The sequence below is a fragment of the Alligator mississippiensis genome, chromosome 10 (genome assembly GCF_030867095.1).
Source record: "Alligator mississippiensis isolate rAllMis1 chromosome 10, rAllMis1, whole genome shotgun sequence".
NCBI classification, from domain to species: Eukaryota; Metazoa; Chordata; order Crocodylia; family Alligatoridae; genus Alligator; species Alligator mississippiensis.
The window spans coordinates 71,854,221-71,915,168 of NC_081833.1; the positions used below are offsets into that span (position 1 = coordinate 71,854,221).

Below are 60,948 nucleotides of genomic sequence, written 5' to 3' on the forward strand. Positions count from 1 at the left end.
AATACAGCATAATATACACTCTCACCAGATAGAGGTGGGCAAGGAGAGAAGAGGAAGGGGGTGTTTAGAAGGTGCCTCACAGACTGGCAACAGGTCTTCTTGAGTGTGTGGAGTTTCCCTAGACATACAAAAAACTAGAACTCTTGGTTCCAAAATGATACCGTTTATTAGACCAACTGGAAAATGGCAAGAAAATTGTCCTTTTCTGCAAGCTTTCGGGATCAAAGTCCCTTCGTCAGGCTCTGGGAAAAGTGTAGATGGTACAAGATGCTAAAAAATCCCCATAAGTAGGAAATAAACTTCATTTTTGCACAGAGGGAGCTGGAAGTTTGTCCCTCTGGGAGTTTCCCTATTCTTCGCTCTGGCCTATATCCTATACTTATAGTTGGGTTATTCTAATAATTGTTCTGTGATTCATTTTATTCAAATGTCTTTGTTTCACTGAAACCTCTGTAGCTGAACTGAACCAGTTCTCTTCTGGGTTTGCAAGGCGTCAATTAGTTTGAATTTTTGTTCTTGTGAAGGTTACTACTAGAAGGGAGGATTTCTTATCTCCTTCCCTTCACCATTGTGGAATGCTGCTTGACACCATCCTGTTTCCCTTCCAGCTTATTTATAGCCTCCATTGACAAGGCCACTTTGTTTCTATAACTTTAAGAAATTTAAGACAAATATCTATTACAAAACTGTATTCAATATATTTGGTAACACTAATCATTAATATAACTGAAACATACTATCAGTATATTGTAGCTTTTGCTTATCTAATTTAAGGCTTGCCTTTTATAATGCCTTCTTTCTGGCCTTGTGCTCTGTTTAATCTGCATGTGTTAATTGCTTCCTTTCTTTCAGTGACCAAGCTCGTGGTCACCTCTGCAGAGGTTCATTTTGAGGTTACTCAGAAACAGGCCTTGGGGGCCTCCTGCTTTAGCCACACTTTGTAGCTTGCCAGAGGCCCCTTGAAAATGATCAGTGCTGGCAACACAGGGTTATACATTTTCACCTAACCATGCTCAGTCAACAAAAATACATTACACGTGATTCAATTCTCCTCATCAAATGATGAAACAAAAGTTATTGCAGCCCGTTACTACTAGTGTTGTTCTAAAAGCAATTACTTGCACCTACCCTGGCCCAATACTAGTGGCATGGACCAACAGATGTGACTCTACTTTCTCTTGCTACTGCTTATAGCTAAAATGCAAACTTAAACACATACTGTTGTAATTTAGGCTTATGCTAGGTGCAGAGTTGGCATTTGTCATCATGGTTTTGCAGTCATTGACTGCTTCTGAGGCCTACACCTAGGGAAATAGGATTAACTGCTGATGCTCCCTTCTGGAGCTGAATGCTCACTCCCAAAGGCATAGCTCTTACTTTGAAGTACAGTGTGGTGAAGAAAATAATTCTATGATTCTAAAACAGCATCAAGGGACTTGAATATTACATTTGCTTAGCTCATATCGACTTAGCCACCTACCTACATTCAGCCTGGATTCTTCCTTGCCTACTAGAGGCATCTCTCTTCTCAGAAAGGAGGTTTAACATTAAGCTAGTTTCCAAAGAGAGTGAGGGATTGCAAGAGCTCAAGGTAACCACAGCTGTGCTGCAGACACTTTGCACCACACAGGGATCTCAGTACATGATTGAAATACCTGCAAACTGGACCCAGGTTCCAGTTTAGCTGTACCAATGCAGGAGTACAAGGTAGGTGACTGAGCATCAGGGCTTGTATCCTAATACAACTACAGAAGCAGGAGGAGTTAAGACCAGGCAATCTCAAGCTCTAATCCTGATGAACATCCCGCAAGGGGAGTGGTCATCCCTGAGGGGAACTTTGAGGCTGAGCCCCACACTGACAGAACACCCAAAGACATGGCAGGTGAATTTGAGGAAGGCCAGAGGGACAACCAAAGCCTACCTCGGGGAACCCATGAAGCCAGAGAGCGTACACCCTCTACTGTCCGGGCCAAGGCGGCATGCGAGCAAGCGTTCAAAGCCAGGCGAGCACAGTAACAAAGATGCGAGCCAAGAGTAATTCCACTGATGACAGGGGGTGAAATGCTGTCCCCACTGAACTCAATGTCAAAGCTCCCACTGACGTCAATCAAGGCCAGACTTCACTTAAAAGATTTACACTGGAACAAAGCCAGTGAGTAGAAATTATTTTGGGATATCAAGAAATGACTGTTTTGTCACTGATGAAATACAAACAGTTTCTATTTTTTGAACCCCAAGGTTTCTTATTCTCATTAACACAGGCAAATAACATGAAACTGTGTGTCCTTTTGGGTTTACTATCTGGGGTTAAATTCTCTGCCAATATGGATTTTCAGTCCTCTTCAATAGATATTTGTTTTGCCTTTCTTTAAAGAAAGAAAAGAAAAGAGAAGACAAGGAGCAACAAGCAATGATGGTGAGAGATTAAGAATGGCAGCAGAACAGAGCATTGGAATGAATACAGAAGCTACTTTATTCATACAAAGTACCCGATCAGAAATAATGGTCTCAGATGGACACTTTGTGAACATTCGGCTAGTAGCGGTGTTTGTAAACCACTGAATAAGTTTGTCAGCTTTCTAAGTTATTTTCAGAGAGCAGTGTACTTCTCCATCTATTCAGCTGCGTTTTTGAATGACACCCAAATACGCTGTGTTTGAAATGAATGCTCTTTGTATCACCAGTACTGCTTGAACTCAGTTATCTGACATAAGCCATTCAGTAGTGGGATACTAAAAGTATCTATAAACCTTCCTACTCTTCAAGATGGAGGTTCCACTAAAGCAGGCAAATGCTTAATGTTTAGCTCCTGGGTAAAACAGTGAACTAAATCAAATACAGACCTGGCACAGTGGGGTGCATGCCTAAATGGGCTACATCAACAATAATAAGTATATCAAGGCAGAAGTGCAAGAGACCAAGCAAGCATGATGAGATAGAGAAAAAAAATATTGTCACATAAGAGCCAGGCCCTATTGACATTGACTTCAATAAGACTACAATTTCACCCAAATAATGAAGCTGGACCTTGGAAAATGATGGCTATTGGCATCCCAATCAAGTCTTTATCCTTCACTTGGCAGAACTATGTTTTTTAATGGTGATTTTATTCCTCTCTGACATTTTAAACATGGTCTGCGGGAAATGACGTTCAGTGATGCACTAATAAATAAAGCCCAGACACATTCAATAGGGAAAAAAATCCAGTGCGATATGCTAATAGTCAAGACTTGGTTTGTTCCCAATGCACATATACATCTTCTTCCACAAAACCATACTGAGCCTAGAGTTTAGTAAAGGCTATTTACATACAAATCACCTTGTAAATCAGAAGTAAAATGGCATGGTTGCTATGAACAACACAGCTACACATTTAGTCATGACAGGCAAACATTTTAGGTTGTCCTTATTAATGAATTTTCTGCAAACGAGATAATACAAGTCTTTTCTTTCAACTCACCTTTCTATGATGCATCAAAATCAAGCAGCGATAGTTTGTATATATCTGTGTACAAACACATACCGCCCCCACCCCCATCAGAGTAGATAAAAAATGGGATTGATCAAGGGGAATTTAACAATGACTTAAGTATAGAAATGTGCACCTCAAGGATGTGCAAATTGCTCATGTTATACCTTATTTAACAGGTTTTCAAAGTAAAATGTGTTATGCTGGCCACTTGATTTGGCCTCAAATCATACTTGTTTCATACTCAGATCCTCAGCTGCATTTGCTTCTGGGACAGAAGAGAAAAAACTATTTAAGAGCACGCATATCATTGTTCTGTATTAACCAACCTGTTTTTCTCCTCGTTTGTTCTATTTGAATGCTCTTCTCACATTAACATTTGCTCTGGCCCCCTACTAGTCCACAGCTACACCGTACACAATGCCAGACATTTCAATGTTATTCTAACATCGATCACATCTACACAGAGGTGGTTGTGCTGCTCTGAAACAAAATAATCCCACAACAAACTGCAGTTCCTGGTTACAAATTCAGCCTTGCAAGATTAGTCAATAAAGGCAGCACATAGAGGCAGGCAGCTATGCTGGTTCAGGATACCCAACACTTCCCAGAAGACCCATATTTTCAGCTGCTTATAACTTTCCCAAAACATAAGTCATTCATAATGGAATTTTCTGTAATTTTTATTATTTCAGTAAAAATCATACAAGTATTTCTCAGAACAAGATGGAAGGAAAAGAAAAATGTAGGGTTTAAAAAAAAGGGAAAAAACACTATACCCACTATGAGTCTTAAGGACCTCCATCTTTTTGAAGTAGGAATTTGCAATTTGCCTGGGAGCTGCGTCGGGGATGCACCTTTTGTTATTCTTCTGAAACATAGGCAAAGAACAAACGTCTGAACATCTTCCCGTAATACATGTTCAAGAAAGACGCAGCTCTGAAGATGCTGTCTGGGTTGGAGAAGCTCCATCCCAGAGTTGCAAGGTTTGACCAAGTCTTACCTTGCACTTGTTTCTCTTGCCAGCCAACAGTTATGGCACCAGGCACATGGACTGGGAACAGGAAACCAGCCTCTCCTTATCTCCGAGGACTTCTGCATCTGAGGAAGGGAGGGAGGAAAAAAAAAAAAAAAAGGAATCGAGGGAGACTGACACAAGGGTCAGGTTTGAAGCAATGGTATGAAAAGAAGGAACTGGGATGTGAAGTTCATAGACAGCAAGCTTGAATACCACCCTGAAGGACTGAATTCTCATCTCTTCTTGTCCTCCAGAGATCCAGTGCGAAGCCAGACATCTCATGTGAACCAAGCATTGTATGGACGCCACTCATTGCCATGTTCTGAGTGCCCAAGAAGCAACAATCATGACCAAATTTGGTCAGTTCTTCTGGGTGGTATTCAATTGGCCAAAATAATAGGCGCAGTGGTCTTGACAAATAAAGTGCTATTGAACTCAAAGTATTCCTGTGGCAGGCAGGATTTGGGCCACAGGCGTCTCAAGCTGGACATTCAAATATCAGCAGACATTTGAAATGAACGGCTCTGTGGCTCAGTTCCATATCTACACTGTGGAGACGGTAATAGCTCCTCATCTTGGAGGCTTTTTGAAGATAAATTAATTAATGCCTGTGAAGTATTCCTATGCTATAGAGATGAACACCACACAAAAATAAAACAACCTGTTGAGGAAATTGATAATTCTGTATTCAAAGCAGGCACTGAGCATGTGTAATACATAAGGCATGGGGCTACACACTGAATGAGGGCAAAGCAGAATACTGAAGATCTGCTTGCACAAAAAGCGTAAGCCATATTGTGTGCTGAATCAGACTGGGGCTGTTCATTCTGCCACCTCCTAACATTTGAGTGCTTCACTGTGGAACCTTAATTATGACCTTTAAAAGCAGGGGATGGGGCTTGTGTGACAGCTCTACATGCTATGTACAGACATGCAGTGAACAATCTCACTAGCGACTGCTCCACTCATTGCTTTGGCTGCTGCGGGGTCTCCAGGCTTCTCCTCCCTCCTCCAGCTTTCACTTCCTGCCCCTACTCCTGGCCATGGCTTGATGCACTGGGGGAGCCTGCAGCCAAGGAGGTGGTGAGAAGGAGCACCCACTCGTGCGATACTGCAGTTAGGCAGGGCAGCCACCCACCCAGGCAGCAGGGGAAGACCTCCATGCACCATGCAGTGGTGGGGGGGAGCTGTATACCTCCATGGTGCCAAGGGACCTGCTGGTGAGGCCCCTGGCTGCTAAGAAGTTAGACAGCCCTGCCCTGGGTGATAAGGAACATAAACCTGCATACAGCAATGTAAAAACCTACTTCGTAGTGGGGAAAAAAAGCATAAGAACCTACACCAAGCTGGATGTATTCCCTTTTCTTGAGTATAGTTTGTATTTTAAGTAGCATATAAACCTCACCTGGGCCAGAGAACTGGAGATATCAGTGATCTAATGACTGATGTTTACTTTGAACACATACACCATTCAAACTTGAATGGCAAGGATTTCTATGGGCGATACTTTTTACTGGAGCAACTGTATGGTTGGCACGGACTTTTGAAAGTTCGTCTGAGTCTAACCCAACCATTCGGTTGGTCCAATGAAAGATACCAGCCACACACAACAGCCCTTTTGGAACTTTAAAAAAAATCTCTTCCCAGAAAAGCCTTGAGAAAAAAAAAGTTTGTTTTAAAAAATTAAGCAAACATATATTTAATATTTTAATTACATTTTAAATACCATACTGAAACATAAAGCCCATTTAAATATATGCTTAGACACAGGCTGTAGAAACCTAATGATTTTTTTCACTATTTAAAGTTTCTGCATCATTTCCTTTTTCTGTAATTAAGCAGAAACAAGATAGGTCATTTTAATTCTCATTCTCTCTCTGTCTCTCTGTCTCCTCCAAATTCCAACTCTAGTTAAGATTCAGTAAGCATTTCTAGTCTAATCCCCAATAATTGGGTTCATGAGTTGTCTGGTTTAAAAATCACATTATGGTGGAACTTGGTGTATCAGTTTTGGCAAATTAGTTACCCTAATTTTCCTTTATAATCACAATGGTTTCAGTACATATTTGTCTGTTAGTTTGAACATCTGTAGTGAAAAAAGGAGCTAAATAATTCAGAGGCTTTCTTTAATTATTTCTTTTTAAGCAGTCAATGGACATTGATTAGAAAAAGTGTGACCTAACATTACACACCTCTACTTTGTGTTATTTCAATCTGCCAAGCCAACCACAACCTGGCTTGTCTATTTCTTATACTTGCTGCCCCTTCCTGACCCTTCAACATGTCTGCAGTCGAGTACTAAACGAACCTGGTAGAGGTTCATGTGCGCTACTATAATACAAACAAGCATCTGTTGCCCTCTGATATTTTTCAGCACACGAACCATTGTGGTATTTTGGAACAAGAAAAATGGAAGTGATCCCTTTTAAAAAAAATCTTTTTTGTATATTCCATTATGGATTTGTCAGTATTTGTTTCTTGCCTCTCCAGGTTTATGGTGACTTCAGCAGGTCAAGACAATCAGTAATAAAGGTAAATTGTAGGCTACTTAAACCAGCAAGAGTCTCCTCAGCACTACCGGAGGCATTTCTTGAAAGACATGCACACAAGTCAGACCATGATTACTGTAGAGCTATGAAGCAAAACTGAAAGGCAATGGTTGGGTCACAGAATCATAGAAAGTGAGGGCTGGAAGGGACCTCTGGAGGTCACATCTAATCCAACACCCTGCTCAAAGCAGGACCAGCCCCAACTACATCATCCCAGCCAAAGCTTTGTCTACCCAGGTTTTGGAAACCTCCAAGGATGGAGCTTCCACCGCCTCTCTGGGTAACCTGTTCCAGTGTTTTACTACCCTCCTAGTGAGAAAATTCTTCCTAATATCTAACCTCAACTTCCCTTCCTGCAACTGGAGCCCATTGCTCCTTGTCCTGTCATCTGCCACCACTGAGAACAGTCCAGCTCCATCCTCTTTTGAACGCCCCTTCAGGTAGTTGAAAGCTATTAAAAAGCCCCTTAGTCTTCTCTTCTCTAAATAAGGTCAGTTCCCTCAGTCATTCCTCTTTAGTCATGTTCCCCAACCCCCTCACCATTTCTGTTGCCCTCTGCTGGACTCTCTCCCATTTGTCCACGTCCCTTCTGTAGTGGGGGGTCCAAAACTGAACACAGCACTCCAGATGTGGGCTCACCCATGCTGAAAGGAGGAGAAGAATTACTTCCCTTTATCTGCTGGCAATGTTCCTACCAATGCAGCCCAGGATGCCATTAGCCTTCTTGGCAACAAAGGCACACTGCTGGCTCCTGTTCAGCTTATTGTCCACTGTCACCCTCAGGTCCTTTTCTGCAGAGCTGCTGCCCAGCCAGTCAGCCCCAGCTTGTACCGGTGCATGGGATTGCTCCATCCTAAGTGCAGGACTTTGCACTTGTCCTTGTTGAACCTCATCAGATTTCTTTTAGCCCAATCCTCCAATTTGCCTAGGTCACTCTGAATACTAGCCCTACCCTCCAGTGTATCTATTATTCCCCCCAGCTTGGTGTCATCTGCAAACTGAGGATGCACTCTATGCCATCTTCCAGGTGGTTGATGAAGACATTAAACAAAACCAGCCCCAGGACCAACCCCTGGGGCACTTCACTTGATACCAGCTGCCAACTAGACATGGAGCCATTGATTACTACTCTCTGACCCCGATGCGCCAGGCAGTTTTCTATCCACCTTACAGTCTATCCATTCAGCCCATACTTCCTTAGCTTGCCTGTGAGGATGCTGTGGGAGACCACATCTAAAGCCTATCTAAAATCGAGATACACCACATCTACTGGTCTCCCTACATCCACAGAGCCAGTCATCTCATCATAGAAGGCACTCAGGTTGGTCGGGCATGCCTTGCCCCTGGTGAATGCATGCTGTTTGTTCCTAATCACCTTCTTCTCCTCCAAGTGCTTAGAAATGGATTCCTTGAGGATCTGCTCCATGATTTTTCCAGGGACTGAGGTGAGGCTGACTGGTATGTAGTTCTCTGGATCCTCCTTTTTCCCTTTCTTAAATATGGGTACTATGTTTGCCCTTTTCCAATCATCTGGGACCTCTCCCGATTGCCATGAGTTTTCAAAGATGATGGCCAATGACTCTGCAATCACATCAGCCAACTCCCTCAGCACCTGCGGGTGCATCCCATCCGGCCCCATGGATTTGTACATGTCCAGCTTTTCTAAGTTTACCCTAACCTCTTCTTTCACCACTGGGAGCTGCTCAGCTCCTCCCCAGACGGTGCTGCCCAGTGCAGTAGTCTGGGAGCTGACCTTGCCTGTGAAGACTGAGGCAAAAAAATGCATTGAGCACTTCAGCCTTTTCTGCATCCTCTGTCACCAGGTTGCCTCCCCCATTCAGTAAGAGACCCACTCTTTCCCTGATCCTCCTCTTGCTACCGACATACTTGTAGAAACCCTTCTTGTTCCCCTTTGCATCCCCTGCTAGCGGCAACTCCCAATTGCAGTTTGGCCTTCCTGACTTCATCCCTGCATGCCCAAACCATGGTTTTATATTCTTCCCTAGTTATTTCGTCAAGTTTCCACTTTTTATAAGCTTCCTGTGATTTAGTTTACTGAAACGTTTAAGTCAAGCTGGTCTTCTGCCATACTTACTAGTCTTCCTGCACATCGGGATAGTTTGTTCCTAGCCTCCCAGTAAGGCTTCTATCAAGTACAGCCAGCTCTCCTGGACCCCTCTCCCCCTCAGACTGGTTTCCCAGGGGACCCTGCCCATGAGTTCCCCAAGTGAGTCAGTCTGCTTTTCCAAAGTCCAAGGTCCTTACTCTGCTGCTCTCCATCCTTCCTTTCCTCAGATCCTGAACTCAATCATCTTGTGGTCACTGCTGCCCAAGTTGCCATCCACTACTGCATTCCCCACCAATTCTTCTGTTTGTGAGCAGCAGGTCAAAAAGAGCATGGCTCCTAGTTGGCTGCTCCAGCATTTGCACCAGGAAGGTGTCCCCAGTAGTCTCCAAAAACTTTGATTGCCTGTGCACTGCTGTATTGCCCTCCCAGCAGATGTCAGGGTGATTGAAGTCCCCCATGAGAGTCAGGGCCTGTGATTGGGAAGCTTCCAGTAGATGTCTGAAGAAAGTTTCATCCACCACTTACTCCTGGTCTGGTGGTCTGTAGCAGACCCCCAGCACCACATCCCCCTTGTTGCTCTCCCCTCTGACTCTAACCCAGAGACTCTCAACAGGCCTGTCTCCAGTCCCTGAACTTTCTTCAGAGGAAGGAAACGGTGATGTTAGCATTGGTAAGTGTCAGACTGATCCTCATTGGTAAATACAAAATAATTACATAGCATAATTGAAAGGAAGCTCTCAGGTACCAATTAAACCCAAACATGGTGCATCAGACCATGTAGTATTAGGGTGTCTTGTTTGATATATATCTAGTATATGCTAATCCTTTAAAAAGCCTGTAACTTCCTACTGTTGTTACCATCAGCAAAGTGATTTCAGTGGTATCAAGACAATTAAAAAGCTGCTATACTTCAGTGGAACCATCCTTAGACATTTTTCTATGCAACTGCAATTTGATCCTGTAATAGCGGTGGATCAACAGACTACTGTAAACTAGAAACATTTCTCACAGACCCCCTCATACTCTGTCACAAACCTATCCATGGGGAACCCCCAAAACCCTAAGTTTCCCCCCATGCTTGCCCAAGGAACAGACCAAAATGTGTCCTGGGATAACTCCTTACCTCCCGCCCCATCCCACCCCATAAGCTTCAGCTCCACTGCCCTTATACCAGACCTCACAGCTGCAGCAAGGGAAACTCTGCCAGCTCTTGAGTGGCTTCCCCCTTGGGTTATAAAAGAAAATTTAGGTCCCCCTTCTAGGGGCAATGGCTAGTCTGGAATCTCACTCACCCAGAGTTCACTCTTTCCATGGACAACCAGTGAGGGGACAAAACCCCCCCAAAGGAATGATTATGTAGAAATGTATGCAAGCAAAACTAATCAGAAGTTTGAAGAAAGAAAAACAAGTAGTTTCTTACCCTCTCACCTGGATACACCCTAGCCCTCCTGAGAGGCCTGTTCATATTTTTAGAGATCAGCTTTCCCACTGATTCCACCAGCCCTGGCTGCTGGGGCCTTGGCCTGGGAGAAATCCAAGAGACCCCTATCCTAGCTAATCCCTAAAAAAAGCTTCCAAACCAGCCTGCCTCCCTCCATCAACATTATTATACTTGTTCACGAGTCACCAGAAACCTCCAGAAATGTCTTTCCCTGGGACACCTGGCATTCCCCTAGCCGAATGGGTCATTTCTCACAAGTGTCTTCACAATAGGAGCTGATTTTCTCTATTTCCTCAGATAATGCCTTGGGTGCCAAACCCAACAGTGTTCCCTTCTGCCTGCGTCTCGGAGTGGTAACTGTCCTTAAATAAGCATCCATCAGTCCCTGGACTAAATCAGGCCCCAAATCATAGAAATTTATACAGCCAACATAACATAATCCATAGAGACGTGTGACAAATGTCTAGAGCAACATATTGGCTTTGGCAAGTAGACTACACATGCTATACCAGGGAAATGAAACACAATAAAAAAAACAAAAACCACACATTCATTGCACCCTACAACCCTTAAAACTTAACAGGGTTTGTGACACCCTTATTATCCAACTTTTAATTGAAAATACAATCTACCAAACAGCAGCCTCACAGACCCCTCTGAGAACCACAGCTGAAAGGGAATGAGTGCCCCAATCACCCTTTCCCCCAGTCGGGTCCTAAACCTGTTGCTGTCTGCACAACAAGTAAGATATTGGCATCAGCAGCGTAATTACTCACTAGGTTTTATCAATTGCAGGAACTATCCTTAATAAGGAGTTAATAGGAAAGGCTAGGTATAGACATTCAAAAAGCCTGAGGCAGACACTCTAAGTATCACACTTCACTCAAAGTGCACTAGGTTAGGTCAGGAGCAAACAGAACAAATGTTTGCCTTTCAGTTGGGGAGGGGGAATTGGGAGCAGAGGGAAGTATGGGAATAGGTCTCCTGCCATGTGGGCCTGCCCCCCCAGACCCAAGCCAGCAAGCTAGGGGGCAGCATGCACAGCTGGGGGGGGGCTCTGTTTCCTGTCCCCACACCAGCCAGCCAGGCAGGGAGGAGATAGAAACTTTTCTGTCTCCATTTGGGACAGCCCGAGGGTGGGGCTAGGCTGATGCTCCCCAAAGGAGATGCCTGGGATGCCAGGGATTGTGACCCAGTTTGAGTTGCAAGGGGATCTGGTGCAGATAAAGCTCTCTAACCTAAAGCACTTTAGATCTACCTTAGACTGGGATCCACCATTTTAAAGTGGCCTACGTGCAGTGAACGTCTGCTCGGTTATGGGTGTAGGGCATTCTCCGAGCGCTTGTTATGCAATGAGCACAACATCTGTACCTGGCCTTAGTCCCTATGGGCCTATTTGCACGTACTCTGGGATGGGAGGGGCACTTTAATTAGATGGCTCTCAGGATCCGGTCTTATTAAAGCGCCTGCAGCGTCTCGGGCATTCAGCATCCCATGCTTCAAAATGGCAGTGGGGGCACTTTAACTAAAGCTCAGAGCCCCCACTGCCATTTTGAATCATGGGGATGTTGAAAACACAAGATGCCAAGGCTGCTGGAGCATGCTAATTGGCATGTTCCAGCAGACTTGATTAATCGAGTCTGCTCCCACGCATGCTAATTAGAATGTGTTGGAACAGGTGTTGGGTATGCGTGTAGGTGCTCTATACAACCAGTTCTTAGTTTCTCCGTTAAGGGGCCAAGAATCTGTTCCCCAGCTTTTCTGGTCTTGTACTAAGCACAGAGGAGAACATACGCACTTCCTCGAATCCTCAACACCACACTGTTACCCGGTATAAATCAGCATACTTCAGAACAGAGGCATCTGCAGTAGAAGCCATAGTGCCAATTCAGCACCAGTGGAGGACTCCTGAAAGAGGATTCATCTGGGAGTTTGCTAATCTGCCTTTACCGGTGATTGTGTCTGGACTGGTACCTGGTCTAAGGAAGCTCACAAACAGCTGTTGTATCAAGGGGCCTTTGCAGGTGTGAACAGTTATCTGCTGTAAACTGGATGGACATTACAGGCTCGTGTTATCAAGTGCTACGCAATAAACAACGGCTTTTAGTTGCCATAATAATGAACTAGGTTGAAACCAGGGACCTAGGGCAGAATCCCATGATAAGCTTCTCAGAGGCTTTTCAGTGCTAATCCATGATTTGTTAGGTTTAATATCTTAGCTGGCTATTTCAGATGACATATTGCTGAATCTTGGCATTCTACAGGTATTTTATCAGTCCAGATACAGATTTATTTCAAAAGGGAGAGCATGTAAATTGATTTTGTCATTTATTAGTTATAAGGTGGCAAAAAAGTGTTTTTTAAATAGTTTCAGATGCTCTAAATAATAAAAAGCCTTGGGGGGGGAAGCACCTTGGATTTAACTCAATAATGTTCCAGACACACAGCCCTTCATGTGGACTGATTCTTTTTGCTACAATAGCAATAAATTAGCCTTGATTGGGGTTTTCAAAAAACAGCTATATAGCAAAGGTATTTGTCTCATTTTTTTATGGCTAGTAAATGGGAAATGCATTTCCATACTTTTTGCGGTCAAGTGCCTTGGAGCCAAATGGACTAGCAGAGACATTGTTAATAACTCAAAGAAACTATCTACACCATAGCTAGGGGAGCAATTTTGTCTAATTTAAAGAAGCATGCATGGATTTCTTCGCATGTAAAATAAGTACGTTGGAGTACCTCTGCACAGAGGATCATCCATCTGAGATCGAAACAAGAACATTAGACCTTCCTACCCGGCTGCAAGTTCCATAAAAGGAAGTCTTGACTTTGTTTCAGGGATGTAAATCTAGCATAAAATGAACAAGGGAATATCACTTGTACTGATTTGGTTTCAATGGTAGGACAAACAGGAAACCAGAGTGTTTTTTTGTTTTATGAGCCACATTTTTACACATTAACAGCACAGCATTTAAGATGGAATGAGCAACTGAATCCAATTGCCGTTTGTAATGAAAAAGGCAGCCTTGGTCCTGTCCTATTTTAGGGGTACATCCCCAGTATTTGGAGTGCCAAACTGAACTCCTGTACCAGAGCCTAATTCCTATGAACAGCAACAAGAATCACACTGCTTTACACTAGGGATGAGTTTTGTTCCCAGAGAAATATCATATTAGCCCTGTTTCTGCCCAGACCTCGGGTAACTGCATTCTGGCCCAAGAAATGCATTTCACTCACAAGATTCTCAGACAACTTACGTAAAGAGAAAAAAAAATATATGCACAAAATAAGACTTCTTTCAACATGGAAATTAGAGATTTTTTTAATAAGATTTTTAAAATTAGGAATTTTTTAATAAGAGGAGTGAGGGCCCACAAAAGCCTTCCAATAAAAGGAATGGGGGCAACTCCCACACCGCCTAATTTTAGGAAGGACATTGATCATATGACAGGACTGCCTATGATAGCAAGGAACTGGACTTTGTAATGCAGAGGTCCCTTTTTGGTTCACGTGGCTAAGCCAATGCAGATGATTTTGACAATGTGCTTATTATGTACCTCCAGCTTGGATAACATGTCAAAAATGCTTGCATGAGTATATCAGTGCTATCAACAGTAAATAAAAGAAACAAATTCCTATGTTAAAAGTTGTGAGGATGGACAGGATGATACAAACACACACAGGAGGCCCCAACAACAAAAAAGGACTTACAAATCAACCCTCAGGTGGTGCAACTCAGTGTAGTTCCACTGACTTTGCTGGTAGCAGTACCATGTAATTTGACACAGTCTCTAAGGCCATGCCTAAACCAACACAACTACTGCAAATTCCACTGGGACCAATCCTATTGGTATAGGCAAGGCTTATTTTGACTCAACAGCTTTAAAAATGCAAAAGAAAAGCAGATAAAAACTCCTCAGTTTAGGACTAAAGTGATGACAGTGGTGGTAGAAGGAGAAATTACAGATTTTAAGCACGTGCCCCTTCACTAATACCAAACAGCTTTCTGTAATGCTGCCTATGTGACAAACTTCTCAGTTTCATCCCATTACTGTCAATGGGATTGATTCCATAGCATGAGCAATGATACCACTAGGGACATCAATGTCCTTTCATTTCATTTATGTAATGGATTGAAGCAGAGGAGTTGATTTGTAAGAAGTACAGTAGAGAAACACCTTGGTTTTCAGGATACTAAAGGGTAGCCTGCAGCATGGATCTGATATCTATAATCTCTGACAGCTTCTGCCGTGATACATTGGGGAGGTCTTACCAAGTGACAGCTCAGGGTTCATCTTCCAGTGCGGCCAAGCTTTGTGATGTGATCTGCACGTGAGCACAGAGGAATATTTCCTGATGATTAGGAATAAAGCAGCTGGTTCAGTGATACTGTAACACTGAAGAGTCACACAGACAAACTGGAGGAAAGAGTACATATTTGCTCTGGAGGGGGGAAGTCAAGCCCACTACTGATTTTGGACCTAACATTAAAAGGGACAAGAGACTCCAAGGAAAGTGCTGAATACCCTAAAATCCCCTTGAATTCAGGCATTATATAAGTTAGTAGATACGAGAGAAAGCTGCCCTATTTTCTACAAATTGAGAGGAAAAAAATATCCATACATGGGAGTAATGAAAGCTCATTTCAAAAGAATGGAATAAAACCTCTCCAATGACATGCCTGTTGCCCCAGTAAATAGTATGTATGGTAAATATTCTCTTCCTACCTTTGGCGCTATTCATTTTAAAGCCACCTTTATTGGTGAACTGGAAAAATGTAAGCACTGTTGTGCACTTAGAACCAATGAAGAATGAAGGAAGACTAAGAGCAATTAACAGCAGCAGTAATGAGCAAAGATTGCTCCGCCTTCTCCCTTAACAAACTATCATTGAAGCTCTTTTAAAATAAAACTACTGTACATGACATTTCTGCTTCAGAATTCACTACTTCATTACTGGAATTCTAATCCACCTTTCAGCCCCACAACCCCAACTGTCCCACTCACCAGACCGCTGCTAAACTAAGGCCACATATAGACATTCATTTTCTCTTGGGAGGGTCAATGCCCTTCCACAAACCAGGAGTGTACAAATATTCAGGATTTTTCTCCCAGAGCAAAAATGGCTGCTCCAGGAGAAAAAAAACAACTTGGGAACAATCAGGTTTAAATCACTCCCAGGAGAGTTTCTCCCAGGACAGTGAATGTCTGTGTATCTTCCCTTTTGAGAGAGACAGCACAGTCCTCCAGTATCCCAATATGCTGTGCTCTTTTTCCCCTGCCCCTTTTCCTCCCTCCCCATCCCAGGAGACTGTATCTCTTGTTGGACTCTACTGCTCCAGCCAAGCAGGGAGCAGAACACAGCCCCTTCACAATCCCCACATTGTAATGCAGAAACACAGGGTGATCCTGAGCAGTCTGGGTCAGCCAATCAGGGCTGGCCTGTGCACCACTGCCATTTGTCTCCAGACAGATGGAGGAAGCTTGCAGAGTACACTGAGATGTGTGTATAGCACCCCCCCCCCCCCCGAGCGGTGCAGTCAGCACAAGCTCTCTGCTTTTAAGGGGCACATCATCCAAATGTCTGTTCAGGCATCTGTGGTTAGGTTTTTCTACCAGGAGAACAAACTCGAAAGAATTCTCCCAGAACAATTGACTGTGTGTATGCACCCTCAATCCCCTGTCAATGCTTTAGAAAACTGATACATCTAGTACCAAGGGGAAGCAAAATAAGTATATGGTGAAGAAGAGATGATCATGCTCATTACCATGCAATATCATTAAGCCCCAGAGGCCAGTAATTATGCAGCCAAGTTTAGCATTACAGGTCATGTGGTTTTAGAGTTTGGTAGCAACACTTTTAGTTCTTCCTGTGATGTCCCATCCCCCTTCTGACATGCCAGGATGCCAACCTCAACATTTCCTATCCCGAGGCTGGCAGGAGGAACAACAGTTCCTGCCCTCCTGGAAAGCAGGAAAATTGATCCAAGTGCAGGGAGTTAGTTCCAGAGCACAGAAGAACAAGACAAGCCCAGCTGGGGTGCTAGGAAGAAGAGCTCTAGCAATAAGAAGAAGAGTTGGGAAAAGGCCTATTAGTTTACTCTAGAAAATTGGCTTACTTCTAATCTCACTTCATGTTCACTTGGGTCTATAACCAAAGCAAACTTGATGCTGTGAAGAAATCCCTCTCTCCCTGCCCTGCCTTGGGACAGCCCAGTCAGCCCTCCTCTTTCAAACTGTGGTGCTGTTAGTTCAGCCTGTAAAAAGATCCTGAGGGGAAGGGAGCTTGCTTGCTTCCTCTGGGGCTGGAGAGGACCTCCCTCCCATCCCCTCTTTTGGTGTCCAGACCCTTTAACTTAAGCTTCCCTCCAAGGAAACCTACAGAGCCACTTCGGTGACTCTAGCCCCTTCACCAGGGGTTGCGAACCCCTTTTGAAGTGATTGGTCTGCAATAGCAGAGTTCAAATAATGCCTGTTTCTGGTTGAGTCCAAGTTATGATGTCAGAAAAGTTATTTAAGGGTCAGGCCACCAGCATTCCCTCAAAGATGCATAGCATGTGCAGCTGCATAGGCGCACGTGGCAATGCGGAATGACTGCGCCTGTGCAGTGGCACACTCCGTGCAGTTTTCAGGCAATGCTGAAGCCCACTGGGTCTAGGAGGTCACTCCCTCTTCCTCTGCCAGGCTTTCTGGAACAGACACAAACCCTGAACCACCAGAGTGAGTCTCTCTGGATGAACCAGTGAGTACACCTGAAAATTAGGTAGTAGATAGAACTGAGTAATTTAGACAGGTATTAAAAAGGCCGTTGAGCCCAGGTGTTTTTAGACTCAACATATTTTGATTGCTCAACGTGCTCTCTCTTAACTGCCATTATTATACCCTCTTCCCCACACTCTCCCCCTGATCAACAAAGACCCACCTGGCTCAGCATGACTACCTGGTTATCTGTGTTGGGGAGAGATCGGCATTTTTCGCTCCCTTTGCTAAGCTGGCTAAGGTGGGCTTGGCTATTTACTTTTCTCTGGTATAGGAGGCTACCTTTGGATGCTTCAGGGTGAAAGAAGCACCCCGAAATACTGCTGTTGGCAAAGCACCCCTCAAGGCTTCCAGAGTCTGTGTACCCCGGGCTGTGCAGAGCCCTAACAAAGATCAGTGTCTGGGTGGTGGCAGCATTACCGCAGGCTTGCAGGAGGTTTCCAGGAAGGGGGACGGCTGGATGTAGGCTCCCCGAGGGAGACTCCCAGAGCGTGGATTTTGGCATGGCACAGTGAGGTAGGTGGCTCAGCATATTAGTGCCACGTACTGTCCCGCCACAGATGCCACGTGTCCAACTGTGGAAGCTGCAGAATCCTTAAAGCTGTATTACCTTTATTATGAATACATGTAGGATATGCTTAAAATCTGGCCAGGTGAGAGAATCCATACTAAGAGACCTGTCACAGCCCTTAGAATTATTCCTTCCTTTAGTGGAAGAATCTTATTGAAAGCAAAATGATTTTCTACAAGCCTGAAGTATTTTAACAAAGATAACAGCTTTTTCCTTCCAAACAGCTGTATTCATTCATATATAAAAATTGATTTTCACCTCAAAACCCAACCTACTTCGTACGAGAAATTGTACCTCCTAATGCACGCTCTCTCTCTCTCTCTCTCTTTCTGACCATGGAAAAAGAAGCAGCATGGCTCTACAAAACTATTGGAAAACGTCCCCCTCCTCATCCCTAATGATTCTGCATACATTTTTGACCATAGCTATTCAAAGCCTGGCACCAAACACAGACGTTACATAAATACATTCAACCCTAAGACTGCCTAGAAAAAATACCATTTAATGATGTCACTCTCTTTCTCTCACACCCACCACACATTTGCTATAACTTTAATGCCTCATTTTTTATTTAGACTGGCAAGCACAAAGTGGTAGACCCTTTCTCTTACTCTTTCCCACCACTAACAATCATGTGAGCAGGTGATTAAGTCCATCACCTGCAGATTCAGGCATTAACATCTATCTACTGTAACTGCTGGTACAAGCACTGGCAAAGTGCTAGGCAAGTTCAAGTCCTCACTGAAAGTCAACTCTTTATTTAAAATGTTCTTTTGTTCATATTACTGTGTGGCCAGGCATAGAAGCAAAATCAAAGTTTCCCAAACACTTCCACTGTGCACCTATTTACAGAGGGAATAGATCTTTTTCTCCTCCTAGTAAGCAAACAGCTTGTGCCATGATGCAATTCTTTATAAACACTGTAACTTAAAGCAAGTTCCTCATCAAGCTAAAGTGCTTGCAAAACTTTAGACTTATGCTGCTTTTTCTCAGGGAAAATATTTAAGCCCTTTAATGCTTCTTGGTTAAAAATAAAATGGGACTAATTAATCCCTTCTCCCCCACTCCCATCCACCCCAAATATAAATCATCTGTTTCAGGCTAACAACAGGAACATGAAGAAAGAGTATAGTAATAAAAAGTAATGTTAAAACCTTTGTAAAAAATGGGTTTTGGAATCAGAAATTGAAATGGACCCTTCATTTTGGCAATGCTAGCAGATGCCATTCCAATGTAAGAAAAAACTGAATTAATTTAAACAGGTTTTTAACAGAGATCTAGAGTCCTGAAATCTGGGCAACGTCTTATTAGGCAAAACTGACTCACGCACACTTTTATAATGTATAAAAATAGATAAATCACACACATTCTATAAACACATATATTCATATTAAATGATATATGTCCTCCATCCCAGATGTTCAGATTCCAGGAGACATCCACAGCCATTTTACATGTTGAACTGACCAGAATGGACAGCGTTGCCCGTGTGGTAAAAAAGAAGTAAATCGAGAAAGACGTGTACCATCAACGTAAGTCATAGTAGTATGAACACATCATACTGAAACCAAGTTTAAATCATACATCATTGGAGTTCCCATAACAGAAGGATCAAGTCCTAAAGCCCAGTTCTGTAAAGTACTAAAGACCCCCAACTCCTGCAGATTTGAACAGAGGTGACATTTTCCAAAGGGAGCAGCGTCCAAATATTTTTTTATTTAGCTGTATAAATAAGCAGCTAGATCTTCAGAAATGCTAAACATCCAGCTGCTACAATTGTTCTCAGTAAACACTAATAATTTGAGGTGAAGGGAGGAGAAAATGGATAGAGGAAGGGCAAGAAAGAGGCAGGTTACTTACCTTGCAACTATGGTTTGATATGCTTTGTTCATATAGGACCCTTGAGGTGCAGATGAAGTCTACATTCAGAGCCTTTAGTCACCAATGTCTGTTGGAAAGTACATATCCTCTGCATGCCTCATTGACCCCTCATCCAACTCACTGAACACCAACTACTGCTCAATTCCAAATTCAGTGCTAAGCCAGGACTCAGCAACATCTGCTGGGTCTCTCCCAGGTGTTTTAACATTTTCCTGCACTCCTAACCCCAGCAGAAAAAAACAGTTTTACAGTTTAATAACTATTTTCTTGCCCTGTTAGCAATGACATTTACGCTACACTGTCAACCAGCTTGGTCAATGGGCAAGTACTTGCCCCACCATTGGCCAGAAACAGGATCTGACATTACTGCTCAATAAATGATTCAAAAGGTCTGAGTACTTGTTCACAAAGGACTGAAATTCCACAACTGGGAATAAGCAGAAGACAATGAAAGAACATACAACATCTCTTCATGAACTTTACAGTGTTTCCTGGCTCGTGTTCAACAGTTCAAGTTACTAAGTGGCAGAGAAAAAGCTATCTTTTTGGCACATACCCTCTGGCATACACACAAAAATTACAATTCAAGCTGAGCAAAGGGACACTTAATTTTTCCTTAATGAGTTTGGCAGAACAATTTTCCTGTGCTTCTCTCCCTGCAAGGAGTGTCTTAAAATGATAGCTGATCAAAAACTAACAACATACAAGATACCTGCTGACTGCTGTTTTTTTGGAACGATCCTTAAAAACATAATGAAAGCAGCATGGCATAGGCTAGTTGCCATTGCTAATGTGAGGACCAGCTGCTCTCTAAAAGTGGCTCTGTTCTGAGGGGAATAATGTGTAGTGAATCCAATCTCTCCGTGTTATCGTGTTGAGAAATGCCATTAGCAAAAGCCAAGGGAACAGTTTCTCCATTTAGCAGATATTTAAAATAGGTTACCAACTCAGAGGGTTGGAACGATTTCTTATCACGGACAAACAAAAGTTCACTTGTACCATCTTGCTCCAGTAGAAAGGAGAATTGGACACAGGGCTCCCTTCACAAACACGTGGATAGGAAAGAAGAAACTCTACAAAGATTTCTGTAAAAGTCTTCTCCCAGTGGCAGGATCTGGAACTTCTGAAAAAAAGCAGGCGTTTTGTACTCTAAATCTGCCAGTATCAGGATCCATTGAAGACATCTGTCTTATTTCACTGGAGACAGTAACATCAAAGAACGGTTATTTGTACGTTACATTTCGAAAGACATACAAAACATTTATAGCATAAGAGGTCATTATTTTCTTTACAACAAAATCTAGGTTGTTATAATAAACTCTAACTTAAAAACACCATGCACACAATCACAATATCATATGATGTTTATTATAAATATATTAGAAAAAAAAACCAAAATTAAATCATAAGCAACCACCTTTTTTCTTCCTTGGAACCCTTTACTATTCCATATTAAGATGTAAATCTGAAAGAGAAAAAACTACAAGCATATTGTTACATACCCCTAGTGCCTTGAGTGTGCTGGACACTGAACCACAAAGGAAAACTGGTCACAGCAAAATCTCAATGTAGTTTATGCAGGGTTGCAAAAGAAAAGGGATCGCTTGGATCAACAGGCTTTTACAGAAAAGAGTTGGGGCAAGGGGGACAATCTAACTGAGGAAATGTTGCATGCTGCTGTTTTAATAACTTGTTTGAACAAAAAATGGTCTCCACCTAGTACTTTTATCTAGTTACTTTGGTATTGATTTCCCTACAGCTGTAATATCAGAGAGCAGCAGAGTTCGTCAATGCTTTTGAAGATGCAGTTTAAAAACAACTATATTGATTGCAGTGGCTATGACACAGGCAGAGAACAGTCCCTACAAGTCATTCATTGCTGACTTGTAACCTTACTGAGAGGAGTTTACTCACTCATTTTACACTCTTCTGGTTCATTTGAACATAAAAATATGGCAATGATTCAACCACAGCATATCTGGCAGTGCAAGCAAAGGAACTCACAACAATTGACAATCGATGTAATTTGCACCCTATGATGACTAGAGAACGCAGCTCGTTTCATTAGAAATATTGTCATTTCTCCAGACATCACAAGACATTCTTTTTATTCAAAACAGAAGCGTTTGCTCTTAACACCGTTTAAAGTTTGCTATGTTGCTGAAAGTGTGACACCAAGGAAAGTACCTGCTCTGAGGCTTTTATGTGTTTTGTCCAGAGATATTCTGCACTGTTACTGACTGTATCCTCTAAGAAGTATCGGTAATTCACCATCATGCCACAGGAGGCAGTAATACCCCGGGGGCTTGTGTCTGCCATCCAGTTAATCCGCCACATCACCGCTCCGTTCTGTAGATGAAAGTTTGCTACCGGATTAAGAGCATAACCACGATGCTTCTCTCCATACAGGTACCAAGCACAGAGCCTCATAAAAGGCAACTGCAATACATGGACCAGTCTTTCAGATCTCACCCATTCATTGTTAGTTAAGAGCCTCTTTAGAGTTTCAACCGCAGGACCTCCTGTGATCTCAGAGATTTCTTGACACTCTGAATCCGTAAACAGTTCATTTCTTCCCAGTTCCTTTGTTTGTGAAGAAAGAAGTCCAATAAGCCACTTGGTGAATCCAGGGATAGGTGACAGACTAGAAAACACTTTTATCTGAGTAAATTCCCCCTGTAGACAAAAAGAGAAGAAGTCACAAAAAGAATCAAGTGTGACTTTAAATGAATGAGAATGCTGGCTCAAGGAACAACCACTAAACCTTCCAAAGGAACTGTTCAGGATAGCTTAATGTCAGCAAGGATAATGGATATTGAGGAAAAGATCATCTGCCATGGCCAAAAGGATGATTCGCTGCATTAAACACTAGCTAACAGTGCATGCATACACCACGTAAAATCACCTTCCTCAACACTGATTATTTTAAAATAAACATTTGTCATTTGGGGAAAATTTTTGCTTTTAAAACAATGCAATTGTGATCTGCACAATAAGTCTGCTTTGTGTACAGGTGTTTCTCATAATCCCACAGCAGCTCCTGTACGTTCTGTCATGGGCAGAAATCAGCCTGTGTAAAGATAGGTCACATAACGAGCTCAGCCGCTCGAGTGAAGTGAAAGGATTCAGCCTTCTAATTCTCAAGACTTTCTTGCTTTTTATTTAAGTTGTCACATGGAGTGTCTTTTCTGGTATCAAGAAGCTTGCAGGGACAAAGGAATGAGAGGAAGGCTTTGGCTGCATTTACATGGTAAACTCAGAAGGCTTTTTTCCATTAATGCATATAACCAAGCAATGCATCTTATCTAGACTGTTTGTCCTGGTGTCAGTGGCCGTTTCAGGCAAACTGGTACAACTAAGATTTTCCTGCAGACAGCTTTTACTAACATTTGAGAAGAGATCATCTGTTGTGAGGTGGCTACTTTTCATAATGTGCCATAAATGCTGATAAAGCTCCAAGTATAAAAACTGTAAGCTTACAATAACATTGCTGATCACACTGAACGACAGACCTGATGCAGAAGCAATGGAAGAAGAATTACCTACAGGTGTCTGAACAAAAAAACTCTCTCCTTTGGCAATTATGACAAAAATATATGTGCATTGACACCAGCATTAGATGAAGCCATCAAATTCATTGTTACCTGGAATTAATGTGGATATTAAATCTGCTGGATGGGTGTGGAAAGAGAGAAAAAGCTGCTGAAGTGCAACAATGCAGAGTGCTTTTTTAAATTACTTTTCATATTGGGGAAAGAGGATGGAGGAGGTCTCAGCTATTTATTGACTTTACAGCAGCATCTTAATGTCAACAGAAAATTGCCTTTAAATGACTACAGAATACATTTTTCTGCTTTGAATATTTTCTAAATTATCATTAAAAAATCATCATCATTGAGAGGCTAACTTAAACTGACAAATGCTAATGGCAGTCATGCTGTTAGGGCATTGCATTGTAAATGTATCCTCTACCATCTAAAATAGGGTTGTCCAACTGCTAAGCAGTTGGGGGTGAATGCCCCTTGGACCATACCAGCAGGAGCCGCACAGCCCCTGGGCTACACCAGGGCAAGCCATGAGCCCTCCTGCACACCACATGTATGCCTGCTCTCCCTTCCCATCGCCCACTGCAGAACTGAAGTGTGCACCCACCTCCTCCCACCACTCCTCTATAGCAAAATAACTACCCACCTCCTTCTGCCCTCCCCCCCACCTCAATGCACAATGCATTTGGTTGGGCAGGAACTCCGGGGCCAAAACATAGCCCCTTGCAGTCTGCATGCCAACCACAGGCTGCAAGATGAACAGCCCTATTCTAAAATATTAACGGCATCTAATTAAGCATCAGGCAAACACTGTAAACAGAGCACTGGTAAACACCTGCACGCTAGTTTTGTGACAGCCCAAAGTAGGCTCTAGTGGCATGCAGAAATCCACTCATCTAGAAAGTATTTCTGTACTGGAGCCCATGAAATTGGAATATACAAAATAATAATAAAAACAGTAAAGTCTATCATGATGATTTGAGCAGATTTTTTTTTTTTTTTAAATCAAGAAGTGGCAGAAAGCAAAGAGGTTACTTAAAAACCATGCTGATCACCACAAGATCTAGATCAAAATACAATTCTATGTTTACAGTTCAGGTTAACAGGCAAGCCAGACATCCAACAGAACAAACGCACGGGACAAGATTTTCAGAAACACTCATATTCAACTGCCTCTCCTAATCTGGCTGCCTTAAATACACGCATGAAGTCATTTGTGCAAACATTTTTTCCAAGTTCAGTGTATAAATGGCTATTTGGTACAGGGTGATAAATTAGCATACCAAATTATTTAAATATATATGCAAATTTAAACCACCTGGACTATAGAGGAAATATTTTAACCTTTATTCTACATATTATACAATTTAATAAACTATATAATATGCAATCAATTAAATTGTATAATATGTAATTGTAATATAATTATGTGTTTTTAAAAATCTGTAGCAAGAAAAGAGGTACTTTCAAGAACGCTTTGCACTTTCATTAGTACTAACTAAATTATTCCACTATTTGAGTTCTGATGCAGACTCTTCTCTAATTATTATTTTGTTAAAATGCATAAGCCACCTGTACATCCATCATCTGAAATGAACTTTTATCTCCTGTGTGTTAGAGATTTAGAAACTTGTCTCCAGCTTGGAAACATGCCTACAAATCACTTCAGCTTACTACAACAGATTTCCTCTGCCAAAAACAGGAAACCCTCACTATTTGCGGGGTCGGCATTCGTGGTTTCAAATATTCACGAATGCTGAACCCACATCTTGAATACAACTGCCGCTGCCACGCTCCCACCACCGCCACCGTGCCCTCCCCGCTCAGGCCGCCGGGGGCACTGTGTTCATGAATGCAGACGACATTCATGAATGCAGTGCCTTATTCGCGAGAACATTTCCCTGCAAATGGTGAGGGTCTCCTGTATTGAAATCCCGTAACAGGGTAATATATTTTGCAATCTGCAGAAAACAAAAGCTATTCATAATATTGAAATACCCTGATCAATCATTATCTCATATCATATCAGAAGAAGGTCCTATTAGGGAGAACCGAAAGTTTTTGTTTGACAAAATATCAAAACTCTTCTAAATCAAAGGAAATATCCATCTCTGCTACCCCAAACTTTCTTCTTGTGTCCAGAGCCCTCCCTAGGGGGAATTGGGGTGACTGCCCCAGGCCCCGTGCTTTAGGGGGGCCCTCAGAGCTGGGCCAGCTTCACATCAGGCACTTGCCACCCCCCACCCCTGCTGCCAAGTCTAGGCCCCACATAGGCTGATTTGCCCCAGACCCCACACAGTTGTCTCTGCGTGTGCTCATGGAAAAGTTTAAAAACCTGGGAAAATAAGCCCCTTGTACAATTTACTAAGCTGCATAATAATTATATTATTAATTGCTACACTTAATTGTTGCATGATAAAACGATCAACCAGAATTTTAGTATTACAATTTTTCTCTCTCTTTGAATCACATCAGGAGTATAGAAATTCAGTTTAAAAGAGAAAGTGGTGGCTATGGAGCTGAAGTTATACAAACCATTGCAACAATGACAGAACAACAACAGTGAACCTCTGACCAACTTATTCAACTCAGACAGTCTGGAGGATAGGGCTAAGATTCAAAATGACCAAGATAAACTGGAAAAATACTCAAGAATAAAAATATAATTTAATTAATAAAGTTCACCATCTATGCCAAGCTCCAAACACAAAACTGTTCTTCCTCCCTCAGTTCTCCTATGATAAGGAGATGCAAGAGAAGTGGTGCAGAACTACAAAGGCAAAGATAATGTCACTGGGGGACAGTATGGGTAGATTTGAATCCAAGTAGAGAACCTCAATTCAAATCAATCATCCATTTTAATTACCGGTTCTATCTTTATTTCAGTTATTTATTTTTTTTAAATAAATGTGCATGCTCGTTGGCTGCTGTAACCATTAAAGCATGTAGATTTACAACTGAACAGACCCTTCATCATGTATTTTGTACATCTTTTTTGCCATCAAGGAAGAAGCACTATACCTAAATAATTTATTTAAACAATTATATAGCTTAGTAGATGCATGTTAATTATACATTTTCATGTCAGAAAATACTAAAAGATATATTACTTCTTTACTTCCTAATTAACGTTTGATCATGATCGGTGTCAAACAGCTGCATTAAGATGCTGATGAATTCAAAACACACAAAAACAGCATGTATAGTTGTTTTTTATTAAGCAACACAAGCTTGAATATTTTAGAAACTTTGAACTTCGACATAAGCTTGAGAACTGTGTCGATCAGAGCTCAGGGAAGGAGAAGCTATACAACAGACGTACGAGACCAGCCAGGTGGGCTCAGCGAGGATTCTGACAAGGTACATGGCGCTGTTTCCTGGGACACAGGCTGCCTCCCTGCACTGACTTTGCGGGTACTTTGTACAAGTAGCCAGCCTAGGATATCCACAGGATGAAGCCCTTTATTAAATATACAGCCTAAATAGGCTGAAAGATTTATAAGCTTCAAGCTTATAGTTTTGGACAGAGGCTTTGGATCCTGCATACTCGGTTTTTTAACATTAAACATTTTAAGAGATTACAAACATAGGTCCTATCATTTTGCATTAAATTCAGATTTTATTTTACAGCAGGTTTAAAAGGAAAAATTAAACCAATTTGATAAATTAAAAAAGAAAAAGCAAGTACTTTTTTTTTTTTTTTTAATCAATCCTACCAGGAAAATGTTGGATGGACATATCTGTCAGCTTTGTGGCCTCTTTACAGTAGTAGACACATGAAGGGACCACGGTAGAAATAACTGGGCAGTCTGTGACAAAGAATAAAGCTTTGAATTATCCTCTTGAGAGGAACGTGTTGTCTAAATGAAAAAGTGGAAAAAGTAAGAAGTACCTGCATCTACATGCCCATGAAACTGGCTGACAATTTCAGTACAATTTTCCACCTTCCCTACAGGTCTGTGACAGAAATTTGTTAAATGCATTGATTTGTGGTCAGCACAGCATTTCCACTAGGTAAACAGATTAAAAGAGAATTACTTGAGTGCAACATAATTTGTGGCATTACATGATCAAATTCTGCAAAAACACCCTTAAATTCTGTGACACTGGTAATATCATTCAACATAAATTCATTTCTACCTCCATATTCCATCTCACGGCTAAAAAGTATGATTGCTTGAAAGCTGGTCTATTGTTTTTAAGAATTACCCCTTTTCCCCAGCACATCTCAAGCAGCTCACAGCTCAGAACCTGCCTTCTTTTGATGTAGCAAGGAGGAAATTTGGAACTGCAGAGGTTGGGTAACCTCATCAACTCCTGGTCTCCCCACCCTATACAACGATGCACAGCAATCCAACTCGTTCTGCCCGGTGAAGGTGGGAAGCTGGAGAGCATGAAGCAGCTCTCTGGGAGGGAGAAACACAATGCAAGTGCCAAAGCCACAAATCTTGCATGTTTGGCTGAAGAAAAATGATGTTCTTTCAAAAAAAACTACTACATTCTGCGACATACTGGAAAGACCCCAAATTCCCATATCACAGGATCAAAAAGACTGCAGGATGCCCTGATTTAAGATGAATTGAGACAAGTCATAACCTTTAGCAATACTGCTTTGCTATCAGTAACTGCTCTTGACTGATGGAGTATTGTCTTCCTGTAATATTTTTATGGATCTCTTCTGATAGACATGAAATTTATTTGGGGGTCAGGGAGGAAAAGGAGGGGAATCCTCAAACTTCCCCTACAATTCATGCCCCCTCAAAAAGCTCACAGTTCTGGGGTACAGCAGTCCATGTACATGATTATTAAAACAGTGTCTAAATATTCACCTTAAGAAAAGTTTAAAACTTGTCTGGAGGGGGAAAAAGCCCAAAGAAACATGAGAAAAGGATCAAGGTAAATTACTTTTGAAATAAATCTTATGCTCCTACGTAAGCTCTTAACTTGTATGATTTTAAGAACGTCTGATTTTACACACACCAAAAATGCACTGGGGTTACAAAGCAGAACTTGCATTAAAGGCTGTGGTTGTCAGGGGCACAAAGGAAATGTTTTTATTCAAAACCTGGAATAGCCAGTCTCATCAGCGCCCAGTGAGTTTCCCTGGCTTTGGCAGGGCAAAAGAAGGACCAGAACTTTCAATCAAGAGACTGACCTGGTGGAAAATTTAACTCTCTTCCCTTTCAACCTCTTGTCAAGTACTTCCTCAGGGAAGTCTTGCTGTTTAACCCACAAGCTAGTTCAGTGTACTTCCATGGAAACTCCAAATGCGCTCACTAAGTCTCCCTTTGATCCACTTTCATCTGCCTCCCGGTCTGTCTCAATCATGTAGCACTCCCGACATTCTGATCCACGGATCTTTTCCTTAATGAACCCAGTGAGACCGGTGGCAAGAATAGGGTGGCATAGAGATGAGAATAACCAGTGTCAAGAGATCCTGGTTCAATACAGGTAAGAGGCCAGAGAAATGACAGCCCTAGGTAAGGACGCCACCACCAAAATGAGAAGCTGTCTTCTACAGGAGTTCTCAACTGTGCGGGTCAGGAAAGTGGAGTCAGAAAGTTGATATGCTGTTGAGAACAAGAAGCAAGTGACTTCTAGGACAGAAGCCAAATGCAACACCATGTACTTGTGGGTGGTAGGCTGGAATTTTCTCAGATGATGAAAAGCAGCATCACTGGCCACCCTCACTTCTGTGTCAGTATCTTGAAGACAGATGGATGGAAACTCCACACTGAGCTGTCGACTATTTAACTGCCAGGTCATTCAGCTGTCAAACAAGTTGACCTTGTGTGTGTAATCCTGGACTTAGGCTACGTACGTTTGCCCACAGGGGACAGCCTAGATTTTCTCCTTCAGATTCAGTGACCTGGTAGTCCTCTGTTTGTTCACATAATAATGACAGATGACAACACAGAGACTGGCTAGTATGTGATGGCCCTACAAATGACCCTTAAGGGACTGCCAGCCTGGAGTTTGTAATAAGAAGCTTCCTCTGAGATCAGCATGAATAGAGAGTAAACTAGTCCAGTCAAAATGGCTGAATTCCAGGGAGAACATGCTCCTTATTTGTTTCTCAATAACTTACAGCCTTAACTGAAGGTCCTCTATGGTCTAAAATAGGAAAGGGGAAGAAAAGAGCGTAAATGATTTTAAGGTTTTTAGGCATAATTGCCGATAGTATTTGAGCAGGAACACTGGATCTACTGCTAGAGACAGAACAGTTATCAGTGTTAAAAAGCAACAAGAGAGCTCTCTGAAAAAGCCATTTTCCCTACCACAAAGAGACTTCCTACCCTCACAAAATCAAAACGGTTCTTAATCCTGGCAGGAATCCAAGGAAAGGTAACGTGCTTCCCAGTGTCCAGGCTTTTTTTATGCTGGCTGATCTGCTATCTTGGGCCTAAAGCTTGATGAGTTTTAGGAGAGTGGTGTAGGTGCAAGCTGTGAAGCAGAAATGCCTGCTAGGTCAAAAAGAAAAAAAAATAGGAATGCAAACATATACAACTTCACCTGCTGGACCAAGAGGAAAAAGGTTACTTACCAAAATGTAGAGCAGCAAAGTTTGAAAGCCTTCAGTACTCCGCCAATGAAGACAGCAGGGGATTAGGTTCTCATTGCTGCTCACCAGCAAAACAGACAGGTGCTTTTTATACTGGGGCAAAAATCAAGCCCTTCCCTTCCCTATGTCAACAGGTCTGGTCCTACCTCCTAGCATGCAGAAGCAGGCAATCAACACACTTCACATAATGAGTACAAGATAGCCTTTTCCAGTCTGTATATTCTCACAAATGCCCACGCCGCAGCTCCTGATTATCAGTAACAAGTCTATTTGATATGTGGCTTCAATGTGATGTTGACTGTTTACCACTGACCTTTTAGAAGGAATCTGCACGTCAGACCCAAACCAAAGTACTTATCAGAAGTTACTGGTCACGGGTCCATTTAAAAAATAAAATAAAATAAAATAAAATAAAATAAACCTGAAGGCAACATCATTATTTTTAGGACAGGGAAGACATATTGGGAAAATGGCCCAGTTTTTCCAGCTACAGTTCAGGCTATCACACATCTGATGAATGTTTAAGTTTAAGAGCTTATCTTAGCCTGCCACTTCCTGCAGAAAAAAATAAATAGATGCAGTAAAGCATGCACATTTATGTTGTTGCTAAATTGATGTGCTAGTTTCTAGGGCTGCTGGTGGAGATCTGTTAATGTTTATTTTCTTGTCAAAAATCCACACACCATTAAGAAGCAGCTGCTGGCTCGGGGTTTTTCTTGTTTGTTTGTTTGTTTTTGCAGAAGGTTGCAGCTTCCTTCCTATTATCTGCGACTCATCTGAAACCGTGCCACACTGCAAGAGCCGAGCCAGGAAAGCAACAGTCCAAGGTCACATTTTTCATCTACGAACGCTAAGCTTGTGTTGGAAATTATGATCTCCCCAGGTCACCTAGATCAAATTAAGGTAGTAATTATCAACAACCCAACCAGAAAGTTAAAATCTGCTCTCAATTGTTAAGCTGACATGTCATCCAATAGCATGCTATCAGTTTTTTCCCCAAGCACCACTGACTGGGAGATGCTAACCATTTTTCTCCAACTCATGCCTCATCAGTTATCCAGGTCTTTGTCACCTATAGATTGAATTATTACAATGCACATTTTGCGAAGTTACAGGCCGCTTGGAGTGGCTATAAACATATCCCTAAATAAATGCCTATCTAATGAGAAATGCATCTGCTTACCAGCATCTATCAGCTAGCAAGAAAGACACTGGTAAGCAAGTGAGCAGATGCCTATCTCAGAGCACATTTCAAAAGGGCTCCAAATTGAACTGGAAGCCAGCTCATTTCTGGAAGCAATACACAATGTTTAAAGTAAGTCCTACGTGGGATGAAACACTTATGTCAAAGACAACCCACCCTGCGTTATCCATGCTAGCTGAGACTAGACAGAAACATCCAGATACACCGTTCTCAGATGCATACACCAGGAAACTAATGACAGACTTCAGACAGTTCTGGAAATCATTAACTTTGGGAAACAATGAAAGCCTATTTATTTTGACTCTGACAAGGTCTGGAATATTTTTGTTGACATATCAACTTCTAGATACTGGTCATATAGATATATAACACACAGAAACATATAAACAAACAGACACACTATAAATCACATTTTTGCTAGGTGAATGAATGTTAAGACTGGATTTTTAGCCTGGCATACTTTTTCCTATGACAGCCTGTGTACATAAAACAAGCTACTCCCTTGAGCCATTGCTCTTAATTGCTTAAACATCTCCTTGTAACCTGTTTTTATCGTGTCTATGCTACAATGCCAACAGTAAATGGCTAGACAACGGACCAGTAAGAGTAAATACTTAACTGATTCCACCTGCTGATTACTAACAGGCTCTCACTGTTATCCAGTGCCCTTAACTCCACAAACTCCTCCATTTGTTTTAAATTAGGTCAATGCTTTAGGGCATATGGTACTTATTTTGCCTGATGGTTTCTATAAGATCATATACAGGACTCAGGCAGGCAAGGTTCTTTGAGTTGATGTGATATCTTTTATTAAACCAATTCAGTGTTTGGGAAAAAGTTCTTAGCAAGCCTTCAGGTGCAAGCACCCTTCTTCAAGGTATGCTGGACTCAAGCTTTTGAAGTGTGTATGACTGTTCCTATCTACGAAGTGCTTGGACACACACTCACACAAGACCAGGCTGAAAATCCTGAACTAGGTAACTTTACACTTCTAGGCAAAGTCTGCGCCTAACTTAGAAGACTAAAAAGTAAATTCCCATACGGACAGGTCCTATCCTAATTACCCAGGCGGAGAATTTCTTTGCAGCCTCCTCTAAAACACAAAGTACTATTTCCGGAGACAGAATGCTAGACTACATATAACACATTACTCTGATATTCAATTCCCATGTTCCTATACAATTTTTAAAAATCCTTCCAAATAAAGGCTTCAAAGTAAAAAGACTAACTATAAACACATTTCTAAGTCAGTGGCTTGTAGTTATATCATTAAATCAGAAAAAATACATGACAGGCACTACTTTGCAGCTTCTCTTATGAAGAACGACAGCTGGGAGTCCAGTTTTGAGGTTATACTGGCATTTACAAGTAGAAGTGTCACAGTGAGTTAAGGCAAAGTCAAATAAAGAAATGAAGACTTTTACTGGAGAATGAAGACATTTTCTTAAAAAATGCCTTCAGAAAACATGAATCAAATAACCTGCAGCTCAAGCAGATGCCCACAAAGATTAACACAAAATACTCGAAGAGGTACAAAAGTGTATAAACATTAACTGTTAAATTAAGGAGGTAAGGAGAAGAAACCATAAGGAAAAAAGGTTTACTCAGTTCTTTCACAATGTTCTCTCCTTTTTAAATTACAACAATTCTCAGTACTCTTGGACTTCAGCTTCTGTCTTTGAATGAACCGAAAAGATCTTTGTGTTTATTAAAAAAAAAGTTCTCTCCCCACTTCAACTCCTTGAACTCTGAATCTATCCACTCTTCATACAAAACTTGAAATTCAATTTAAGCTACTACATGATGGACACATAAGAAGATGTTTGCTGATGTTACATGGCTTAGACTGCTGTTGCTGACTCCAAACCAGCTCAACGCCATTCTATTATTGGTTAAAACTCTGTTACAAACCAATATGCCCAAACTGAACTAGGCAAGTGTTCGAACATCCTTGACATTTTGCTGACCCAAGATGCAGAGCAAACAAACACACTGAAGTGCGATTGCCAAAATGCTGTACCCTTTTGCCAAAATAAGGCTGCCAGAAGTATTGTTGATCATGTTCCACCTTGCTTAGGATGCCACAGTTCTGCAGAGGTGGTTTTGCAACACAAAGTTATTTCAATTTTTAAGTGCGCTAGATTTTTAAGCTGAGACAAAATTAACTGTACTGGTTCACCAAAGACTAAAATTACTGAGTGGCGAGTCAGGTCATGGCATCACGTTCTTGCAATATTCAAGACAAGAGATTCTCGATGTGGAACGCCTTCCTCTGCCCTCCACCCAAAAAATAATAATTCCACATAAAATGCTGCATCTACGAACCTATGATCAACTGGAAATAGTATGGATTGGGGACAAAAATTGAATACATTTTTCTAGACATGGAAAGTCAGTTCTCTCATTATTATGTATACCCTATTTCTAGCAAAAATGACCCGTTCACTAAAACACGCCCATTCTCCCCTAAGAGTTCAGGAACAGTGTTAACCTTCCATTAACTTGTGATACAGTTTGGCAGGAAGAAAATATTCCACATTTTGACAAAAGGGTTACCTGCCAACTCTAGTCCATGGTGTAGTTAGGCAGGACTGAGCTTGGAGTACAGTTTCAGTTCAAATTGATATAATTTTATTGTTCATCTAGCTTATAGGCATCACAATCAATACTAATGAAGAAGAATGGTGTTGGGGAACATGTGTAGAAAGTATAAAGGTGCAGTATGAACTGTAAACACTGGGTGGTTGGGAAGAAAGAACAAGTAGTAGGAGTTGGGCAAGGAGAAAAGAAAAAAAAAAAGAAAAGATGAGAACTAAAAATGAGTAAGAGACAAAACCACTGGCTCTAAATAACTTCCTATCCTCCATTTTCCTCTAGCTCTCCCATCAAAATACACACACAAATCGGAAGTCATACATTAGAAAGAGGAGAAATGATACAGACAGAAGAAAATATACACTGAACTTGCTACAACTAAATAAAACAGATAGAGAAATAAAGATATAGGAGCCTGGCCTTTCCTTTTAGTCACTATCCAGTTACAAAAATTCCACCACTGAGATTTTCCCAACTCATTACTCATTCAGACAATATAACAATTGTTGCTGCAATGTATAAATACGTTTTTAAATGGACTTGGATTACACTTTATCCTTACCCTCTGGAGTGTAGGTACGTGGGTCAGGTACCTACATAAAGGCAACTTTTGCTGTCCTACTTATACAAGATCAATACAAACCCTTAACACACAGAGAAATTTTGATGGGAGTAAACAACACACTATTCTGAAGTTAACAACCAACGAAGTCCAGTTAAATAAAGTTTATACATTTAAAAAGATTTTCCACAACCTATCATTTTAAATTTTTATACTTGTTCAGTAAAGAACAGCCTCACCTTGGATTCCTTTGTGCACCTTGATGTTTATGGCTGTCAGCATATCTTTTTCGACAGGAACAAACCAGAGGTATTCTTTGATCCAAAAACAGAAATGTGATAAAAAGCTAGTAATCAAAAGCTTTCTCTGTACTGTACTCTTTCCTTTATTTTCATTGAGTGCAGCCAGGATAACAAGGTGGGCTTTGGATTTAGTCACACAGGAGAGACAACAGGTCAGTTTAAAATCAGTGATCTTAATCTACAAGAAACAGGTTGGAAACAGCCCTATTTGAAGTTGCTTGGAAAGAACAGAATGACTGATAGAGTGCCATATTTCTAGACTACATCACAGAACAAAAGCTGAATTTAAGAAGAAAATACTTTAATTTTGATTGCTTTAATTAAAAAAAACACGTTATTTTAACATAAATGCCACTCATACCCTGCTGAATAAGCCTAACTCAATTGCTATATCTCAGTGAAATCTTTTCAGGACAAAGCGTGCCACCTGAGAAAAATAGTCATAAAATGCTAATATCTATTAAATGGTAATGACTGGTTCACTAGCTTATGGATTTAGTGCCCACTCCTCCCAGGAAAGCCAACATGCAGCTCATGGAGTTCCTTCAGCATGACATTAGTCTTTAACATATAGATTTGGTTTTCTTGCTAGTACAGTTGAATGAAGAGATCTTAGATATATTTTTCGCATCAAAGGCAGGAGAGGGCAAACAAAATGATAAAATTTTTGGTTTCCCCAAAGATAACTGTATAAGTCCTCATATTTTCTTGATTTTAAAAAGAGTCAAAGAGCTCCCATTTATAAAAACTATGGCCCAGCTGCAGTACAAGGTTGACCTAATAGCAGTATATCCCCTGTAGTACAGGGATGGCCTAAATATGGCCTAATTGTAGTTCTGTGCTGTAATATGGTACAGAAGCTGCAGTCAAAAACAGGGCTTAATTATGTTAGATGTATGAACAAGCAAAAAGTAAACTCCCTGCCACTGATAATTCAATTAAGAAAAAAAGGGCAAGTGGGGTGGCACAAGCAGACCAAAAGATATTGAGCATAAAAAGTAAGAAATCCAATGAAACAAAATGGAAGCGACAGTCTAAGCTATGTAAAACAAGTTTCTGGAAGCCAGGAAACAGCCTAACATGCACCATGTCAGCTAATCCTACAAGCACGGGGATGTCCAGTGCTTCTAGTCCCAGCCATGTCCACTACTATAACAATTACAGAAACTCTGCTGCATATTGGACCCTGGAAGGCAAGTAATTTTAATGATTAAATGCGTTTGTTCCTGCTCTGAATAAAGTGAAAAGTCTTAATGAGGTGCAAATAACCAGGCACAAACTGAGTGTCACTCATTAAGTAACAATCTGTATGAGGTGCAAACAGCTGAGCCAGCACACTTAATTCTAAGTGGTGCTTTTAATATTGGTATCAATGGGTTGCAAATGGCTAGTCACCTGCACAATTTAATGAGTTATTCATATTACCCTTGGGCATCTTAAGTGGCTTACACTGGACCGCAATGCACTGCAATATTGTAGAGAACATTATGTGTCTACATGATGATCCATAAGACCCTTGTGGGGCTTTTCTTTTTAATATATTGATACCTGCTGTGCTGCAGTGTCCTGCAAAAATGTGACAATTCCGGGAATAGAAATTCCATCCCTTTATGGTTTAAATATGAAAATTTCATAGCCTCAATGAACATTTTGCAACTAATAAATGCTAGTGATTTGACTATTGAATGTACTTCAATTCTCAGGATAATCCCCAGTTTCTGGACTATTTAAAAATAGTCAACAAGCTGGACTATATAAAACCTGAAAGTAAATGAATAAGACGGCCATTTCTTCACTCTGTGTTTTGCAACTCCTTCTTAAAGTCTGACGGTATCTGTTAGATTTAGAGCAGTGGTTTGCATCCAGGCTGGTGCAGTGCCCCCAGGTCTGTGAAACTGTTAGGGGTGCCATGATGCAGGCACTGCCATGGCGGCATCAGCCAGGTTAAAGTGCCAGAAGACTTTAACGTGCACACACCCAATAACCCTAAATCAAGCAGGAGAGCCAGCTTGTACTGAAGTCCTTTCCCTGTCTGCCCCCACAACCCTCCTCTCAGAAACAGAGGCACAAGGGACAGTTCAAACTGCCCTGAACACCTGTTTCTGAGTGATACCATGCAGGGTTGGAATGGGAAAGGACTGAAGCACAAGCCAGCCCTCCTACCTGCTTTAGGTTAATCAGAGAGCTATAATGCAGGCAGAAGGGTATGCAAGCTCCAGCCCTTCCCCGTCTTCCTGCGCAGCAGGCACATATGGTACTTCTACTTGGCTACAGTAGCGATGGCAGCACGTTGGCTGAGAGCCACTGAGGTAAGTTGAGGCAGCACATTTTAGTCTGGTGGAAGCATGCAGTGCAACCGAGGCATACATTGCAGGTATTGTGCACTTAAGTGGCTAACTGCGCAATTACCTGGAGACCAGCTATACTTGCAAAATAACTATCACGTAATAAAAAGCTCCAACCAGCTGTAAAAGTTTGACCTTGAAAATGTGTACTAACTTTATAGCTGGTCACTATTGAGCTTTAACTTGAACATATAGCAAGGCTCCTCTGTGGCTGGGAGCCCCTTGCACTATGCCCGGCGTAAAACCTCTGAGACTCCAAACCCTAGGGATCCCCAGGGGTCCATGCGGGGCAGTGGGGAGAAGCGGGATTAAAAAAAATAAATACACAGAATCACCATGAGGTGACCTGCCAGCCCCAGGGATTTACCCATACCCCTGGGGCTGGGGGAATCAACCTGGTCCCAGAAGCGCATGGGGTGTCCCTGCAGGTGGGAGTCCCTGAACTGGGGTGCAATGGGTTCCCAGCTGTGAGAGCATGTCAGTGCAGTGGACTAGGCTCCCCCTTGCACCAGCAATAAGGCACAGTGGAATCGAATGCATGCTCCCACAACTGCACCTCCTGCTACGCACGTGGCATGGCAGGAGGCATGATTTTGTTAACTGCACATTAGAACTCTTCATGCCTTTAGCTTCACATAAGGAGACGCATATAGCAATCAATCACAGGTCATTCAAAGAACTCTGTATTAACTTCCCAAACGGATACAATTAGCTCACTGTTTAAACAGGCAGAGCTATCTAAGGTCTTAGTTTCTAGAGACACAGCATCCCAGATTCAATAAGAGTTTTCTTTTTTTGAAATCTGGTCAGAGTCACTGTGGCAGTCTTCAGGAAAATAAAAGACTGCACAGTGTGTCTGCTTATAACTCTTCAAAGCAGCTCTGCTCCAACTGATTAAAAATCAGAAGCCTAGTCAGAGAAGAGACTCTTGTAAGTGTAGCAAGGCAGGAGAGAGAATACTACTGGTTTAAAGCCAGCTGATTTCAATATATATTTTGGTTAGTCAGGACCATCTTCCTCTTTCAAATGTGGGAAGGTTTTTCCTGGCCTCTTCTAAAACCCCTTCCATAGGAAACACATGGAACATGCTGCAATAAGTCACTGGTTCTCAACCACGGATGCCATTCAGAAAAGTTGTGGAGGTGTGCCCCGACTCTAAAATAGGGGTGGGCAAAATTCAACATATCTGACCCACCTCCGCACTACTCTGCTGTAGTGCAGACCCCCTCCCCCCTCAAGTTCAATGCTGGGCCCACATGGGACAGGGTGCAATGCAGCACACACGCACAGAAACTATCCTGCCTGCCCACCAGAGCCACTAGGAAGCGAGTCCAACTTTCCCGGTGAAGCATGGCAGCAGCGGCTCATTGCAGTGGGCAGGACAGTTACTCAGCGTGCTACATCATGCCACATCCTGTACGTACCCTGCTGCCAGCAGTCGCGGTGCCAGGACTGCACAGCACCAACAGAAAGCTGGGCGAGGGAGGGGATGAATACAGGGAGGTGGAGGAGTTTTAGCACTGTGCAGCACAGCCCAGCCCCAGATGCAGCACAGCAGAGTGGCATGCGACACAGCCGGATAGGATCCACTGGCATCACCCCACTTCCACCCTCAACCGTTCAACAAAACTCATTAAGCGGACCTCCGGCCCAAATAACTGCCCCCACAACACACTCTAGAAAGATGGAGAACTCCTGTAAGTTGAACAGTGATAATAAAAACTTTATGGGAAAATACTTACTAATTGAGTTGCAATCATTAAAATCTCGGAAATGGAAAATAAAATCATTACAATGACCAAAATCCATCTGAAAACACCAGACCAATGAGAGAGAGAGAGAGAGAGATGGTGTTTTTGTTTTAAACCAGGTGAATAATTTAAGTCCAGATGGGACTTAAATCATCTAGTCTGACCTACTGCATGACAAGACCATTACATTTCACTCCTATAATCTTTAACTGGGCTGAAGTACTTGGACTTAACTGAAGCACACTTTCCAAAAAGGTATCCTGTCTTGATGTGAAGATAAAGAGATAAAAAATCCTTCATTTCTCCTAGCAGTGTTCAAGTCACTGTTGAAAATCTGTATCTAATTCCTAATTTGAATTTGACTTCTACTTGCTGTTGTTGGTTCTTTTTCTATCTTACTTTGCTAGATTAAAATACACATCAGTTCCAGACCCTTAATGGTTTTCATTAAAAACCATGAACCAAATCTTATTTTAATTTGGAAAAAGTGGGATTGAACTATATTGAGAAGCAGAACACTTCTCTGCAATGCAGCTAAACCAAATACAGCAAAATATGGCAACAAAAATGGTGAAGGATAACATCATACTGTGCTCTGTTAATAGGACTGCTGCCAGCAGATCAAGGGAAATGATTCATCCCCTCTGTTCAGCACTGGCGAAGCCACATCTGGAGTACTGTGTTCAGTTCTAAGCCCCCCACTAAAGAAAGGGGGGATAAATTGGAGAGTCCAGTGGAGAGCAACAAAAATGGTGAGGGGGTTGGTGACTGATAAGGAGAGGCTGAGGGAACTGGGCTTATTTAGTTTGGAGAAGAGAAGACTGAGGGGGGTTTTAATAGCAGTCTTCAACTACCTGAATGGTGGCTCGAAGAGGATGGAGCTGATCTGTGCTCAGTGGGGGCAGATGACAGAACAAGGAGCAATGGGCTCAAGCTGCATCAAGGGAAGTTTAGGTTAGATATTATGAGGAAGAACTTTCTCACCAGGAGGGCAATAAAGCACTGGAACAGGTTACGCAGAGAGGTGGTAGAGTCTCCATCCTTGGAGGTTTTTAAGACCCGGCTAGACAAAACCTTGGCTGGGATGATGTAGTTGGGGCTGGTCCTGCTTGGAGCAGGGGATTGGACTAGATGTGACCTCCTGAGGTCCCTTCCAACTCGCATTTTCTATGAAATACAAGCTCTCTGCTCCAAGCAGTCTTGGAGTGAGTACATTCCTAATAAGAAGGGAAGAGCTCAAATGGACCCATCATGTTTTATCGTACTTGGCTAAAATAAGGTATAATGATGCAGTCTCACACACTGAGCCCAGCGGAGGTGTTGCAGGGGGTGGGGGGCAGGCAACCATAACAATAATTGTTTGTGAATCTGAAGTTTCACAAAATTTGGCTGTTCTCATTTCTTAACATCTTAAAAAGTATTTATGGCACTTAATGCAAGATGCCCAAAAGGACAACATACAAAGTTATGGTAGTTCATTATCACCTTCTTGTGGGAATGCATTGTTTTGTTACATAGCAGCTGTCAAAATTAAAGTTCTCTTTCTTATAACAGTGGAATTATGTAGGAGTTCCATGCATCTCCCTAACGTAATTTAACGCTTTTCCTGATAGTTTAGGTATACTGAAATATTTTAAGAGTATGCATATTATACTCCTAATATTGTCATAATATTTAAAAGTACATTAGTCCCAAATGTACGTAAAAATGTAATCAAAATAATCATGCATTTTCAAATAACACCGCATAGTAGAATGCAACATTTTAGTGATGGGCAAGAAGGTTGTTTTTCTTTTCCCTCGCCAACTAAAAACTACATGGAAGATTTTTAGTTTCCAGTACTAACGGAGTTCTTTGCGCCAGAGGCAATAATATACGAGTAAAATGTCTTTAGAGGCCCTCAGCCAAAATTGATAAAGTGTTTCATAAAACCACAAGAATACTTCGACAAAGAATTTTATATAATAAATTAAGGTACAACTGAAATCCAATTTTTACAGTACAGAGATCCCAGAGCAGAGGAAAAATAAGCCGTCACAGGTTTTACTGGTTCTTACACACAAGACTTGATTGACGGTATGTGTTCAGGTAGGGGAAGTATGTGTGACTCAAAAGTTTGGATTTTACAGTTTTCACAGGAGTGGTACTTATCTGCTTAGTGTAGGTGGAAATTCCAAGTAAACACAGACGCACAGATCTGCTGCAAAAGTCATATTCTAGATGTTATGCCTAGGTCCTTAATTCCACTACCTTTCAATGCAATTTGGGGTGAACAATACATTGCCAATGAGGTTATTTTATGAGAGCAACTCAACTGTAAAGAAATCAGTCTTCAGGTACAAAGATAACTGCATGAATTTACTTAATATTTCCCTTCTGTCAGGAAACTAGGCAGATGGTACAACTTGATCTAAAAGTAGAGAAGCAGAATAAGAAAGCATGGTAGGAGGTTGGGAGGGGGGGACATTTTGTCTAAATACTGTAATCAAGGGAAAAAAAAACTTTAAATTGTGTCATAGTAAAAATCTGACAGGAACAATTTTCAACTTACAACATTAAGACTAATCGTACACAATTTCTAACAAACTGCTAAAACCTCAAATTGGGGAATAATTAATCTGAAGTCCAGTAGTCATCGCTGGCTATAAGCAGCAACCTTAATATGGCTTCAAGAGTTATTAAAAATTAGTAAGAGGATAGTCAATCCATCTGTCTCACATACGCTAGTTTGTCTTTTTGATGAAACACTTGTTCATTTCCACTGCTGTGGAAAAAGGTACTGCTCGTGACAAAACGCCAAAGTTTTGGATAATTTAATTTCTGCCATCACCAAAGACACAAGACTGGGCTTTTTAAGAATCGCTACATATTTTTTCTTCCCTTTACTGACAGTGAAATGGAGCTTTCACCCATTTTGTAATAATAATAGGAAAAACAAGTTTACAGATACCTATACAATTGTAGAGCAGATCTAGCCAAACGCAAGCATACGGTTTATTTAACATTTCTGGAATTCAATCTCCTTCACAATATCTATGACTAAACCATTTGTCTGAATGAGTATCACTTGCTGCCCCCTCCTGCCTCGAAATTTAGGCAGATCGACACATTGTCTTGCACATTTAAGTTGTTCTTCTTTAACAAGGTAGTAATGGTGGCCCTTATACTTTTAGTACTGTCAGAGAAGATGCAGCTGATTGAGAAAATTTGTTTTTAGTACACTGCAAGCGAAGCAAGGTAGTGGAATTTAATTCAACACTTATTACATTAAGTTGTCTGTTTAAAGGTTTACCTCATGTACCTGCCCATCCAAAACATGAAAACGGCAAAGTTTTGTACTAGTCATATTTGGAAACTGAATTTCCCCAGGCATGAATTATGAAGTTAAATGTTTATGATGCCTAAAGGTTTGTAACTGAGTCTCTGAAGAATTAATTCTTCAACGTCATGTGAACACTTGACTACTATTAAAATAACAGGTGCCGAACGTTTCGCTTGACTTAATGGTAAGACCGAGTCCAACTTTAACATCCATCTTCTCCAGGAACCTTTCTGATTAGGTTTTCAAGCCTCTGAACAGTTACAGTTATTTCCTCTCAGAGATGGAGGAGTGAAATTCTGTTTCAAAGCAGGAGTGAAATTTGGCCCTAAATTAAAAATGGGTATATTTTTACTGGGACTTTCCAGCACATATCTTAAAAAAGAAAAAAAGAAAAACAGCTGTCTCGTCAACCAGACAGTTATGGTATTATATGTGAAGAGAATGACAAACATTGACAGTTAACCCTGTAACAGGAAACCAAACTGTCCCAACAGAATCTGGGCAATCTCTGACAATAATGTGGGTCTAGCTGCAAACATTCCTTAAATAGGTGCCCTATCAAGTGAACAGTACTTTTTAATTAACACGACATTGTTGAAAACTAAATATTTCTTACCCTTTCAGTCTTTTCACTTATTTTAGCTATATTACTTATAGTTCAAAGCAACTGTTAGTTCAGTGTTAAGAAACATGCATTATTCTTTTGTTTAAGCTCATTAAGGTACAAAGTGACCCATGTAAAGTTCAATAGCTTGAGGGCGATGTATGCATTTCTGATTAAAACAGTAAGAGCGCTTATCAATTACATGTATGTAAATTATAAACTTAGAGTCAACTTAGTGGTGCATATAAACATATGGACTAACATTTCCAAAACCTGTTAACACAAAAACATATTCCTTTTCCTCCATAAGTCCTGAATGGTCAGAGACAGATGCTGTCATTGCAATAGAAAATTTCAGACGTGCTCACATACATTCATATACGATAGCCCACACCCATTATCACTGCCATTCTGTTTCTAATGATTTCCGCAATGATACACCATTTGGATTATTTGGGATCATGCTAGAGTGCTATTTAATTGTAATTAAAAGTAGGTTGGGAAATTTCAGTGATAAAGGGAAAACATTTCTATAAAAAGAGAAAAAGGATTTGTATTAAATTTTGATCAGCTCTAATTACAATAGACAAGTACTGCTCAATGGAATGAAATGCCTGTAGCTGGTAAATATACTCATATGGATAATTATGCCAACTGCTACTATTTTAAAAGCTAGTACCTTACCATGAATCTAGACTTATTAATACTCCCATCCTCAGGTCTTCTTACTGTACTGACAAACTGCTATACACTCGTGATAAATTATGAAAGCTTCACAAATTTTAAACAGTTGAAGTTGAAAATCTTACAAGTCATTAATAAAAACATTTATAACAAGTTGTGCCAAGTAATAACATTTATTGTAAGTTATGCCTTTATCCACTACAAACACAAGTAGAATGTGATATCTTATGAGTTTTATCTTCCTCTCCAGCCTTAATCTCATTATTAACAATCTCGTTAGAATCTGACCCTTGAAAAGCCAATTTGTGTAAAATTTCAAACACAAAAAGGGTATGTTGGAATATACATAAGTATCAACAGCAACGCATACTTTATTTAATGAGCGGAAAAAACTGAGTTCTGAAAAGAGAAATCCTATCATTGGGAATGCTAAGAGTTATATTTGACTAAAAAGCAACTGTTATGAGTTGCAGCAACACAGATCACTTAAAAAGAAATCAGATGTTCAAGAGGTCAACAATTAACTCTAGTACTCATTTAGTATATACGGAGAGGAAAAACGCGCTCTGAATCTTTAAAGGTCTCCAGACCAGTTCTACATTTTGAGCAGTGAGACACTGGAAACTGGAATGGAGGAGAACTAGCCAAGTGTCATTTGCCACACCTACCTGAAGTTCCTTAACAACTCGTTTGATGAGGTAATTTCCCAGCTCTACACCCTGCAGCCCCTGCTGAGTCAAACTGATTGAATAGAAAATTGCTGTAGTGATTTTGTTCATATCTTCTATTTCTGTATGTGAAACTTCTTTCACAATTGCCTGGGAAAATAAAGATTTTTTTTTTAAGTTACTAATGAAACCAAAAAATACGCTTCATTTCGTTGCTTGTTAATTAATTAATGAGAATCCTCTTTTCCCATTTTTTATTAAGAATCTACTGAAGTATACATCAAATATGTATGTATATTTAAGCCAAAGGTCAACAGTTTCTTTAAACAATTGGGAAACAGTAGTACTGGGACTCAAACTGGGATTTTAAACAAAGATTTCTCAACCATTCTTAAATCAGCTTCTCTAACAGGCATATTTTGAAATGTGATCACTGAAATGTGTACTGAATATGCTGTTGACTATACCTGGATGCTGCTGGATATTTCATCAGTCAGTGCTACATGCAAGACTATCAATGGGTCCCCAGGAATTGCACAGTGCGAAAAAAAGTAGCACCTTCTGTATGGCCCAACTCGACGCTTTATATCAACCCAGTTTCTAACTGGGTGAACAGCTTCAGCTCTGAATAGGATGTACAAAAAGAGAGTCAGATTTTCAGCTAAAAACAGAATTCTCCTGACTAGCACTCTTAGCCCTTGTTTCCCCCACTGTCACTGGCGAAACTGAGTTCAACGGGGCAGATCAAAAGAGAACATGAAATTCCAGACTTAAACTATTACCTAATATATTGTGCAATATTCTTCTCTCACATCTACTGTCTCTAACCTTGTTACATAAATTCACTACAAATTTGAAACAATAGTCTGTGCTTTCTGACTTACATAGGATATCTGATTTAGATCATTATGCCACTTATTCACTATGTGAGCTTAGATATCTCATATCCCTCAGGCATCAGTTTCCCCATCTGTAAAATAGAGATCATATTTAAGCATCTTTGTAAGTGCTTTGAAAGTGTCAAAAAAGAATTGTATGAGGGTGAAGTGCTTGCTGGACAGGAATGCTGACCAAAAATGTACCTCTTGGAGCTCGTCCTTAATAGTATTTAAAAACCTCCCTACCTTCCAAACTCATCCCATTTTTAATACATTAATTTTAAGGACAATAATGTTACTTGCCTTTAAACAGACCCTAGACATTAGAGAAAGGAGCTTTGTAATTTATTATAAAAGTTTCACAGAGAAACAAGAATGTGAACTCTCATCTCAGTTTTAGCACTCCACAGAACTCCTTCAGTTTTCATCAGTTACATGCATAACTCAAACAAATTCTTAAACTGTACATAGCATAAACCTCTTTGGTCATGTTTTAATCGTTCCTTTTTATAATCTCCCATTTCTTTTTCCCCTTAATATACACTATGGAAGACTTCAGTCACAGAATTCTTATGCTGTAGTCTTTAGTTGAGAGGCTATGAGTTTATTAATTAGTTATTTTGCAAGCATGACCTCTATCACTGTTTTTCCTTCTTTGTGCCAAAAGGAACGGCAGAAGTTGCCCTGCTACCCCAGCTCTTTTCTTTAGTGCTTCGAGTTTCTTCAGAGCTTTTCATGAAGGTCACACACTGAAAAAATTCAATAGAATGCTGATTCATACTTTTTTTCCCCACTGAATTGCTGTGAGTTGTGTATAGGACAGGAGAAACAGAAAACATTTTTGACTATTGGGCCATTTATACAAGCTTCAACATGATTACAATTTCCATTCTATACTAAGCTCTGTGTATTTTATCTGACCACTGAGCACAAAAGCTAAATTATAAAAATATTGACTACGTATGCTGTATTGGTAAACTACATTAACTACTCATTTGGTGGAGTTAAACCAGTACCAAAGCTGACTTTATTCCTTTTTACAGGAAGAGATATTTCTCTTTGGTTCAAGTGTACTCATCTACAGTCTTTAAAGTATATTGAATACAGTCCTAGTATGGATAGACTTAAAGGTTAGGACACTCTTTAGTATTTACACAATTCTGCTACAAAGAAAGAAATCAACAGACATCCTTAAAGTTGTGATTCCTTCACCATACTTCGCAGTATGTCACAAATAGATATTTCAGAAGTGTAGGACAGGGTTCAGCAACCACTGACCACCACTTCCAACTCAGGCTGTGTCATGGGCCACAAATCTCTGCCCTCTCCAGAGCCCAAGCTGCTGAAGTTTACTCTCACTGCCAATCCATGGACCCAGTGGCAATGGAGAGAAGCAAATTCTGCACTGGGGGTAAGCACCAGTGTAAGAGCAGCAAGGAGGGGAGCACTATGAAGAGGAAGGGCAGCATGGCACAGCTGCATGCCTCCAGTCCCCAATACCACCTTGGAGCAGACTGGACCTTTGCAGGCCAGATCCGGCCACAGGTTGCCAACCCCTGGCCCAGAGGATTTGCATATCTGTCTCTCCAGACTGGCCAACTTAGTGTTCAGCTATATCAGTGAGTATCAGTAATTGTCAGTACTTACTCACTAATCTTTTGAAGCACTTCACAAGGTGACTGCCAGGTGACTCGCTCCAAGTTTAGGAAACCTGTAGAGAACCACTCTGAAAGCATGCTCTTCAGTACCTCATTCATTTCCTGCAATTAAGAGAAGAAAAACCAATTACTTTAAATAAACTGGATGTATCATAAAGATTGGGGTTTAAGGTACCTTGATTCTTTTGCAGATAGTATTTAAAAATCAATCAAAAAGCCACACACACACACACCCTCCCTCATCCACAAACCCAAACCCAAACTATTGTCATATTGAAATATGCAAGAACACTGCTGGATCTGTTTGAGGAACAGATTGCAAAATTCATAGATTTCATAGACATTGGGGCTGGAAGAGACCTTGCAAGGTCATTGGGTCCAGCCCCCTGCCCCAGGGGTAGGACATTAGCTAGGGTCAAAGGATCCCAGCAAGATAGGCATCCAAATGTTTCTTAAGAGTCCAGAGTAGGTGCTTGCAACACTTCTGGGGGTGGAGTCTATTTCAGGCCTTGGGGGTTCAGACAGTAAAGTTTCTCCTCATGTCCAGCCTAAAACGGCCTTGGATGAATTTGTGGCCATTGGACCTTGTCATCTCTTGAGGTGCTCTGGTGAACAGTTGTTCCCCCAGATCCTGATACACACCCTTTATGTATTATAGGCTGCTGCCAAGTCTCCCCTGTGCCTTCGCTTCTCCAGGCTGAAGAGTCCCATGGCTCTCAGCCTCTCTTCATAAGGCCTGTTCTCCTGCCCTCTGATCATGCACATGGCTCTCCTCTGGACTCTTATGGTAAAAACTGCCCAAGCTCAAAGTAAAAGAAGCATTTCTCACACTACATCTCAAACAAGGATGTTAAAGATCCATCTCACAGAGCCCCTCATCCAGCCCCAGTGCTGCTCCTGGGTCAAGAGTTGACCCATGCACCATGTGCTGCACCAGCTTTGCGTACCAGGCCCAGGATGTGTGCTGCACACTGCACCCACCCCAGCTGGTCCGGGACATGCACTACACATGGCACCCACCCAAGACACATGCTGTCTGTGGCACCCACTGCAGGACTCAAGCTGCATACAGCACTACCCTTTGGCTGCTCCAGGGTGGCACTATGCGCAGCATGCGTCCCAGACCAGCTGGAGTAGACACCGTACGCAGGCGGTGCCCTGGACCAGCCATGCACAAGCACCATGTACAATGCAGTCCCAGGCTGTCTGGTCCAGAGCGAGGGCCACATATGCTGGACCCAGCATGGAAGAGAAAGCAGCGGGGTGTGGGCTTGATCTAGCCACCTACCATTCATCTGGCCTGAGGGGCAAGGCAATTTTGATACCCTTGGTCTAAAACGATAAAAGTGTCAACAAGAAACTGCAAACTGTCTTTATAGTAAAAGATACGTTAATGAAACAAAGCCACCAAAAGTGTTCAGCAGAAAAAGGACAGACCAGAACAGCATTTGAATGATCTCTTAACACTAAAAAACTGAATCTCAAATCATGCATTTCCTTGGATGCATTCACTCGGATGCTAAGATTTTCTGATTGAAATAAGTGCCTGAAAATTGTCCCACATAACGTTCTGGGCCTAGTTCTCTGCTGAACGCCGAGCAATTCACCGAGAAAAATACAGTACACCTCTCATTGTGCTTAGCATTCAGCTTGGTTGTCAGTAATAGTTCTTAACAGTATACACAAAGTGAACTTAAAAACATATCCTGAAGGCTTATCGCTTCTGTGCAGACCACAGCAAATGAAAAAGAATGTTAAGGCTGCTCTAGCTCAAAGTGCCCCTAGCAAGCTTTCCTACAACACATCATCTTCCATCACTCTGGCAAAGCGCAGGACATCAAACAAAAGATGTAAACCCTGGAATAGGCTGCGCTCTCACACAGCTTACATAAAAGTTAAGAGAAATCATCTGCCTAAATCTGAAACTTTGAGTGAAAAGGCAGCATAAAAGTATGAAATTCAGAAAAGGGGTTCAAAGCTTTGTGGCAGTAAGTTGCAAATATAAATGTAACTGTTGTCTGAAATACCCTATTTTCTTGCACACAAATACATACTCTTTTCCCCAAAAGTCAGCTCCTCCCAAATTGGGATGTGTGTATTAAGCAGGGAAGCTGTTTTCTATGCTATAACAGCAAGCCTGGAGACTGGGCATGACACGCAGCTGCCAAGATGACAACCCCTACTTGTGTCAGATTCAGCAAGCTGAAGGGGCAAAGTCCCGTATTAACCCTCTCACAGCTGCAACTATTGACTAACCACTATGGTTTGCACCAGAAGTAGCACATAAGCCCCTGGCAGTATCCTGATGAGGCTTGTGATGCAGAAACAACACTTTACAGGAACTTTATATAAAGAACTACTTGCATAGTTGCAAAGGTCTGGGGCCTATCTTTGACAGAGCAAGTCTCCTGGGAACAGTGTCCAGGAAGCGTGGTATCCCAAAAGCCAGTCTGGGGAAGGCAATAGGGTCTTCTTGCCACACACTCCTGAGATGCCATGTTTCCTGGACGCTCCTGTTTCCAAGAGGACTAACTAACTATCTCACACAGTCAGCCACGACTGAAATAATCTTTTTGCCCCCCTACTTTATGCCTTCCAAAAATCAAGGTGAATGTTTTATTTTTGAGGGCATGTTGTATGCGATAAAACATGGTCATTTCAGGGAGATGCACTGCAGTACAGTAATAGCGTTTTTGCCTGTTATGTGTTTTCAGCTGTTTTATTGAAGATTTACAAAACTAGAATTATTTCTACATCAAAGTCATGATGTTCAACCTTAAACAAAGTACAGATCTTCTAAGCAGGGGTCCTGGTTTTCTCCGATTCAAAAAAATACCCAATTTTCAGTTTAAAAAGTGGCCCCAAATCCTCCACATTTTTCTGTGATTTAAACAGAACACCACTAATAAAAAATAATTTATATTTTTATATTTGTATAAAATATAATATATTATCTATAATATAATATATAATTATATATATAATATATATATTGTATATATGTGTATATTTATACACACACACACATCCATACGCACACTTCTATCTATCTAGCTATAGATATCTATCTATATCTATACAAAAAGCAATTAACACAGTGGGTATCATTATCAAATATCATATGGTTTCGTTTTAATCATGGGGTTACTTTTTTTCAACCGGAAAGTGGGGATTTTTTTTTTAAATCAGAGAAAACCAGGACCCCTGCTTCTAAGCAATTTGTGTTTCTGTGAGATGCTGTTGCCAATTCCTTTTTATGTTAATCTATATTATACCAAACCTTATTTGAAAAAGGAAAAACAAAATTCAACTAATTACTGGCCACTGGCCATAGTTTTAGGCTTATGTGACACTGCCATTCCTAGGGCATTCTCCGATAAATAAGCAGTAGCTTGGTTAGTCAACTTCATGTTGAACAGTCTGTACATTTACCTAATATACAAACACAGATAATTCCCCATTGTATCCCCATTCACTATATTGTTAGAACTGTTGCAAAAACAAACAAAAAACCAAAACAAAACCCCCCCCCCAAAAAAACAAAAAAAAAACAAAATAAAAAACTTTTCCAAAGCATAAATATGATCTAAGGACCATCCTAACAAAGTATAAGAATTTTCTATAGTGCCCTAACAAAGATAAGAGTGAAAGTGTTTTTAAGAGGCATATATCAAAGGAAAACTCCACTGGCCAAGGTAATTGCTACAAATAATCCAAAAATGAAAAGTTTTTATCACCAGAAGCATGTTTTACCCTTTAAAAACACCATGCTAGAATAACTCTAGAATTTGCAATTCCAGACTGCCTGTAGCCAATTAAAATCAGATTATTTCAATCTATACTAATCCACCTCAATTTTTAATTAAATTAGTTCTTCCTGAGAAACTCCTACAGCCAAGTTGGAGATAATGACATGATAACGGAGTTTGCAAGGTAAATCCATCTCCAAATGTTGGCTTTTCTCCAAACCCAGGTACAGACTTAAATTAAGTTTGCCACATTTCCTTTACATGTAAAAGTTTCATATCTATGAGTCTCCACTTACCTCCTCCCTTCCTCCTAACCACAACTTTTGAAGTTTGCTAATTTGCATTACCCAGATACAACAACTCTTCAAGTTGATAGGTTCCAAGTACAACATGACTAAGCAAAAATAAAGATCAGTTTCAGTCATTGAACAAATCTCCCCCCGCCCCCCTCCCCCAAAAGCAAGTATCCCACTTCATTGTCATGCATATCTACCTACTTCCTCAGTGAGACCCTAGCTGAAATGAAGTCTTAGTTTGAAAGGCATATATTTACTGATACTACCTAATCCTTGCCAGGAGTATGAAACAGCCATACATCATTTTCCCACATAGCAGGGGAAAAATGATGTGAAAAACTCCATGTAGAAGGGAGAAAAAAAAAAATCAGATAATTTTGCCAGAAGTCAACCTTTCCATTTTGCATAGGTCAGTTCCAGCTCTGCTAGCCTTCCCTGTCAGGTGAAATTTTCTATTTCAGATTTAACAGCATTAGTCAGATGTGCTAACCTTCTGGCACCATAGCAGAGCTGGTAGTTTCCCGTCAATTATGCTTCCATCCATACAAATCTTTATCTTATATCTGCACACTAATTAGCAGGGCTGTACAAAATATTTTTCTCTAAAGACAAACAAACAGGACTGAGAAATAAACACAGAAGAGAAATCAAGTGAAGTTTATCTCAAACAACACTCTAGCTATCTAGCTAAATGCAATCCTCATCAGTTGTAGCGAGTCCTTGCCACCTCTGGACCCGCCATGGCCATGGCCTCCACAGCTGCTGGCCCAGGTGCCCTGTGCCAGATCTAGTCTGGGGTCCCAGGTAGGTTTGCCACCCCTGGATTGCACAACACATGAAGTTGTGTTTATCATCAGGTTAGATGCTACATTTCTGAATTTGGGTACTCACTGAGTTTCCACATTATTTAACCCTCACTTTAATAGAAGGAAGTTGCTATTTGCCTTTGACAGGCCTTTTTAAGTGATCAAATTTCACTCCAATATTTATTTCTGCAAGGAAAAGTGTTGGAAAGTCATTAGGCAAAAATCGTAACAGTTATCTTCCACCTGACTGTAAGTTAGAGTAATGCTGCATACTAGATTACTATTTATCTTACTTTTTTAAATTATCCATATATTGGATATTGCTCTCTAAACACGAGTCTACATTTTTAAATTTCATACGTATATACATATATACATATACTTACATAGCCATAGTTTTGCTATAAAGCAGAAAAGGTCAGATTTGATCTTTGGGCCAGCCCTTTATTTGGGGGCCTGGGATCAGGTATCCTTGTTGGAATTAATTTTCTTATGCTAAATAAACTTCTACCTCTGCCTTGCTGGTGACTTGCTAGTTTTGCAGGTAGATAAGTTTACAGGCAATACAGTATGAAATGGCAGTAGTTAAAATTCTGTGTAAGGCAATCAAGCCACCAGTTTGGGATAACTGTGCCAGAAGGGAGGGTACAGTAGTACCTGAAAGTTTGGTATACACGCTCAGATCAGCTGCATTCATCAGTTTTAGAGTAAAAAATGGAGGACTTTTCTGAAGCTACTGCTAGCAATGGAGTCTGTGCAAAATTCAAATTCCATTGGTGAGAACAGATGCATTTTTTCGTACCAGCTGAGCTCTCCCACTACCTCGTTAACAAGAAGCTACAAAATTGTTTCCTTAATTTCTTGCATGCTTTTGTTGTCCTATATTTAGACCATAAGTACCATTTAGAGTCCAACAGAAATACACTGAAACCAAGATATTTTCAAGTGACCCTGGTCATCTCTTCCACTTGGATCCAGAATATTCTGGTAATCTGGTCCACAAAATGTTTGGTTTTCTCTGGTGTGTGCTAGATATTGTTCATTAAAATTCCCTGACTCCACTTTTGTAAGTGTTAATTTGCATCTGTAAAACTATTCTTTGTTTTATTTATTCTCTCCCTGAAGTATTTCATACTATGGAATTGGGAAATACACTAACAGAAAAATCTCTCTTTGCATGTTGGAGAATTAAGAATAAGAAACACTCCAGAGATTTTAAACAAAAGCAAGATCCCAGCAGAAGGTAGTAATATATTCTGAAAGTCTCTTTTGGAACTGAGGATATCTATCTTATTTCTGCAATTCCCCAGCCCTTCAAATACATACACAAAAACAAGTTCCCAGATTCATGTCTGTAATGTTTGGTTGTATGAGTTCTGAAAATGAAATAAAAAGAAAAAAAACAAAAAAACAAACCAACCACCAATGGGTGTCTGCATAAACTATGCTCTTCTGTTATCTCCATGGCCTACTTTTATAGTTACTACACTGGCATCTGAATTTTTCTACTGACAACACTAATGGAAAGAAACTTGAGGCAAACTAATTGAAGAAAAAGTCCCAGATGGTTTTAAAAAAGAATGTCTTCCTCCTCCCAATGCCAGAAAACATTTTTGTGTATCCTCGAAAGGGGGGGGAACCCACATACAATAGCTTCTGCCAATTTAATCGTCTACTGAACTAAATAGAAACCTGAATAGAAACACTGCATCTTGGTCAGAAGTATCTTTCACCTTGTACAAATTCACAGGAAGACTTAGCATCCAGTCACAGAGGAATCTACTCATTTTCCTTAGCCCAGGGGAAGCCAACCTGCAGCATGCGTGCGCCACCAGTGACATGTACCAGTTCGGGGAGCACAGTGGAGGAAGCAAAGGAGGCATAAAGCAGAACAGCAGATCAGACGTGTAGCACAGGGCATGGAGCAGAAAGCAGAAGGGGGCAAGAATTAAAATGGCACTCAGGAAGATATTGGGCTTACTTGTGGCACACAGGTCAAAGAGGCTGGCTCCCACTGCCCTGGCTTTCAGTCTTGATGATGTTGTCTAAGCTGATCATACTATCCTCAAATACAAATTCATATTTACTTGCAAGATGGCCACACCGGGTGCATCTACACAAGACACTTACTGCGCATTAGTCTAATAAGACCGTACAGTAGAGCGTCACAGCATAAACTGTGCTAATAACCTACTGCACAGTGTTATTTACTGCATATTAGCTTAACATCACTAAATAACCACGTGACAGTGCTAATGCACAGTAACTCTAGGTACTGTGCATTTAGTTCGTTATTAAGCTAGTACTAAACTAAATGCGCAGTATCTAAGGTACATTCATGTGTAGACGCACCCCTTCATACCATTCCCTATTTAATTTCAGTGCAATACACTCCTTAATGTTTATGGCTAAATTCTCTTTTTCCTAGAATGAAAGCTGGTACTGTTCTACTAAATTTCTTGGCACGCTGTAACAAATGTTTTGATACAGTCCTGCCAATTATACTCTACCTTGAGTCTATTAACAAACAGTCTGCTACATTGAGAGGATGTAAACGTTCACGTCTCACTACAAGAGAATACATATCATGTTGGCAGTGAACCATTTATTGCAGTCATGATTCAACCATGATTCAGAGATGGATACAGTGCAAAGACCACCATATTTAGTTCTAGTTCTGCAGAATCCAGAAATCACCCGGATTTTTAAATGTATAGCCTTCCCTTAACTGAAGCATGGGTACAAATAGTGACAGGAAGAGCATTATTTAAATTAGGTGCAGAAACAAAATCCCTAGTTATTAGAACAATCTTGGCACTGTATTCTTTTTGAGGAATAGACAATTACTCAGAGTATACTAAACTGTTTTATTTCCATTAGGAACAAACAAAAACCCCTTAGAGCCAACCTGCTGACTGGCTGCTTGTCCCACATTTCCTCTCCAAGAATCACATGCGCTTCCCAACACTTACTTTTGTAAGATCACTTTAAAACTATACACATACTTTGGATGAAGCACCAACATCAGGAAGCGACCAAAACTGTTTCAGATAATAGGGCACATGGGAAAGATTCCTGTGGATTAAGTTCTTCCTTCACACATGCCAGTTATTAATATCTGGCTGCTGTTTGCCTTTTAGATAGGATAACAGTCTTAGGTGGATAGCTCTCACCCCATATTAGAAAACTGAATTGATATTCAGGCAATACTTCCATGAATTAACATGAAAGGAGCAAGTTCAATATGAAAGCAAGAAAATGTTAATTTACAAAATAATGGATTCTGTTTGAGTGTCACTACCTGCAAAACCATAGGCTGTTTTGTTTGCTCTGTTTTACTGAAGACCACATGATACCTATGCTAAATGGAGAACATAAACATTGATTTACAGACAAGGTTCTTTGGGTGAATCCGATATTTTTTATTAGATCAACTCAAATAGTTGGAAAAAAATCTTTTTTGTAAGCTTTTGGGTACAATTACTCTTCGTCAGGCAGAGGAAGCATCTGCAGATGGTCTGTGCTCTTCCTGGATGGAGCAGTAAAGCAGCCAGAGCCCAATATGTATACAAGAAAGCCAGTCAGTTAAAATGTAAATTGTGTTGGTCAATAGGTGAGAGACAGGTGGAGTGGGATGGAAATGGGAATGAATATAGCTGCAGTCAAAGGATAAGAGACAGGCAGTGGGGGAGTGGATTTGACATTTATAATTTCTCCCTTTTCTTTATTAACTACATTCTAAACTGGAAATAGTTTGAACCTTTTTTTTTTTTTAAACACCAAACAAAGACACCTAGTTTTTGGAAAGTTTCATTCACTTACAGCACAAATGCACTACCCACGGAGGGAACTGAAAGGGCAGAAGTGTTACGTGGTATTTCATAATTTTCTTTCTACCTACCTTTACTGCAGAAGAGATCAATTCAGATTGCATATTACAAAACAGAGTTGTGTGACCGCACTCCATAACTGATTACAAACAAGAATGCGTCTCATCTATCTCCGATTGCAGGTCTGTGGCCATGCTCCATAACTGATTATAAACAAGCAAGAATGCATATGCATCTTGTACAAAAATATTCAAGAGAACTAGCAGATATCCAACTCAACAAGATTTACGGTCAAAGTCAAGTCAAGGTAATTTCACTTTAACAGTGATAATATCACAAGTTGAGTTAGGAAACCCTATAATGATACTCGCTCTACTGAATTGAAGGAAGCAATGCACAGTTCAACGGTGCCAAAATCATTCCCCTGAAGAAAGGATGTCAACAGCCTAGAAGTAGTAGAGATGTACTCCATCCATTAAAAATAAAATCACATCAAGAGACTTCATAAACATCTTCTGCTCTCTTGCTAGTTTTAATGAGCTCCTTGTCATGCCAGATCACTAAACTGAGAAGCTTAGCTGGGAAATAAATATTGTAAAAATAAGGATTACAGTGCTGGTATGTAAAAGATGCAGTAAAAATTCCATTAATTGTTGAGAAACATGAATTCAGGATCACAATTGAAAACAGCCAAGTCATCAATTGTAGAAAAATCAGATGTTCTCATAGGGGGAACTCACAATAAACTCATACAAGGAAGACATTTGCCAGTCTGAAAGAAGTCAACAAAATACATGTTTAAATAGCCCATGTTTCTTACTTTGATACTAAAAAGGATTACCAGAACTGTACGATAAAACCACCAGTTTTAATAGGCAGTTATCAGGGCATCTTTTAAATTAATTTATGGAGCATTTAAACAAATGAGTTAAGTAACTTGCCGGAGTCATGTGTTTTGTTGATGATGACATACTAGAATGAAAATACAGGGACATTCATAAAACGTTAAAACCATGTTAGAATTTATACTTGTTTTAGGATATGTCAAATACCTCAGAGACATGCCCCATGCAAAGAGACACTAAGAACAATCAGATTTATCCTTAGGGACGCATTTAGAACGCATACAGACCACACACTAGGCATCAGCCTCCTCATCCAGTTACTCATCCATCAAACTCCTCTCTTTACTATTATTTTTCTCTGGAAGATTAGCAAGTATATTAAAGGAATAACTTGGAATAAATAGTCTTTAGCTCTTCCTGTACCTTTTAGCTGAGTAAATAAATACATAATTCCAGAACTGGTTTGCTGTCATGAACAAGTGAGCATAGTCAAAACTAAAATGCCAGATAGTTAAAAAGGTAATGCCTCCGTTTGTTTCTAGATTATAAAAAACTAACTGTCCAAAAGAAGGACTCAAACTTACCGAAAGGCCATAACCCTGGTGGTTTGCATGCTATTTAATGACTACAATATTTAAAACCCAATGTTATTTCATCCTATACATTTGCAACTGGCCTAGAACTTTAGAAGCAGTTAAAATGAACCAAAACCCACAGTATTATGTGCACAATGTTAAAACTAGCTACTTCAAAAAAAATAAATAAATAGAGGCTAATATTCGTACAAGTTAAAGGGAATGAAAGACAAGACTCGCAAGTAAAAGCACTGTGATTTTGTGAAGATAACGTAATGGAACACCTATGTGAGTGTGCCACCTTTCTAACAACCGTTATTATCCAAGATCTGAATGACTTGAAAGAGAATCTTTCACACAGACAGGCTTTTTCAATGAGACTTTATTCTAAAGGTAGTATTTTCCCCACTTCGAAGTGCCGCTTTGAAATGGATGTAGATGGTTTCTCTTATATTTTTCATAATAAGCAATGTGGTACTTTCTAGTCATTTCTTATTTTGATTTTTTTTAGATTGATAATTTGTGAAAAGAAGCTGCTTTTATTTAAGATAATGTGAAAACTCAGCGTGCATTTGTGCTGTGAATCATGTGGAGTTCATTACTTACAACATCTCACTGGCTTCTTTGTTACTTCAATAAGGCAAGTTAGCTCTGTTTACAAATAATGTAATTTTCTTATATCAACCTTTTACCTCCAGTGATGGTTTTATAAGTCAAGTAGGGTTCATCATGTTTATCCTTGACAAGAAAACTCCAAACATCTTCCCAGCCAAAAAAATTCAGCCTTTGATGACACCTAGATACACCTATACATATGCAATGTCCTGATAACATCTTCACTGCTGTCCCTTCAATTCTACTATCTAAAATCTCTTAATGCTTTTAGCCACACCTCACTCTGCTACATGCCTGTACATCCCAGGGCCACATCAACACGTTACATTGCGCCATCTCCTCCCTTGCCCTACCTCATCCCTTCCTGAGTTAGTACAATCTCTTTATTGTCTAGGGGTGCACCAATAAAGATTTTTGGGGCCAATACGGATGGCCATTTATTGCCAATATGTAGCCGGGCAGCATGGAGAGCAGCATCCAGTTGGTAAGTGTGGGCAGGCAGATCAAGCCCCTCACAGTGAAGGGGGGAGTGGGGCTGGAGCTGAGGCAGGTGCCACACAGCCAGGGTGGAACAAGAGACAGTACCAGCGGCTCATCCAGGGGCAGGCGGTTCCCACTGCTGTGTGCACCCTGGGGGAGGCATGGGGGGTATGTGCCCTGTTAGATCTGTGTGTGGGACGAGGGCAGGCTGCCTGCTGTGCACTCAGGGCCAGGAGCTGTGCCGGGCTCTTCCCGGTGGCGGCTGGGCCCAGGCCAGGCCAGGCAGCTGTGCTGGAAGGAAGGTTAACAGGGGGTGGGGGGTGGAGCTACAGCCACCCCAAAATTTGCTATCGCCCCCATAACCCACCCCGAGCACAGCCCCAGCCCAGCCCCCCACCGGGAAGAGCCCGGAGCTGCCTCTGGCCCTGAGTGCACAGCCCACCCTTGCCCCAGACAATTTGAGGGGGGGGGGTCACTTGCTCCCCATGCCTCCCCTGGCATGCGTGCGTGCATCAACCCCCTCCCCACCCCTGCGTGCATGTAGCATTTAACAGCAACATTATTTATCAGCCACATCAGCCAAAAAAAGCCGACCGCTGATAACATCAATTTTCCTTTTATCAGTGCCAATGGGCTATGGACTGGTACATGGGTGCATCTATATTATTTGTCTCCATTGCATATCACAAGGGCTTTGTTTCCCCAAAGACATCCTGCTTCATTGATGTCACTGCTCCCTCTTGTTCTGGCATCATGCATACCGCTATCACTGCTATGCTACGCTCTGGAACCACGATCATCTCCCCTTGCCGAGGGTGCTTCCTGATAATGAAATCTTGGCTACAGTCACTTCCCCAGTTACACTACATTATGACATGCCAAGCCAACTTCTCTACTCTTATAACACAATTTATTACACATCATAGCAAAGGCAACACTAATGGTGTTCCTCCCATGTCACCAAATGCTGCATTATCATGTGGCTCAGCAACAGCATATCCTGCATCTGAGTGAGCGAGAGCAAGAGCATGCGTGTGTGCATGTGTGTGCAAACACAAAAAGTGACCTCTGAGGCCCCTTCCAATGCTATGCTCGTCATAAACCCATTGCTTTGTCCTACTGGCTTCTCTGCACCTCTCACACCCAACTGCTGGCATAGCTGGGCCAGTCTCCTCTCCCTTCCCCACCCAAGTGCGTGGGCAACATGACAAGCACCTTCCCTGCACTAGGCCACTGGGATCAGCAGCAGCACCACTTCAGGAATCACCGTCTACCACAGTCAGCACATGGCAAGGTAAAAGGGGGGGGGGGCACCGCTGCACCCCACTAGGAGACACAGAAGCCTCCTTCCTGCCCCCCACACAGCACCCCTGGGCCCCCTTACCCATGCAACCGATCCTATTTCCCATGACCTGAAATGCCCCAGTACCCATTACCCCTCCTTACCATGATGTTGCCCCTCCTGCCACCACCGTGGCCAGGGCCACCCAGCACCTTTGAGCCCCCCTTCTTGGATGTGCAGTCAGTCCCCATCCCCATGACCAGAGCCCACAGGGCCCCCCTTCATCTTGATGTGCAGCCCCTCTCCTCCCCTCCACAGACCCCTCCTCTCCATGTGCTGCCCCTCCCAACCCTACCTATGGCAAGCCCTACCCCCAACGTAAGTGGCTCCTCCCCTTGACCTGTGGCCTTTCCACCCTCATAGCCCTGCCCCTACAACACCCATTGGCTCCCTTCCCTCTATCAGGCCCCTTCCCCAATGCACCCATTGGCCCCTCTTCCCTTGCCCTAAGGCCCACCCCTCAGAGCCCTGCCCCCTACACCTATTGGTTCTCCAGCTTCAGCTCCACCCCAGTCACCCATTGGCTCCCCTTCCTTTTCCCAGAGGCCTGCCCCTACACCCATTGGTTCCCTATCCCTTGACATGAAGCCCCTCCCTCAGCCCCAGCCAAATCACTCATTGGCTCCCCTTCCGGTGCCCTGAGGCCCTGTCCCTACACCAGGGGCAGGCAATGATTTCCCACAGAGAGCTGCTTACTGAGTATCTGCAAGCCATGGAGGGCCGCATGGCAGGCAGCCAGGGGCACATTAATATTAATTTTCTAAATTTTTTGCATGGGATAAACTGGCCTGGTGGGCTGCATTTTACCCACCCCTGCCCTACACCCATTGGCTCCCTGTCCCTTGACATGAAGCCCCTGCCTCAGCCCCACCCCCTACACCCATTGACTCCCCTCCCATGCCCTGAGTCCACCCTCCCCACCAAATGGCTCCCTCTCCCTTGACCTCATGCCACGCCCCCAATCACCCATTGGCTCCCCTTCCCTGCCCTGCCCTGAGGCCCTCCTCCTACACCACCGGCTTTCCCCTCCCTTGCCCTAAGCCCCGCCCCCTTACACCCATTGGTTCTCTGTCCCTTGATCTCATGATGCCCCGCCCTCAATCACCCATTGGCACACCCTTCCCTTGCCGCCCCCCTACCCCCACTGGCTCTGTCCCTTGACATGATGCCCCGCCCCCGTACCCGCGACGTCGCCCCGCACCTTGACGTGCGGCCCGTCTGCCTCCCCCGCCGCCTTCGCCTGCAGCAGGTCGGCCCGCAGCTGCACGAGGAAGCGGAGGCCGCCGTCGATCCGGGCCAGGCCGCGGAAGAGGCCGCGGTAGCGGGGCAGCAGGGCGTAGCGCAGCCGGGCCTGGGCCTGCAGCAGAGCGCCGGGCTCGCGCCGCCGCTCGCGGGCCTCCAGCAGCTGCGCGCTGCTCTCCGCCACCCGCGCCGGGTCCGCGCCGAAGCCGCGCGCCAGCCCCGCCAGCAGCTCGGCCCGGGCAGCGCCGGGCCCCAGCCCGCCGTAGAAGCGCGCGAACTCCGCGGCCCGCGCCTCGCCCGCCGCCTCCGGCTCCCGCGCCCCGAAGGGCGGCAGCGGCGGCGCCGCGCGCTCCAGCACCTGCCACAACTCCTCCCGGCCCGCCATAGCCCGGCGCGGCAGCGCCCACGCTCGCCGGCCCAGCGGCAGGCCCCAGCGCCTCATGGCGGCCGGCGCCTCAGTTTGTGTAAACAAAGCAGCGGATTGGCTGGCGCGGCAGACGGGCGGCGCCGGCGGCCAATGGGAGGGCGAAGGGGGCGGGACGCCAGCTTCAGTGTAGGGGTGGCCGTTGGAGCACGTGGCCTACCTGCTGTGGCCCCGCCCCCGCGTTAAGCCCCGCCCCGCTCGGAGGCTTTGTGGGCTGGAGCCTTCGTGGGGGGGGGGGGGGGGGGTGCTGCCTCTCGGTTTCCTTTATGGGGCTGCACCTGCCACGCATTACGTGTCCCAGCATTCACT

At 42.0% G+C, this 60,948-nt stretch overlaps 1 protein-coding gene and 1 long non-coding RNA gene across 2 annotated transcripts in view; both read right to left on the reverse strand.

Moving 5' to 3' along the window:
* LOC132243614 (uncharacterized) overlaps positions 1-10,208 on the reverse strand; it is a 10,291-nt gene extending 83 nt beyond the window's left edge. Inside the window, exons 1-2 of the long non-coding RNA XR_009455305.1 lie at positions 4,473-10,208; positions 1-4,340 (exon numbers count right to left, since the gene is read on the reverse strand). The exon at positions 1-4,340 is cut by the window's left edge and continues 83 nt beyond it. This is a non-coding gene — a long non-coding RNA (uncharacterized LOC132243614). The remainder of the gene's footprint in view (positions 4,341-4,472) is intronic.
* Positions 10,209-21,101: 10,893 nt separating this feature from the next.
* Positions 21,102-60,661, reverse strand: MLYCD (malonyl-CoA decarboxylase). The gene is made up of 5 exons (XM_014609263.3): positions 60,175-60,661; positions 46,425-46,537; positions 44,367-44,523; positions 43,900-44,049; positions 21,102-22,431 (listed from the first exon to the last, which is right to left on the reverse strand). The coding sequence occupies exons 1-5, from the start codon at positions 60,655-60,657 to the stop codon at positions 21,898-21,900; spliced, it is 1,437 nt and encodes a 478-aa protein (XP_014464749.3). The 5' UTR covers positions 60,658-60,661; the 3' UTR covers positions 21,102-21,897.
* Between the last annotated feature and the right edge of the window lie 287 nt (positions 60,662-60,948).

What these genes read in the sequence shown, in the direction of transcription:
- MLYCD (XM_014609263.3), bottom strand. Translation starts at nt 60,657, where the DNA reads ATGAGGCGCTGGGGCCTGCCGCTGGGCCGGCGAGCGTGGGCGCTGCCG. An exon ending in CAGACGGGCCGCACGTCAAG is followed by an intron (nt 46,538 to 60,174) that starts GTGCGGGGCGAC and finishes TCTTAATTGCAG; the next exon opens with GAAATGAATGAGGTACTGAA. An exon ending in GTGCTTCAAAAGATTAGTGA is followed by an intron (nt 44,524 to 46,424) that starts GTAAGTACTGAC and finishes CATCCTATTCAG; the next exon opens with AGCTGAAGCTGTTCACCCAG.